This window comes from Lutra lutra, chromosome 2, assembly GCF_902655055.1.
Source record: "Lutra lutra chromosome 2, mLutLut1.2, whole genome shotgun sequence".
NCBI lineage: Eukaryota > Metazoa > Chordata > Mammalia > Carnivora > Mustelidae > Lutra > Lutra lutra.
In genome coordinates this window covers 120136780-120208868 of record NC_062279.1, presented here as the reverse complement: position 1 = coordinate 120208868, position 72089 = coordinate 120136780, and the positions used below count along the sequence as shown (strand labels likewise).

Below are 72089 nucleotides of genomic sequence, written 5' to 3'. Positions count from 1 at the left end.
ATACCTTGGTGATCTAGAAATTCTAATCCTCTAGGACTATGTGGTCCCAATCACAATTTATTTTTCTTGGTGGTAGACACTGGCCAAGACCTGTAATTGAAAGAACAGTTTCTGCCAAGAGCATTCCCAACACCAGAAAACTGAACAGCATAAGCTTCTGTAATTTCATGCCTCTTTTTCTTATCCTCTTTTTGGATCATTTCCTTACACCACACACGAAAATAGACTCAAAATGGATGAAGGATCTCAATGTGAGAAAGGAATCCATCAAAATCCTCGAGGAGAACACAGGCAGCAACCTCTTCGACGTCAGCCGCAGCAACATCTTCCTAGGAACATCACCAAAGGCAAGGGAAGCAAGGGCAAAAATGAACTATTGGGATTTTATCAAGATCAAAAGCTTTTGCACAGCAAAGGAAACAGTGAACAAAACCAAAAGACAACTGACAGAATGGGAGAAGATATTTGCAAATGACATATCAGATAAAGGGCTAGTGTCCAAAATCTATAAAGAACTTAGCAAACTCAACACCCAAAGAACAAATAATCCAATCAAGAAATGGGCAGAGGACATGAACAGACATTTCTGCAAAGAAGACATCCAGATGGGCAACAGACACATGAAAAAGTGCTCCACATCACTCGGCATCAGGGAAATACAAATCAAAACCACAATGAGATATCACCTCACACCAGTCAGAATGGCTAAAATTAACAAGTCAGGAAATGACAGATGCTGGTGAGGATGCGGAGAAAGGGGAACCCTCCTACACTGTTGGTGGGAATGCAAGCTGGTGCAACCACTCTGGAAAACAGCATGGAGGTTCCTCAAAGTGTTTTTTTTTTTTTTTTTAAGATTTTATTTGACAGATCACAAGTAGGCAGAGAGGCAGGCAGAGAGAGAGGAGGAAGCAGGCTCCTCACTGAGCAGAGAGCCCAATGCGGGGCTCGATCCCAGGACCCTGAGATCATGAGCTGAGCCGAAGGCAGAGGCTTTAACCCACTGAGCCACCCAGGCGCCCGCCCGCATGCCACAGGTTTTGACCAATGCAGCAGAAGGGTTCTTCTGACAGTGCCTGTCCTAAGCACTTCAGAGTTCTTCATATAAATCAGAGAACTTCTTGGCTTTCTGTTCCAGATTTGGTCTTTAAGCAGGATGTAATCAATTTCCTCAGAAAGTGTTGCTTCTTTCCAAAACGCTTTGCAAAATTCTGGCTGCTTTTGCTTGCCAACCTCAATAATTTTGCAGCTTCCTAAGCCTCTAACCAGAGCACCCCATAACCACATGCTATTTCATGGCTGTGGTTACTCTATAGTGATCAGGTTCTGCTGGGCTAATGGGTGACAAAAGCACTTTCATCTTCCTTCAGCCAAAAGAAAAATTTGCTATGCAGACTCTGAGATAGAAACAGATTTCCCATTCCATGACATGCTGACATTTCCTGGAAAAGGTAGCATGGGTAATGATTTTTAGAGAAGAGCCTCAGAAGTGGCCTTGGGGGGAGAATTTCTATTTAAACCAAAGTACGTGGGCTACATGATCATTACACTTTTGTCGGAACACCAGCAAGTAGGTGTTACCCTCATCCCAAAACAACCCACAGGAATAATAAAGGCTTCTGGGTATGGTCATTGTGCATAGTCTTTGCATGAGTACACACACACATGAGAGAGGACTTTTCCCCTTTGTAGCTTCCCTGACAAAGCATCCGATTCAATGAATCCCTTGCTCCAACAATTTGACAGTTTATTGCTTTACATGATTTTTATGGTCATTCTCATAGTAGGAGAATCCATAAAACAAGCACTGTGGACCCTGTGCTATCATGTCCCAAATTTGGGCCACAAGCTTGATAACTTCCAGTTGGGTCTAGATCTGTAGTTTGATTACCTATCATTCATGAATAGATTAGACTCATTTGCTCTAAGAGTGATTTAATTAAACACAACACTCATTACTTAAAGCAACAGAGTTCTGTAGATTAGTGGTTCTTCAAACCATCTAGCCATTAGAAACATCTAGGGATTATGCTGAGTGAAGTAAGTCAAGCAGAGAGAGTCAATTATCATATGGTTTCACTTATTTGTGGAGAATAACAAATAACATGGAGGACATGGGGAGATGGAGAGGAGACGGGAGTTGAGGGAAATTGGAAGGGGAGGTGAACCATGAGAGACTATGAACTCTGAAAAACAACCTGAGGGTTTTGAAGGGGCAGGGGATGGGAGGGTGGGGGAACCAGGTGGTGGGTATTAAGGAGGGCACATATTGCATGGAGCACTGGGTGTGGTGCAAAAACAATGAATACTGTTACACTGAAAAGAAAAAAAAAAAAGAAACATCTAGGGAGCTTTTACACTAAGACCCACGCTGCCTCCAAATCACACCATTATCGCAGGGGTTGGGATCCAGGTGTCATACATTTTGAAGTCGCCCAGGAGATTCCAATATATGTAGCTGAGCTTGGGAACTAATGATTTACAGGGAGATTTTTAAAAATATTATTTAACAAAACTTACCATAATAGAGAACACTTGGTACATTGTACCTGATACATACTAGGCACTGCTGTAAGCATTTTATGAATATAAACTCATGACTATGAGCACTATGACCCTATGATATTATTACCTCTGTGTCAGTCGATGGAAAGGGCCAGAAATCAAGTGATTTGATCAAAGTCGCACACATCGTTAAGTGGCACAGTAATGATTTTTGCTCCGTCAAGTTGCCTCTTAACCCTTAAATTATTCTGCCTATTTTTTATATTTTTAAATAGAGTAGTTGTACAATGGAGGCAGCAAACACACATAGGCACACTCCTGAGTGCTTTTTACAGACAGAAACACATCAATGGTAATGAAAACTTCCTTCATGAATGCCAGCCTTACTAGTAACTGCCTGATCTAGTTTTTATTGTTCTAGTCCCAGAACAAACCTCTTTTCCCAATGTTTATGTAACTGAAATTAAACCCTATATCCCATACCAGGGTCTTCAGCTTAAAAATCATTTATTGATATTGGCAAACGTGTATGGCTATAAAAATCTTATACATATAGTCCTGCCTTTCATGCTCTTAAGCAAACAAGTGATTCTTCCCTCCCCACAAACAAAGAAATGAACTTCTTGCTCTCACTGGAATCGCACTGTCACAGAACCTGACGAGTGTTCCCCCAGAAACTCCTGTGTTGTGTAGCATTCTTAAGCCGTGTTCATTGTCTCTCAAACATTCCTGATTTACCCCCTTTCAGCTTTCTGGACACCCAGGGGCAGCACAGAAACAAACTGCTCATGGACCCTCAAATCCAGGGAGAACTTATCTTCCTATGGTGTACAGCAGCAGGAGGAAGAGAGTGTTCTCCCAGCCTTAGGCCTCAAGAAGAGGGGGAAAGCTCCCATTGCCTTCTTCTCCCTGAAACCTATTTCTCCTCTGCCTTCTAATGATCAGCAGAGCCTTGCTGATATGAGCCCCTTGAGGACCTGCAGCTGGAATCACTTAAGAGCAGCTACTGCCATGTGAGCCTGGGTGGGGGCCTGGAATCTCTCGTCCATGAGGAGTGGCAGAAGGTCACTCAGAAGTTGCCATATCCACAGTCATTGAACATAGTCTGGCCTTAAATCCACCCTCAGATAGGCTGTTGACTTACTTCTGGGACCACATCTTTCTTTCTATCTTAATTTTAAGAACTGGGTCTCTGTTTTTCTGTTCTGTATACCTTCCTTCACATTCCAGCCTCTGATGCAGGCCTCGACCTGAGATAATGGCCCTTTCTTATTCTTTTGCAGCCTTCTGGGTTTGTAGTCCAGCCCGCAGCCTGGACTGGTCAGCCAGATATTGCTGATACCCACAGGCTGCTCTCACAGCCCTCGGCCTCTTGCCAGGCCCCTCCGAATGTATTTGCCAATCTCCCCAGATGTTCTTTGCTTTACTGCCAACTGCTGAGACTTGTCCCAGTGACTTTCTCTGCCCCTGAGGTTCTGGTGCGCTTCTGCTTGCTGATCTCTTTTACCCTGACCCATCCCATGTGCCATTTGAGCTTGAGGTTTGGCAGGCTTCTTTCCCCCTAGAGATGGGGTTTCTGATAAATTATTTATACCCACATGGAATTTGTTTTTACTGAGCTATATCACAGGATTCTATCAGTTTTTCCCACCTGTCTCAGGATGGCTGGCACAGATGGATCCTTAATGAATGGGGCCAGGTTCTTCTTGGTAAAACATTTAAAAACCACATCCAGGGATGCCTGGGTGGTTCAGTTGGTTAAGCATCTAACTCTTGATTTCAGCTTAGGTCATGATCTCTCAGGGTCATGAGATCAAGCCCCACTGGTGAACTCCATGCAGGGCGTGGAGCCTGCTTAAGATCCTCTCTGCCCCTCCCCATCCCTGTTCTTGCATTCTCTCTCTCTCTTTAAAACAAAGACCAGGGGCACCTGGGTGGCTCAGAGGGTTAAGCCTCTGCCTTTGGCGCAGGTCATGATCTCAGGGTCCTGGGATCAAGCCCCGCATCAGGCTCTCTGCTCAGCGGGGAGCCTGCTTCCCCTTCTCTCTCTCTTCCTGCCTGCTTGTGATCTCTCTCTTTCTCTGTCAAATAAATAAATAAATAATCTTTAAAGAAAAAAAAAAACAAAGACCAAAAAACCCACATCCAGACAGGACACTTCTGTAAGCAGGTGCCCAGTAGTTTCGTAGGGCATCATTCCTACCTAAACACCATTCCTCAACCTCTCCTGCCATCATTGTCCAACCTCCACACCAACCTCAGCCTCCCCTTACTCCTGCACCTCCCTCATCATAGCTACTATCCATTGGTTTCAATATCCATTCTTTAGGCTATGGCTGTATATTAGATTCACCTGAGTTACTTTAATTAAATCAGAATCTCTGCAGACAGGTCCTGGGCAGTGGTGGTTACGAGCTCCTCAGATGATTCTAAAGTATCTGTAAGCCTGACTTAGCAAAATTTAGGCTTCTGTTCTTTTATATGTATGAAGAACAAAAGGCTCCGTCACCCAGAATTGCACTGTATCCAGTTTATAATTTTAGTCCTGATATATAACATAGCATCTAGCATATCTTAGAAACAATGTATATTTGATGAATAAATAAATATTCTGAAATGTGTTTGACGTTTTCCTATGGCTGAAGCTTACAATTCCTGTTCACTAAATCTAAGTGGCTAGAAAATTTAAACAAATACATTCTACATGTGTTTACATCTAATTACAAAAATTTTAGATTTTGACATTCCCGATTGCTCTACTTTTTAAAATTTAATATATGCAAATATATATATATATATTCATTGTAGGAAAAATTTAAAGATGCTTATAATGAAAACAAAGTAACTAAAAAAAACCCTATACTTGTACAACCAGAAATAACCACTGTTAATCCTTTATTCTCTCTCCACTTACTATGTACATACATTCCTGCATATATTAGACTGAATCATACCTTGCTCAATCCCTAATATATTGTGTTTAATCTTAGTTTTATTAAAATATAACTTATAGACAAGTGAGCTAAACATTAGGGAGGTTAAAACATAAATGTCAAAGTTCCCTAGAAAGCCCCTAAAACCTTTCTGATATTCTAATATTACTCTTGTGTTCCACTAGTGGTCAAATCCTTAAATAACTTTTGTGTTTGTAAAATCTAAAATGTTACTCGCCAGGGCACCTGGGTGGCTCAGTGGGTTAAAGCCTCTGCCTTCAGCTCAGGTCATGATCCCAGGGTCCTGGGATCGAGCCCTGCCTCGGGCTCTCTGCTCAGCAGGGAGCCTGCTCGCCCCCCCACCCCACCGCCTCTCTCTCTGCCTGCCTCTCTGCCTGTCAAATAAATAAACATCTTTAAAAAAAAAGAAAAGAAAAGAAAAAAGAAAAAAAAAGTTACTCTCCCGTCACTATAGATGGGAAAAAAAAAAAGATTTTCATGAAAATGAAAACATTTCCTGATGGTTTGAGCCTCAAACTCATTACTTCAAACCTGTGCTTTTTAAATTTTGACAGAAAAAAATCACAATAACTAATGTTTAACAACCACTTTTTTAAGGGACTATACTAAACAATTTACATGAGCTATTTTGTTTTCTGGTTCTCCATAGAAGGGTTCAGTAGGTGTTAAAATCTCCAGATCATAGTCAAGAAAACTGAGGCTTAGTTTGGTTAAGAAAATCATGTGACTTCTGCAGCTCCTAAGCAACAGAGCTGAGACTCATGGATAAATAATGTCATTCTCTGCCCGTGTTCTGCTGTTACTAACCATACCAAAAAATATGTAGAGCTGTGACAAAATTGATTTTACTATAAACCTGTGCTGATTATCTCCCTACCTTTATTATGTCACTCTAGAATTTAACTGGCCTCAAATTTATTGTTTAAAATCCCCATTTTCCTTCTGGAAAAGTTGAGAATTTACCCATGTATAGTCTACACCGTGTTTCTTTGTCTTCTGATTTCCTCAAGATTTTTAGTCCTTCTTCCACAATTCTGGTTGTCAGATCGTCCTCCTTGTACTGTACACGTACAGATCTGTTGCTGACTCCATGCAGAATTGGATGGATCCACTCGAACAGTAGAACAACAGTAGAACAGGGGCGCCTGGGTGGCTCAGTGGGTTAAAGCCTCTGCCTTTGGCTCAGGTCATGGTCCCAGGGTCCTGGGATGGAGCCCCACATAGCGCTCTCTGCTCAGCGGGGAGCCTGCTTCCTCCTCTCTCTCTGCGTGCCTCTCTGCCTACTTGTGATCTCTGAGTGTCAAAATAAATAAATAAAATCTTAAAAAAAAAAAAACAGTAGAACAGTAGAACAACACAGCTGAGCCCTTTAACTTTTCATAATGAATTCACTAATTAGTGGATGCCTTGTATCCAGAGCACATGGATCTCTTTTCAATCAATAGCAGAGATTACCTCCTTTATCTCAATTTAGAGCCATTTCCTGTAGAGCTGCTAGTTAAAGCCTGACAAATCAATTGATATTCAGGACTGATAGTTTATGAGTCACAAGTGGGTACATATTCCTTAAGCTTTCTCTTATTGAGTCAAATCACCAGAAAGTAGCATACCTACATTCTGGCTCTCCATACAAATCACTTTATAGGACTGTGACTTGAATTATGCTATTAGCTTGCCTCAAGTTTGCTATTACAAACGGCTATGTGCAGAATGAGGAGGGCATGTATTGCATGGAACACTGGGTGTGGTGCATAAACAATGAATCTTGGAACACTGAAAAAATAAAATTAAAAAAAATAGGATAGCAAAAAAATAAAAATTAAAAATATTTTAAAAAAGAATGATCACTGTTATTGAAGACACCATGCATTATGTATGTTGATGTTTCTTATATAAAGACTAATACGGTTAATTCCTCCCAGTGTTCAGAGCCAGAAAAAGGTTGGTCTCTTCTGACATACCAATATGCTTCTTTTCTTTCTTAGGTAATGAGGACTGCTGTACTCCTTTATATTTTTCATTTGGCCCTGACTCTCTAGTTGTCAGGAAGCTGACAGCTAAACATTTTATTCACCTGCTGTAGCTTCTGATACTCTAGATTTGCTGGTATGACTAGATGCTTGGATTTTCTTGTTACCAGCCTCATGCCTCCATACCCTCCCTCTCCTTTTTCTTTCGTCTTAATAAGTTTGCAGCTTTTTGTTTGGTAGTAAAGGTAGTATGGGCTTAAGAGTCTGACCTCTAGGAATTTTGAGAAACAAACTAATAGTTTTTAACTGTGTGACCTTCAGCAAGCTTTATAATATTCTCTGTGCCTCCCATTTTTACTATAAAATGAGGATAATAAAAACACTTGCCTCATATGGTCGTGAATTTTTTTCAATGATAAAGTATGTTTCGAATGATGTTATTAATGTGATTTTTTTTCCCTTTTTAAAAAAATCATGGGGGTGCCTGTGTAGCTCAGTTGGTTAAGTGTCCGATTCTTGGTTTCAGCTCAGGTTGTGATCTCAGAGTTGTGAGATTGAGCCCTCCATCCTCAGCATGGAGTTTGATTAAGATTCTCTCTCCCTTTCCCTCTGCCCCTCCCTGCTGCTCTCACTCTCTCATTCTCTCTCTCTGTCTCTCAAATAAATAAATAAATCTTTAAAATAAAAATAAATAAAATAAAAATTGTGATCAAATGTAAATAACATAAAATGTATTATCTTAACCAATTTGAAGTGTACAATTTAATGGTGTTAAATACATTCATGTTGTTGTGCAACCAATCTCCAGAACTCCTTACTTCTTGTAAAACTGAAATTCTATACCCATTAAACAACAGTAATCCATTCCCTCCTACCACTAACTGCTGGCAACCACCATTCTACCTTCCATCTTCACGAATTTAACTACTCTGACTACCTCAGATAAGTGGAACCATACAGTATTCATCTTTTTGTAACTAACTTATTTCACTAAGCATAACGTCTTCTGGGTTCATTCATGTTGTAGCATGCATGTGCTTCCTTCTTTTTCAAGGCTGAATAATATTCCATGGCATGTATACAGCACATTTTGTTTATTCTTCCATTGATGGACACTTGAGTTGCTTCTGCCTTTTTGCTATAGTTTTTTTCATTCATCTGTTTGTGTTTTTTAAAGATTTTATTTATTTGACAGAGAGAGAACACAGTGGGGGAGCAGCAAAGGGAGAGAGAGAAGCAGGCTCCCTGTTGAGCAAGGAGCCCCATTTGGGCTGGATCCCGGGACCCTCAGATCATGACCTGAGCGGAAGGCAGACTCTTAACTAGGCCACCCAGGGGCCCACAACTTTTGGCTATTGTGAAAAATGCTGCTATAAACATGGGTGTATAAATATATTTTTGAGTCCCTGATTTTAATTCTTCGGGGTATAGACCCAGAAGTGGAATATCTGGATCATATGGTAATTCTATTTTTAATTTTTTGAGAATTATCATTCTGTTTTCTATAGTGTCTGCACCATTTTACATTTGCACCAACAGTGCACAAGAGTGCACAAGAGTTCTGGTTTCTTTACATTCTTGCCAATACCTGTTATCTCCTGTTTTTGTTTCTTTTTTTAAAAAAAATAATAACCATTCTAAGAAGTGTAAGGTGGTAGCTCATTGTGATTTTAATTGATTTCTCTAATGATTAGTGGTGTTGGGCATCTTTTCATGTGCTTTTTGGACATTTGTATATCTTCTTTGAAGAAATGTCCACTCAAATTTTTGCCCATTTATTAATCAAGTTGTTTTTTTGTTGTTTTTGAGTTGTAGGAGTTCTTTATACATTCTGGATATGAACCACTTATCAGATGTATGATTTAAAAATATTTCCTCTCATTCTGTATATCGCATTTTCACTCTGTTGATTGTGCCTTCTGATGCACAGGCTTTTTTTTTTTGATGCACAGTTTTTAATTTTGATGCATAGTTTTTAATTTTGTTGTAGTCTTATTTATTTTTATTTTGAAACATGTGCTTTTTGTGTCATATCCAAGAAATTGTTGCCAAATCCAGTGTTCTTTAGATTTCTCCCTGTCTTCTTCTAAGAGTTCTATAGTTTTTGCTCTTATACTTTTGATTCATTTTAATTTTTATATATAGCATAAGAGTCTAGTCTTTGTCATGTGACATTCAGTTTTACCAGTTATTTTGTTGAAAAAAATTTCCCTTTCCCCACTGAATGGTCTTGACATCCTTGTTGAAATTGTTTGGCACATATGTGAGAGTTACTTCTGGGCTCTCTATTCTATCCCATTGGTCTATATGTCTGTCTCTATGCAAGTACAACCCTGTTTTGATTAATGTAGCTTCGTACTAAATTTTAAAATTGGGAAGTCTGAGACCTCCCACTTTGTTCTTCTTTTTCAGGATTGTTTCAGATATAGGGTGGATTTTTCTATTTCTCAAAACAAAAGAAGAATTTTGATAGGGTTTGCATAAAGTCTGCCAATCACTTTGGGTAGTATTGACATCTTAACAGTATTCAGTCCATGAACATGAGATGTTTTTCTATTTATTTGTGTCTTCTTTCATTGCTCTCAGCAACATTTTGTAGTTTCCTGGTCGAGTATCTCCTTAAGTATTTTCTTCTTCTTGATGATCTTGTACATCGAATTTTTAATTGTTTTCTTAATTTCCTTTTAGATTGTTCATTACTAGTGTATAAGAATAGAACACAATTGGTTTTTGTGTATCAATTTTGTGTCCTGCAACTTTGCTGCCTTGTTTATTCTTACATTTTTTATGTATGGAATGGTTAAGGATGATTTTTTTTAAGGCATAAGGTATCTCTGATTTTCTTTTATGATAGTTAATATGGATATAAAAATATCCAATATATATAATTAAATGATCTTATTTCCAAATTAGTGGACCTAGCTTTTACTTATTCAACTTCTTGCTTTCAACTTAGAAAAAGCCCTTTTTCTGTCTCTGTCTTTCTGTTTCTCTTTTTCTTTTTTGCTGTAAACACTTTTTACAAAAATTAGTTTATTGTAGGCCTTCCCAAGACCACTTCTATCAGGTATAATCAAATGAAATTCCTGCTCATAATCAAGTGAATTTCAGCTCTGTTGTAGAGTTCAGCATATTGACAATATGAATCCATATAATATTCTGGGCCTGCTTTTTTTGTTTTTTTCTCATTGTGATACTCTGCTACTATGTTGTGAGAAATTTAAATTGTGGAGCTGCTCAGCCCTCTTTCATCAGTTTCTATTTTAAAAATTCAGACCAAGAGATCATAGGGATCTTTCTAAATATCATTAACTGGGTTCTAGAAGCTTAGAATTCCGCTCTGACTGTATGTAGCATGTCCTACCTCACCTCATACTTGTAGTTGACAACAGCAATCTTCTCAGCAAGCTTTCTGTCTCTCTCACATCGCCATCAACTCTTTCCACATTGGCCAGAATGGAATACCAGTTCTTCCAGATACCTCTTCCTTCTGAGTGACAAAGCAAATTTATAAATTCTTATATTTCAGGACTTCCACTCTTGCCTGGAAGTAATGCAGGGTATCTTCTATTCCCCTGATTAGATGGGTTTTGGTAGATGTCAACAAAAATAGAATTAAATTAGATTCAGAGTCTTGTAACATAATACCTCCAATTTCCAGTTTTAAGGAAAAAATAATCTTTATATCAATAACTGGCAATATTTCAACTTAATGCAAAAAGATTGACATGAACACTGAGATGTTAGGGATGTTAGAATTATCTGATAAGAATTTTAAGGGCACCTGACTGGTTCAGTTAGTAGAGCATTCAATTCTTGATCTCAGGGTTGTGAGTTCAAGCCCCATGTTGGGTATAGAGATTGCTTAAAAATAAAACCTTTAAAAAAAAAAAAAGAATTTTAAAGCAGCCATCATAAAAATGCTTCAACAAGCAATTATAAACGCATTTTAAGCAAGCAAAAGGAAAAAAAGAAAAAAAAGAAAAAAGAAAAAGTGTCGGTAATGAAATAGAAGACACATTTAAAAAAAAATGGAATTTTAGAACCAAAAATAACACAATAACCAAAAGGCAAAACTGAGTAAATGGGCCTAACAGCAGAATAGAGAGGGAAGAGGAAAGAATCAATGAACTTTTAGAAATGTAGAAATTATCCAATCTGAATAACAGAGAAAATAGACAACCCTCCCCCCAAAAAAAGATAAAGAAAAAAATGGATAAAACATAACCTCAGGAACCTGTGGGATTATAACAAAAGATTTAGCCTTCATGTTATCCCAAATCCTAGAAGGAGAGGAGAAAGAGGTCAGGGTTGAAAAAAAAATGTGAAGAAATAATGACTGAAAATTCCCCCAATATGGCAAAAGACATAAACTTACAGATTCAATAAGCTCAGCAAATCTCAAATAAAAGAGGTCTAAAGAAATCAATATCAAGACATAACTAAACTTCTGAAAACTAAAGATAGTAAAAAAATTTTGAGAATAATGAGAGAGAAATGACAACTTACCTACAGGGAAAAACAATTTGAATGATAGTGAATTTTGCAGGAAACCATAAATGACAGAAGGAAGTGGCAAAGGCTTTGTCAATGCTGAATAAAACAAAAGAAAGCAAAAAAAAAAACAAAAACAAAAAACAAAAACAAAAACAAACCACTAATAACAAAAATATTATCAATTTAAAATTCTATAACCAGGAAAAATATTCTTCAAGAATGAATGAGAAATCAATACATTCTCAGAGAAAAGAAAAACTAAGAGAATTAATTGCTAGCAGACCTACCTGAAAAAGAACGATTAAGGATGTTTTTTATACAGAAAGGAAAAGATAAGTAAAGGGATCTGGTAATATCAACGAGAAAAAGAGATTGGTAGAAAGAGGAAAAATATGAGTAAAATATAATAGATTTTTCTTCTCTAGAGTTTCCTAAATTATTTTTGATAGTTGAAGCTAAAATTAGAACTGACTAATGTGGTTCTAAATTTATGTACAGGCAATACTTGAGATACCACCCCACACCAATCAGAATGGCTGGAATTAACAAGTTAGGAAACAACAAATTTTGGGGAGGATGTAGAAAAAGGGGAACCCACGTACACTATTGGTGGGAATGCCAGCTGGTACAGCCACTCTGGAAAACAGTATAAAGGTTCCACAAGAAGTTAAAAATAGAACTACCTAGGACCCAGCAATTGCACTACTAAGTATTTACCCCAAAGACATAAATGTAGTGATCCAAAGGGGCACCTGCACCCCAATGTTTATAATAGCAATGTCCACAAATAGCCAAACTATGGAGTGAGCCTAGATGTCTATCGATGGATGAATGGACAAAGATGGTGTGAGATATATATACATATATATATGTATATATATCTCAAGAGAGACAGAGAAGGATATTACTATATTACTCAGCAATTAGAAAAGATGAAATCTTACCATTTATATTGATGTGGATGAAACTGGAGGATATAATGCTGAGTGAAATAAGTCAATCAGTGAAAGACAATTATCATATGATTCACTCATATGAGGAATATACGAAACAGCCCAGAGGATCATAGGGGAAAGGAAGGGGAAAAAAAGGAATTGGAAGAAATCAAGAGGGAGACAAATCATGAGAGACTCTTAACTATAAGAAAGAAACTGAGGGTTGCTGGAGGGGAGGTGGGTAGGGGGATAGGGTACTGGGTGACGGGCAATTAAGGAGGGAATTTGATTGATGAGCACAGGGTATTATATACAACTGATGAATTACTGAACTCTGCATCTGAAACTAATGATATTCTGTATGTTGGCTAATTGAATTTAAATTTCAAAAAAAAAAAAAAAAAAAAAAAGCTCTGTGTCAGGACCTAAAATCAAAGACCAAATATTAGAATAAAAAATGCTCCTAGTGCTCTTATCACTTAGGAAATTACAAGAATTTCAGCAGCTCTGTGCCAGGAACTGGAGGCAGAGAGCTATATATATTTTCTGTTATTTTAGAATACCAAAACCCAACAAAGATAGTGCAAAAAGAGAAAGTCATGGATCAGTATCACTCATGAAGATAGACATGAAAATTCTTCAAAAAATAGTAGAATTCAACAATATGTAAACAATTATATACCATGACAAAATAGGGTTTATTTCAGATATTCAGGGCGGGTTCAATACTCAGAAGTCAACCAATGAGATCTACATTAACAGGATGAAAGAAAACAACAACAAAAAGACACGATTATTTTAATTAGTGTAGAAAAAGTATTTGACAAAATTCAACATCACTTATGATAAGGTCACTCGACAAATTAAGAATAGAGGGGAACATCCTCAAATTGATAAAGAACACCTACAGCTAACATCACCTTAGTGATGAAAGACTTCATAGTGAAAGACTGAATGTTTCCCCCTCTGAGACTGAGGATAAGGAAAAGATGCCCATTCTCATTACTGCCATCATAACATAGTACTGGAAGCTCCAGCCATTGCAATAAGGCAAGAAAAGGAAATTTAAGTCATACAAATCAGAAAGTAAGAAATAAAACTGCTCTTCTATTCAAATACTATGATTGTCTATGTAAACAATCTCAAGAAATTTACAACAAAAACAACAAAATCTCCTAAAACTAATAAGTGAATTCAGCAACATGATAGGTTTTGAGATCTAGATACAAATAAATCACATTTCTATAGTAATGAATACATAGAACTAAAAATTAGAAATATGATACTGTGCACAAATACTTTAAAAAGATGTACTTAAGTGCAAATCTAACAAACATATACAGGACTTATATACTGAAAACTGAAAAATGCTGAAAAGAGAAATAAAAGAAGGCCTAAATATATGGTTTGGAAGACTCAACAGAGTAAAGATATTATTTTTATCAAAATCCCAGCAATGATTTTTTGTGGACATAAATAAATTTATTGTAAGATTTGAAAAGCCACAGGCCTTAGGATCTCTAAAATAATTTTGAAAAAGAAGAATATAGTGGGACAAATCGCTCTATCTGATTTGAAGACTTACATAACTACAGTATTCATGATTGTGTGGTATTGGAGTAGATAGCCATATAGATCAACACATGGAACAGAAAAGAAAACCTAAGATGAAAAATGTAAAATTATAGAATTTTTAGAAAAAGACATAGAAGAAATTTGAGGGACATAGGATTTGATGAAAAGTTATTAGATTGACATCAAAAGTATAATCAATAAAAAATTGGTAAATATAACTGATTAAAAATTTAAAACTTTGATTTGTGAGAGTCCCTGTTGAAAGGATAAGTAACAAGAAACAGACTAGAAAAAAAATATTTGCAAACCACTTATTTGACACAAGATTGGTATCTAGAATATAAAAAGAACCCTCAAAACTAATAGCAAATCAACCAAACAGTTCAATTAGAAAATAGGCAAAATACCTGAAAAGACATTTCACTGAAGAAAATACTAAGCAAATAAGCACACAAGAAGATGTTCATCATTAACTATTAGGGAAATGAAAATTAAGGCTGAAGGAAATATCACCACACACTTATTAGAACAGCTAAAAAACTAATGGCAGTGTCAAATGGTGGTAAGCATGTGTAGAAACTGAGTCTCTCCTATGTTGCTGCAGAAAATGTAAAATGGTACAGCCACGCTGGAAGGTAATTAGGAAGTTTCTTCAAAATCAAAAGATATAAACCGTAGACTCAACGGTCAAACTTCTTGGAATTTCCCAGAGAAATAAATATGTTTGCTCCCACAAAAACCTGTATATCATTCTTCATAGCAGCTTTATTTACAATAGCCCCAAACTGGAAGCAAGCAATGCCTACTAAACATGAATGGTTAAACAAAAGGTGATACATCCTCAGCAATAGAAAGGAACAAGTATTGATATACTTAACAACTTGTGTGGATCGGAATAGCAATAACATTATACTTGAGTGCTAAAAAACACCAAAAGGTATTATAATGTGTGATTCTGTTTAAAATAACCTTTTGTCAAAAGTACTGAGATGGAGGACAGATTAGTAATTGGCAGGAATTTAAGCCTGGGGTGGGAGGTGGGACTTGGTATGACTACAGATGTAGCAGGAAGAAGATCATTATGGTGATAGAATCGTTTTCTCTCCTGGTTTTGGTGATGGTTACAAGAATCTACAATTGGGGTAAAATGACATAGACTTTACACACACACTGTACCTATGACGAATTCCTGGGTTTGTGTTGGACCATAATTAAATAAGATGTAATCAATGGGAGAAAGGGAGAAACTAGATAAGGGATACGTGGGACCTGCCTGTACTATCCTTGCAATTTCCTTGTGTGCTGTAATTATTGTTGAAAATGCAGAAAAATTTAAAATAATCCTATTTCTCCTTGGGTAGCTGTGGCGCCTATTACTTCGTCAGAGGAGAAGCCGTGAGACCGTAGAAACCCCAATACTCGGTTTTAAATATAAGCATGACCTGGGGCAGAAGAAAGTCGCTGTGCAGCACAATGTGGTGAGCCAAAGAGGTGTTTTCCAGGCTCTGAGGATGTGGAAGGCGGCGTCCGCGCCCCTGAAGCTGGGAGGGGAGTGGCGCGCCGCAGAGTTCCAGCCCCTCCCTCCGCTGCCCTTGGAGCCAGTGCGGTGCGCCAGAAGGTTGGGGAGCCAGAAGCGCTGGAACTCTGGAGCGGCACTCCAGCATTCCTGACCGCCCCAGCCCCTCACCTTAGAGAAGAGCAAGAGAACATTCTTTGAACTGCGAACGTTTTTGGTAAAGGGATAGTCTCCCAGGCTTTGGCTTCCCGCCTCTTGATTGCGGGTTTGATCCCGCGCTGCTTTCCTTCTCCCGAACCTCCTGGGGTGCAGCCGGAGTCCTTTAGCGCGCCAGAGTCTGGAACAGAGGCTGTCCTGGCCTCCGAGGGTGAAGCGGCCGTCGGCCCCATCTCTTCGCAGCCCCCACTCCGCCGCGCCTCGGTGCGCTTGGGGGGCGGTGGGTGGCCCAGCTGTAGCGGACGGCGCTCCGGGAACACGCGGCATGCAATCACTCAACATTACGCGGGAGCAGTTCTCCCGGCTACTACGGGAGCACAACTTGACCCGCGAGCAGTTCATCGCGCGGTATGGGCTGCGGCCCCTGGTCTACACCCCGGAGCTGCCCGGGCGCGCCAAGCTGGCCTTCGTTCTCACCAGCGTGCTCATCTTTGCCCTAGCACTCTTTGGCAACTCACTGGTGGTCTACGTAGTGACCCGCAGCAAAGCCATGCGCTCGGTCACCAACATCTTTATCTGCTCCTTGGCGCTCAGCGACCTGCTCATCGCCTTCTTCTGCATCCCAGTCACTATGCTCCAGAACATCTCTGACACCTGGCTGGGGGGTGAGTCCACGTCCGCACCTTCTTCCCTAATCCCCCAGCCTTCCGCGGGACTCTCCCCGCCCCTTTGTTCCTTACGTTTCTCTCTCTACCAAAATCCAGAGCTCTTTCTTAGAACTTCCTCGCCTGCGCTCACTTGGAGAGTTTTTTGGTACTTGATTCGGTGCAACGCTTCTTCTCCTTGTCGCTTAAAGACACAGGTTTCTTTGCATTGCCTGGAGGACCACGGGGAAAGGGAGGGAAAACTGAATGGGAAGAAATCCGAGAGGGAGACAAACCATGAGAGACTCTGGATCCCGGGAACCAAACTGAGGGATGGGGTGGGGGGCAGGTGGGAGGATGGGATAACCGGGTGATGGGTATGAAGAAGGGCAGGTGTGGTGATGAGAACTGGGTTGTTAAAAGCAACTAATGAGTCCTTGAATGCTACATCAAAAACTAATAATGTACTATATACTGGCTAATTGAACATAATAAAATAAAATTTAAAAAGACACAGGAAAATGCTAGGAAAAGTACAAGGCAGTGAGATGGGGAGTCGTATTGCACACCAGTTATTTTTCCATTGTACACCAACTCCTTTTTCCATAATTACCAGGATTTTTTGTTTTTTTTTAAGTAAAATAAAAATATTTCAAAAATAAAAATACCGATATCCACTCCTCCTCCCAACTTACATTCTCACTCCACAGATGCCTCTGTGGCTTCCGAACAGGTGTTTGTAGGTATTTGTAGATCCAATTTATACAGGGGCTTAAAACTAATTTTATATATGTGTGTGTGTGTTTATTTACTTATTATATATTATATGTAATTATTATGTAATTATATATAATACATATTTAATAGATATATCCCTGCAAATAGATTATATATATATATATATATATATATATATATATATATAATGTGTGTGTGTATAGTGATTTTTTTCAGATTGGATTAACAGAATCAAGCAGGGAGAATTAACACAGAAAACATATGCCCCTCTTGACTGATAAAGAAGGAGACATTGATTCCTTCTCCTTCATTTAAAGGGGAGTGGAAATGGTAGGGAAGCCACTCAGAGTTATTGAGCTGGGATCCCAGTGTAGAGGTTGAGAAACGCTAGACATTGCACTTCCCCCAGGTAATCCAGTCTTTCCAGACACACAGCTACAGAGCATGCTCTAGTCCATAAGCAGTAATGCCTTCTGTTGTCACCTGTGTTTAATTGTGTGTCTTGGAGATGAAGCTCTGGTTGGGCCCATTGTCATGGATGGGTGCATTCTTGAAACCACATCAAAATTCATAGAAAGTGGCTGCAAGGGGCGCCTGGGTGGCTCAGTGGGTTGAGCCGCTGCCTTCAGCTCAGGTCATGATCTCGGGGTCCTGGGATCGAGTCCCGCATCGGGCTCTTTGCTCGGCAGGGAGCCTGCTTCCCTCTCTCTGTCTCTCTCTGCCTGCCTCTCCATCTACTTGTGATCTCTCTCTGTCAAATAAATAAATAAAAATCTTTAAAATAAAAAAATAAAATAATAAAAAAAAAAAAAAAAGAAAGTGGCTGCAAATACAGAGAACGTGAGAGAAATGGATCATTATGCCTTCAAGCCCTGCCATTTCCATTCCTTTGCTACTTCCTTGTAATCTCACGGAGAGTTTCTTTTATCCTACCATTAACAAGTTGAGCTCTTCAATTTCTTTCCCTGGCATTTTTTCTTTATTAATTTACATTGGGTTTATCTTTAGTGCATCAAAAGGGTAAGATCTCTGATTCCCATCTCATCTACAATATAAGTATTTCCAAAAATGCACTAACCAGTAGAGAACATAGCACTGACATGAGAGTGACACAGAATGCAGCAAGAGGCAAACCAGCTTATGACTTACAGCCTTTCTTATGCACTCTGATGAAATCATTGTACTTGGACATTTTCAAGTTGTCCTGTGCCACTAACCCCATAAAATTAACGGGGAAAATTTTGATCATCACATAAACCTAGTTTTTTGAGAAAAGGGCATAAGAGTTTCAATTTCTACATGTTTGTGAAGGCAGATTTGTGAAGCATGTATGTATTTCTGGATGATTATAGCTCTGTTTGTGAAGGTGAACACAATTTAAAAAGTGGGATGTTATTCTGGGAATCCAAAGACCTGGGTTCCTATTTTGGCTCTAATACATGTTGATTTAACACATCTGGGCCTAAGTTTTTTGATAAAATATTAGGAATTCTCGATGCCTGGAAGTGAAATGAGGCGGATGTTTAGCCTCTAAGCAAATTGGGAACTCATGCCTGGGGAAGACGACAGAGTAGATCTTCCTTCCCAAGGACGTGGGTGGGTGGTGTGAAAGTTTTTCTTAAACTTTCTGTTATCCTTGCTTCCTAGTTTAATGGAGCACATTTCACTTTAGCTTCTAAATGCTGAAAAAGGGTAATGCATTGTGTATGTATTTTACACATTACAGTGAGGATAAAGTGTATTAGTAAAAGTGCTTTGAAAAAATTGATTATATCATGAAAGTGTAAGGTATTCATTATGTTAAGAAATGTTTAATTTTAGGTGGCTTATGTTTATCTGGGACTAGACTTATAGAATAGATATTCTTACAAATCAAGTAAGTAACACCAAAATTGACTATCACGGAAGAGGAAAGAGTTTGCAGAGTTTCTGGAGGTAACAATGCAAACAGAATTAACTTGTCCTTTATAGGATAGGATAATAATTTTAAAGCTCCCTTGATAAATTAACAAAAGAGCTTTCAACCCTAGGGATAAAAAACATTATATGTTTATAAAAAAATTTAAAAATTAATTTAAAAAAGAGCTTTCAAGGAAAAGTAATCTAATAGTTCAATGGTAATTCACAATTTATAATTTCATAAGGCTATTGAGGACCTTCTTTAAGGCAAAGCATTCTACCTTGGTAATACAAAAAAAAAAAGAATAAAGCTAATCTAATCCTTTTTTGGACCTCTGAAAATAGGAAATATCCTCAAATGAACAAATACAGGGTGTAATAGAACAGGATCCACTCTGCTGTGGGAGTATAAAAGTCAGGAAGGTTTCTCCAAAGAGGGGACTTTCGAGCTACTTATTGAAGAATGATTCAGATTGTTTTCAGCAGAGAAAGAAAGATGGAGTGTGTCCCAGGAATAAGGGTCAATCCAAAGTTTGGAGGAAAGAACAAAGGTGATGAATTCCAAGAACACTGTGTAAGTCATTTCAAGTATATAGTTTATATGTGAGGGATGGTGGGAAATGAGACAGAAAGGTAGGATAGTGCAACTGGGGAGGGAAAAGTATCAGTTATGCTAAACTTAAATATGATTACCCCTCAAATTCCTCCAGGGTGAAGGAGGAAATATAAAGGAAGCAGTGGAAACCACTAGGAGGCAACAGTGGCAGGACAAAGTCTCAGGACCTCCCCTAAAGAGGGCAGGACCCCTGGAGGCAGGACTCTGTGCCCTGAATTGTCAAATCTTTTGTTGTTGCTGCTGTTACTGCCCTTCTTCTTCTTCTTTTCTTTCTTTTCTTTCTTTTTTTTTTTTTTTAACTCCAGAGAAGCTGGAAAAATGGAATTTTGGAATTTTATGATCTTGGCATTTAATTTAAAATAAAATAAAATAAAATAAAATGCAGTTGGGTAAACGAAAACCTCCCTGGGGGTTTGGCCACAAATAATTCATGGACCTCCAGTTTGTGACTTTTCTTCAAAGTCTCCCCCTCAAACATTTCTGACAGAGGTAGGGCTATAAATGACTGTTTTCTTCTTCTTTTTCTAGTCCACTTATCTCCCTTGCTAGGAACCAACATTGCCTGTTGAGTCAAAGCCTGCATTTGGACAAGATCTCCAGGTGATTCATAAGCACATGAAAATTTGAGAAGCACCACTATAAGTAATGATTCTCAGACCTGGCTACACATAGAACCTCCTGAGGGGCTTTAAAAATGTTTTGTGCCAGCCTGTGTCCAAACTAGTTACATCTGACTCTCTGGAACCAGCTTGCAGACTTAAAGAGACCATTGTGCACATCTCTACCCTGTTCCCCATTCAGAGATGTCATGTTATTGGCTTGAAATCAGTCATGACAGGAATATTTACATTGTAGATGACAGCAGCAAAAACTGTCTTTAAAAAAAAAACAAACCATACAGCTGTTTTCCAGCATACCACTGAGCAAAGACTTTGAGTTTCCTTTGGTACAGTGATGGCACCATAAATGACAGGTGCAACAAAATGTATCCATAAACATTTAGTTTAAGTGAATTACACTCAATTTAGAAGGAGATCTAAATTCAGCATCTAAGTGTTGGTCAGCATTGAGGCAAGTGTATGTGCAATTCTTGTATATGTCTGGCATATGCCAACACTCTTTGACCCACTAGTTGATTTACTCCCACAGTACTCCCCAGAACATCCAATACAGAGCTAGCAGGAATGGGGATTCTCTTCCCACAAGAACAGTAAATAGCATTTGTTTATGGTTTTTAAAAATCAATAATATGAGGATGGGGTTTTGTTGTTATAGCAATTAGGAGTCAGGCCTTGGAAGTTCTGTATGCATCCTGCTTACAAATCTATCTGATCAAACTCTAGCAGTCAACTTGCCCATTGTACTCTTGGGGCCATGGAATTTACCTCTCCTTATCTGCAGTCCGTTCTTCCTCATTTTGTCTCTTTTTTCCCCCTCCTTTAATCTCTTTCTTTGAAATATATACATGCTCCTCCAAATCCCCTGTCTGAATATGTTGTTTTTTTTCAACTAAATTCCACAAAATAGATTTTGCTTCTCAACAATGCTCCAGAACACTTTTCTCTTTCTTTATATTCTGCCCTTTGATGGTTCTTGTAATCCCTCTTAGTTTTTGAGTGTGTGTCCACTGAAGCCTAGCGTGCAATTTCTTCTTTCATCACTCATTTCTGCATAGAGGCTCCAACCAGGACTCTCCTTTTTTTGTTGATAATTCTGAAATCATTATCTAATTATCTTAAGCCATAATCCCCCTGATCTGAGACTGGGCATTTACACACAGATCTCTTATTAGCATCCAACATTCTCTCACCCTACCTTATCTCTTTGTCCAGGGTCTAAACTATTATCATTAATAGTCTGAGTCATTTTTGTATTCAGCATTTTCCGGGTACCTGTTGTTTGCGCTGGGATATTAAAGGTGTAGAGAAAGCTGAGTCCTTATGGAATTGCCAGGTTTCAGTTAGAGCAAGACCGGGAGTGTAGCACTCAAAGAAAAAATGGAGAAGACAGGGGATTTTGTTGTCAGAGTTGCAGAGTGCACTGTGGAGAAAGCACAGGGGAAGTGTTGGGGAACTGGAGGCTTGGATCAGAATGGGAATGTTTAGAGCCTCGATTGGGTCCAGGGGCAAGGGATGGTCTAGGAGAACGGGACTCATGGTGACTCAGGTAAACGTGAATTTACAAAATACGGGAGGATTAATTCTGAAGAGTTCCCAGAAGGAGGTAGAACATCAGATCTCATTCTAGCCTCTTTATTGCTCTCAGCATTAATGAACTGAGATGGGGAAGGGCTTGTTGGCCTTGTGGGAGCCACAGGACTCTCTGCCTGCTTTTATCCTGTTGTGGGTAGGGTCACAGCCAGGGGAAGGGAAGATCTCCCCACGTGCATCCAGAGCTCTCTGCACCTCCCTGCAATCCTGCTGTGGGCACTGAAAAGAATTTTCTAAGGATGACTGGTAAATTGACTAAAAGCAATTACAGACAAGGAGTTCCCAAAATAGCCTAAGTAATGGCAGCCTCACTGGGAGAAGGGCACTTTCGCATCTACTTACTATACCTGAAGACTGCTTGCTTGGGTAAAAAAATGCAAAAACTCATTTTCTCAGCGGCTGATAGGAAAATTCTGCCTAGAGCGGTGGCTCTCAGTCTTGCCAACACATAGAATCGCTCAGGGAGTTTTTAAAATGATGCTTGGTTTCTACCCTGGGAAATTCTGATTTAATTGGTCTGAGTACCCAGGTATTGGATTTTCAGAAGTTCCCCAATAACATAATTTGTAGCCAAGGCTGAGAATCACTAATGTAGAGCAAATGCTGACAATGCCAAGACGTGGGCTGTTGTGAAGATGAAAAGAAATAAAGGAGGCCAGGTGCTTCCATAGCACAGCGCCTGCCACATACACCGGTGCAAGGTTGCTCTACAGTGTAGGGGAAAAAATCGCCATCGGAGTTACAGTGCTTGGAAAATCCACACGTAAGTTGTATAAAATGAAGCTTGACATGGAACTTTGAGGTGATTTTCCCATTATACTCATCAATTAAGTCTCTACACAAGCCCTAAAGTTTTTTGGAGTCTTTTGAGGTGGATTTAGAAAGAAGCCGAAAATGATTAAAATGTTGGGATACCTGACATATGACGAAAGACTGAAAGAATTATTCTGTCATCTGGAGAATAAAACTCTAGTTTTATTATTATTATTTTTTAAGATTTTATTTATTTATTTGACAGACAGAGATCACAAGTAGGCAGAGAGGCAGGCAGAAAGAGAGGAGGAAGCAGGTTCTCTGCTGAGCAGGGAGCCCAATGCGGGGCTCCATCCAAGGACCCTCTGCCGAAGACAGAGGCTTTAACCCACTGAGCCACCCAGGGGCCCCAAAACTCTAGTTTTAAATGAGCACACCCCCACAGCAAGGTTTTCAGTCTGAGCTACCCAGAGCCTTGGTGGCTGGTGTGCATGGGTGTGGAGCAGGCAGGCTCCCAAGCTTCACCAAAACAGCTCCCTTCTTTCTTTTCAATAACTAAGATTTCCCATTAGATTTTATATTTGTAGAAAAGGATTTTACTGGAATGAAGATTGAAGGGAAGGAGGGTAGGAAAGAGAAAAACACACACTGTACACCACACAAAAAATTTAGGTGGGGGCGCCTGAATGGCTTTCTTGGTTGAGTGTCCAACTCTTGATTTTGGCTCAGGTCATGATCTCAGGGTCATGAAATTGAGTCCCACTGAGCATGGAGTCTGCTTGAGAGTCTCTCTCCCTCTGCCCCTTCCTTGGGTCTCATGTTCTTTCTCTAAATAAAGAAATAAAATCTTAAAAAAAAGATTATGTGAGTTTTTAGATATTTCAACCTGATAAATTCTGAAATCGGTTATTAAAGGAAGTTGTTGGGGTGCCTGGTGGCTCAGTCAAAGTGTCTGCCTCTGGCTCCGGTCATGATCCTGGGTTCAAACCACCCCCCCACTACTATCCTCCTCATCTGGCTCCCTGCTCAGTGGGGAGCTTGCTTCCTCCTCTCCCTGTGCACACTCTCTGTCTCTGTCTCGCTCGCTCAAATAAATAAATTTTAAAAAATTTTAAAAGGAGGTTGTTGAATTATGTGGTGAAAAGATCTTAATTTGGGGTGCCAGCTCAGAGCAGAGGGATTAGACTGGAACATCTTCAGGTCTACTTTATTATTTGATTAGTGGTTAGAAAATATCACTTACAATAATAATTTTCCCTTTTCTATAACATTTTAGAAACCTCAGAGTTCCTGGGGGAAACTAAATATGGTGAAACTAATGTAAAATCAACAGTATCATGAGACTTAAAAAAAAAAAAACAAACTTTAAACAGGAATGATGAAAACTGCTGACAAAGAATAGACACACTGAAGTGAAGAAGTATAAAAAAAACTATGACTTTTCTTCTGAATACTGCTTTGGTACATCCCATAAATTTTTTCATGTACCATTATTATTGTTAATTTCTAAATTTTCTGCAGCATTAATTTTCTCCTTACCTTAATAATGACCTTTCTAACTTTTTTTATAAAATGACTTTACTTTCTAATCAGTATATCTAATCTATACACCTTCAAAAATTTTTATTGCTGCATAATCCTTTATTTTTGGTAGTTTTTTTAGTATTGGAAATAAAGTTACATTCTATACTTGTGTGCTATAAAGTTTGATTTACATTTTTTGTCAGCCATCAAAAAGAGAGTTATTATTAAAGCTTCCCATTAGTACTGCACTTCTGTCTTTTTTCTAATTTATAGCAGATTTCAGTTTTCTATTTTGATATGTTATGTGATGCATAAAATTTCATGACAGTTTTATATTCATTGTGAAATATACTTTCTGACAGGATATCTTCATTTCATTTAATATTTCTGCTTTAGTTTCTATCATATTTGTTATTGGTATTGTGACTATTTTTTTGTTGTACTTGCCTGATATATTTGCCTCCTTTTTCATCATTTAGTCTATTTTTATTTAGCAACTTTGTATCAGATGGGGCTTTAGAAAATGTCACATAGATGGATTTCTCTTTTATTCTCATACAATCTAAAGATAATATTTTTTCTTTTTTTTTAAAGATTTTATTTATTTATTTGACAGACAGAGATCACAAGTAGGCAGAGAGGCAGGCAGAGAGAGAGGAGGAAGCAGGTTCCCTGCCGAGCAGAGAGCCCGATGAGGGGCTCGATCCCAGGACCCTGGGATCATGACCTGAACCGAAGGCAGAGGCTTTAACCCACTGAGCCACCCAGGCGCCCCTAAAGATAATATTTTTAAATGAAGGACACTTTCACAGTTACATTTGTAGGCTTAATAAACTATTTAATTATATATTCCCCCCCCCCAAAAAAAATAAAAGAAGTAAATCGAAGAGAAGACCCAATGACAGTAGTTTGGAAGTCAAATTCAAAAATTGTGCCATAGGGCCAGCCTCTGGGTGGTCTCCTCTTGAATCTGTTATGTGCACACTTTAAGAAGAAAAGATGCCAGGGTCAAGAAATTTACTAAGTTTTCTCAGGAGGCTGGAAGGTGGTCCTATCAGCAATGGGATTTGTATGAATCTCTCTACCTAGGACAACAAAATTTTACAGTTAAAATAAGGACACAAAGAATTTGGCAATGAGAAAATTTGAAAAATTTCATTGTGTACTCAGAAAGCATAAAAAAAAATTCCCTTTGGGGCGCCTGGGTGGCTCAGTGGGTTAAGCCGCTGCCTTCAGCTCAGGTCATGATCTCAGGGTCCTGGGATTGAGCTCCGCATCGGGCTCTCTGCTCAGCAGGGAGCCTGCTTCCTCCTCTCTCTCTGACTGCCTCTCTGCCTGCTTGTGATCTCTCTCTGTCAAATAAATAAATAAAATCTTTAAAAAAAAAATTCCCTTTTCCATTTGCTTTCCTAGAACATAGCTTAGCATGTTCTTTGACCAGTGATTGGTTTATTAAGATTCTTGTTTGCAGACAGAGAAGCCTGTCTAAAACTAACTTAAGAAAAGGTGAGGGGGGATATTCTGTCTCATGGAACTGAAAAACTGAGGATTACGTCCAGCTTCAGGCATAGCTGAATCTAGATCTCCCAACATTGACTCCAGGGCTCTGCCATTCTCCCTGTCTGTGCCCAGCCTCACTTCCTTCTGTAGTGCAGTTTCATTCTTGGGTTATTTTTGTCAGGTATTATGAAAGATGGTCCTGGAACTATTGGCTCATATTTTCTTTAAAACTCCCCATTTCAGGGGTGCCTGGTGGCTCAGTTGGTTAAGCATCCAAATCTTGGTTTTTGCTCAGGTCATGAACTCAAGGTTCTGGGATTGAACCCCATGTCCAGCTCCATACTCAGCATGGAGTTTGTTTGAGACGTTCTCTCCTTCTCCCTCTGCCCTTTCCCCTTCTCTCTCTTTCTCTAAGATGAATAAATAAACCTTTCTTAAAAAAGAACTCCCTCTTTCAACCCAAATGTGTATTCACAGGTAATTTTGTTGTTTCATTTCCTATATTAAAATTAAGGATTGATTTCTAATGATTAGTTCTGAAGTACTCAAGTGTTTAGTGTTTTTATCTATCTAGGCAAAACTAGATTTGCTCTTCGTGCGGCTGTGTTCTGAGAATATACATCATCTATAGTACCAGAAAGATTGCAGATTATTAAGGACTAGTGGAATTCTCCTTACGATATAATGTATTCTCATAACCTGGGAGAGATAAAAGAGATAGTTTGGTGCAGTGAAAATGAATATACACTCTAGAATGGACAATATTGGGTTCTAATACTGTTGCAGCATTTATGACCCATAGGTTACTGAATTAGCTATTAACTACACTTCCTTGCATTCTGTTTGCCCCTATTAGGAGACCAAGAGAAGTGATAAAATTATATATGATGTTGCCCCCCAGTGGCCAATGCAGCAGCAGAAACTACAACAAAGATGCAAGATTTACATCATGCTGTAGTTCATAAAAAATATTAATGGATACCCAGTTCTTATGATTTCCTATTGTATTTCAGTATGAAGTATGCAATATTTACACATTTCCATCTATAAAACCTTTCATCTAAAAAACTTGAAACACGCATGCGTTCAATGCATGCTTAAAAATATAGTGAAAAAACTCTTTGTAAAATTGAGAGGCATTTAATATCTGCAGTGTTCTTTGCAGGTCGGCAAACACCGTGTTTCACATTGGAACAGTTGTTTTATTTCTCTTTTTATGGTTTCCCTATCTGTAAATTTGGGAAAAGCTATGCCTACCTTATGAGGCTGCTGGGAGAATGAATAACGCTGTATGTAAAGGATCTGGCACTTGGTGGGTAGCCTATAGAAGGAAGCAGATTGTCGTTTACAGCTGCCAAGTATTACTATTTAAAATGTTAGGTGTGTTTGTATGTACAGGATGGCAGAGATTTTTAAAAAACTGTAATTGCAATATTAATTTATCAAAGACATATGTATGCATTTATATGAAACCACTATAAATAACCCTGTCCATATAATTTATTTTTGTTAATAAAGTCTTGAATAACTGTCATGAAAATATTTACTCCTATCCTTAATGAAAATTCAAACTAATCATTTGTACTCAGAAAACAGAAAAGAGTATTTGTTTTCTTTTATTTTAGAAGCAATTATACATCCTGAAAAGAGGCTGAAATGGTCAAGGATTTGTTGGGGCTGTTATAGATTCTGTAGCTGCTTGCCAGGCTCGGGGTTTTTCCCAGGACACTGCAGACTAGGAGGCACAAGGTTACCACATTAGTATTAAAACAGAGCCGTCCCACTGGCCCCTGCCCTGGTCTTATAATGCAGCTCCTTTTGCCACACTCCCCATCCCACTCCCCCCAGGTGAACCTCAGAGGCCAGTTACCTTGTGAACATTATTGCTGCCTGGTTCATGGCCTGAAAAAGGCTCATGACAGCCCCTCAGTGTGGCCATCACAGTCGGGGTGCAACAGTGACATCAGTTCCATGACTGCTGTCCTTTGACAGCTCTAGAGTGCTGTCACAGATTGTTGGGATCTGGGCAATTCTGGCTGCCAGAGCCTCACTTGCACTGCAGAGAAATGGAAATAATAATATCAAAATGACCACCAAACTCCTAGGGCTCACTATGTGAGAAGTATATTATCATCCCCGTATTACGGAGGAGAAAATGGAGGCACAAAAAGATGGGGTTAGTACACCAGTTATCTCTTTCTCTGCAAATTACTCAAACCCTTGTAGATTAAAGAATCCACTGTTTTGTTTTTGTTTTTGCTCCTTATTCAGTGTCAGTGGCTTAGCCATTTGGCTTGTCTCTGCTGGGCAGTTCTTCTGCTAGTCTCCACTGAGGGCACTCACACGACGACGACGTTCTTCTGGCAGCCTGATGGAGGCTCACCATTTTAGACAACCTCAGCAGGGACAGGCTATCTCTGTCCCATGTGGCTCCCTTCTTCAGCAGGATAGTCCACAATTCTTTATGTGGAAGCACCGCGTTCCAAAAGAGTGAGAGCAGAAGCTTCAAAACCGCTCGCCCAGGATTGGAAGTTGCACCAGTGTCCCTTCTGTGATTAAAGCAAATCACGCCATCAGTGGGGAAGGAGTCTCTCCACTTGGCAAAGTCACATTGATGGGGGCTGGGGAAGCTTGCAGACAGTGACAGGGGAAATTGGTGCCTTTTTTTTTTTTTTTCAATTAATCTATCACATTTAGGACCGTGCTCATGCTCATATAAATAGGAAGTGCTGCTGCCAGGACTTGAGGGCAAGAGCTATGCTTCTGTGTCGGGCTTTTCACCATAGCAGCTCTGCTGGAATAGGGCATGATTGTTCTTTCTGCGATGCATTGTCTCATCCCCTGCTTCTGCCCCGTATGTGCACAGTGCTGCCTGCACAGTTAGACCGCAGATACTTATTTCTGGGACCTGGAGGACAAACTTATGAAATGAAAAGTTGTTCTGGTCTTTTCCCCCAAAACCTTCCTGAGAATGGATTCCTCTCTGTTGACTCTCAGTGGCTCTGGCCACCTGTCTACTGATGCTTGCAACCTTAACACACACCTATTCACAGAAGTCCATATTGACTCGGGTTTAGAAGTCCTGTCAAGCTAGTCTACAACTGAGCAACATTCTTGGCTTTTTAGAACTTTTCCTTTACTGCATCATCTATAAACACTGAAGAATTTATTTTCATGAGGAGGAATTTTATTGAGTCAAAATCTAATCTAAGTATCAATATAAACCTGATCCAAGCAGTGATTTCCTCAGCAGGTCTGAGGAAAAGACAGTGAAAATGTATTTTAAAAGGACAGTTTTATTTAAAAAAAAAAAAGGCAGGGTGATGAGACCTTGGAAATTGGTACTGATCTAATGCTTAAAACAGATTATATGAAGACATAATGAAATAAAACTTCGCTTTGGGCAAGATGTAGGTCCTGTTAAAATTTTATATTACCTATAAATAAATCCTTAGGTATAAAAGACACATCTTCACACTGTTTGCAAGACGCAAAAACAGCTGGTTAATTCAGTGAGGACACTTTTCAAATTTGATTTTCAGTATTGAGGAAATAATACATGTGAATTTTATGACTTTGAAGATACAATCTGTTTGTCTGTTTTTGTCTCCTCCACTAGAATATAAGCTCCATAAGGTCAAAGACTTGATCTCTCTTATGTATCCACCACTTAATTGCATAGCTATTGCTAGGTTATATGGTAGGTTCTCAATAAATATTTTTTGAGTTATTAAAGTTTATCACCTTATTTGACATTTCACTAATATTTGAGGCTTTTAAGAAATTAGTTGTATTTATTTTTGTGAGATACAGAAGAATGAGATTGTATTTATCTTCATGTCTGCTTTTTTGGTTGCAAGGAACAAAGATTCAATTTACCTCAAGTAATTGGAGCTATGGCAAGCCTGTTTTATAGCAGTGAAGAAGAGGGGGCTTTCTTGAATTTCAGGACAGTAACAGGTAGGTTGCATGGGAATTGAAGGGGAATCTGAAGCAGCAGCTGTGTGGAGCTCAACATGAAGAATCCATGAGTCTCCGGGGCTCAGCCATAAATATGACTTTGCTCCACTCCTCCAGTGGACAAAGGCTTGCTTATTCAGTCTGATTGCTTTTTACTGCCATAGTATTCAGTTGTTCAGTTTGTTTAATCTTTCTCCTATCATATATCTTCCACCTTCTGCTTTATACTCTTGGACAGCCGAATACATCCTAACTCTCCAAGTGTCAAATGCAAAGAGGCTAAGTTCAGTGACCAACACTAGTGTAAAATAATTTTGATTTTTATTTACATGTCTCAGAGAAATTTTAAAAGATTTTAATTCATTACTCGCAAGACTCTCTGTTAAAACCCCATTCTTCCATTTCATTCAGGTCTTTACTATTACACTTAATAGTGTTCCACAGAACTTTTTTCACCTTGCAAAGATCACATGTCCTTTCAGGCCACCCCAGACAGTAGACACAATGTTGCCACACTAGTATTAATGCAAAGCCGTCACTGACTTACACCCCTATCTCGTAAGGCTGGACTTCAAGGTCTCTCAGCTTCCCCATCCCACCCCAAGGTAACCTCCATTGACTGTGAACATATGCTTCAGTTCCTTGTGGACATCCTTTTTTTTTTTTTTTTAAGATTTTATTTATTTATTAGACAGAGATCACAAGTAGGCAGAGAGGCAGGCAGAGAGAGAGGAGGAAGCAGGCTTCCGGCTGAGCAGAGAGCCCGATGCGGGGCTCGATCCCAGGATCCTGAGATCATGACCTGAGCTGAAGGCAGAGGCTTTAACCCACTGAGCCACCCAGGCGCCCCCCTTGTGGACATTCTTAATGCCTCCTTCTTTCCCTCCATCCTCATCAGTCTATCTCCCCTTCTCTCTTTGTCTCTCTCCCTCCATATCCCACCTTTTCTCTCTCGCTCTTTAAATCTCAGTCTTATTTATGCAAATTTCCCATCCTGATACCTGACCCAAATTATTCCACACAGTCTGGTTAATAAAATGACCCTGAGAGGGAGCTATCCAGCAGGCATGTCTTTTAGTTAAGGAGAGAAGGAAAGGGTGGAGGAAAGAAGCTAGGAAAACTCATACACTGATTTTATCCCTGTGTTATTTGTTTGTCTTTAGATTTTTTACTTTCTCATAACCCTTGTAGTCCCCCCCTCTTACTAATGTTTTTTTCTGAAGAAAAGATTCACAGAAGCCATACTCTCAGTTTTGAAGAGGATAAAAACACTTTCTTGATATGTGAAAAATCGAATAGAAACAGAAAGAAGAAAAGGGCAATCTACGCATAGATGAGGGCAATAGTAAGCAGTAAGGAGAATAAGACAGAATTACATCAAATTGGGTACTTAGAACATCCAACCTCATCAGCTGGGGAAGCTGGAGACAGTCACGTTGGAGTCTGGATTGAGAGGCCTGGGCAGAGCGTCTTCCCCTCAGGTGAGACTTCCAACTGACCACCCCCAAAAGGGCCGTATTTATGGGGCAAATGAAGGTGAACATTTGTTTGCCTGTGTGCTGTTTAGAGTGGCTGCATTTCTGTGTTACCATGTCTTTACTTCTTCAAGGAGCCTGGGTTAGGTGTGCAGATCCCATTCTGCGGGGACAGGCCAGCTTGAAGCCAGAGGGTGTGTTAGGCAAGATTTACAGCTCTTGGCATCCAGACCAGGAGGGCCAGTTCTGACCTGGAGGCCAGCTAATGTCAACTAACCAGGTTCCCAAGGACATTCATGCAGCGTCAAGTCTCACAAACAGCATTCTTTAACCTGCCTGCATATATGCAAGTCGAAGTGGTCGGTTATGCAGGACAAATCACAGAAATCTTCATCCCTACAATACAGGCTTTTCTGTATATCCATTGGCTTCATCTCACAGTGCATCCTTATACTATTCCCTACATTTTAGCCCAAAGACAAGGAATTCAACTGGCTTAGACTTTGGGTTCAATCAACAAAGGGCTAGGAGGAACAGGTGGCTTCATGTGACTGTATAGGACTTCTACTCCCACAGAGCTAAAGAAAAAGGTCACACTGCCTTAGCCTGGCAGGATTGGGCTGGGGTAAGATATAGTTTGGGCTCCTTCATTAGGAAATCCCTAGAGGCTCCAAAATGCACTAGGCTGGCATGGATCGCAGAGAGGTTAATTGACTAATTAATTTCTTTTAAATTACCTGTGAAATTCTCAAATTTTTGAAAGAACAATTCTCTGTAATATGTTTTCAATGTTATTTCATTAACAATGATGAGAATTTTAAGTCAGCTAAATATGAACCTTGGTTATAAATTGGCTTTGCTTTATAGCCTTGTCAGACTTCATTTTCAATGGTCTTTCTTGTAGTAAACATGTCGAAGAAAGATTTTTTTCCTGTATTTAAGTAACTCTGTACACCTGTGCCTTTTTTCCTCTTCCTGGAGAAAGGTATATATCAAAAAGGAAATAAAAGAAAACTTTCAAGAAGGGAGAGAACTGGGGAAAAAACTCCCACACTTTTCTAATATAGTCAGAAAATCTTGATTTACAGATGTTACTGACAGATGGGAAACTGACTACATGAGAATGGAATTTGATTATCTTCCATTAAAAAACCTTCAGCAAAACTCTAACAGAAAAAGAATTATTAAGTGAGAGTCATGCGAGTCAAAATTCTATATAGAGCTAGTTGGGTTCCGCCTGGCTTTTATACATCCTTTCCCCCATGTTTTCAGCTCTAGGTAGTAGCAATGTTGAGTACAGCAGACAATTGAAGTTATTAATTCTTTTAAGTTTCTCGCATAAAGAGATAAATTTAAAAAATGGCTGCTTCACTGGTAACTGAAAGATACACTATCTGGGGACAAACTGTACTGGTTCCTTTAATTTGAAAAGGGAAAAGAAACTCCTTGTTAGAGAAGCAGCCTAAGAGAAGGAGAGGCTGCTCCTTTGCTAAAACAGTTCTGCTGGCACAGTAGGTCACGAGGTCAAGTAGTAGTAGGACCCACTTGTGGCCCAGTTACCTCGGTAACAAGAATGTTTGTGTCGGGAAATCATGTTCCCTAGGAGCAAAACAGTCTTTGATATACTGTGTATTTTCTTGCCACTTAGAATCTGCTTCGTGGACCGGCAGCATCAGTATCACCTCGAACCTTGTTAGAAACAGTCTCAGAGTCCATCCCAGACCTACTGAATCAGAATCTGTATTAATGAAATTACCAGTGTGGGCCCTATGGGGAAGGAAGTTTGAGGCTGGTTTATAAATATACCATTACTGTGTTCCACTTTTGCTTCTGATGAACACAGGATAGATTACTTTGACCAATGGTGAAAGGCTACTTATTAGCAAATAGATTGGCTAAATAGTTCTCTTTAATTATCTATTATACCACAGAGGCAGTTACTACAGTAACCAGAACTTATGTCATTTCAGCTTATTTTTCCAAATCATCATTATACTGAGAAGGGCACAGAATTTAATACACAGTCAACTTACTTGTGGGCTTGATTTATTGATGACAAAAATCAAACTGACCCAAATTAAATGGGTGAAAAATTCCTGAGTAAATAAGCTTTCATGGAATGGATTACTCTGGTTTCCAAAAATTACAGTTTTCCTTAATAAAGCTCTAGGTTATTGAATGCTTTTTCTCTTTTCTGTAGCCAATGTCTGGGTTTTCAGAGTGAAATCAGTGGGATTTTATTGTTGACGTATATTCCTTACATGTTGAACTTTCCATCTGTTCATTTATTCATGCATTTACTCATCCAACTGATATTTATTGAATACAGTAGTATGCTAGCCACTATGTTGAACTTGAGAGACAAGGGTGAACAGTATATGGTGGAGATATTGTAAAGATTAGAGAGACATCAGTCTTCCTGGAAAATATAAGTATTTCTGTAGGCCTGGACTTTAGCATTCAAAGGCCTCCGAGAGATGAAACTGGAGGGAAAGGAAGACAGATCATGAAGAGCTTTCTACTGCTGTGTTAAGGAGTTTGAAGGTCATTTTGGAGCACAGACCTCTCTGTTCTGGGCAGTGAATTTCAAAGTAGGAGTTACAATGTCTTAATGAGTCAGGAAATTATTTGGTGAGTCAGGATTAGCAATTGAGAAAAAAAACAAATATATTAGAATACAGAATATCAAAGAACATTTACATGGTAAAACTTTTGGTTGTGTGTATACATATATATGTATGTGTATATATATATATGTTTATGTGTATATGTGTGTATATGTATATAAATACATGTATTTCTGTGTGTGTGTGTGTGTGTGTATACACACATCCAGAAAGAAATAACTTTATGGGTGTGTATGTGTAATGGAAAGGTACTTCTTATTATTGTGGGTTTTGGTTAAATTCACTGTTGGAAAGGAAGTTGGGTTAGAGCAAGTACAGGTGACCATAAACAGGTTAAACCCAACAGGACTCAGCAATGCCATGACTGGGGCCTATTGCTACACAGTGACTAAACTTCCTTTCCTCCAACTCTCACAACTGGGTTACTAAACTGGAGAAATTGATGGTGCAATTTATAAGGAACACAGATAATTGAAAAATTGATTTACCTGCAGTTAGTTGCTAATAAACTAGTAAGTGTTTTATTCATCTTGGAATGTGTGGGTATAAATGAGACTGTGACAAAGGAGAACTGTTTAGATTAGATTATGGCAGAAGATACAACTGGTGGCTGAGTGGAAGAATGGTTATCTTATATATGATTTTTGCTTAAGGCCTCCTAGCTCTTTGTTTTTTATTACTGTAATAAAAACAGCTTTTGTGGGGAAAGAAAAGTATCATGTACTCTTTCTGGATACTATATTTCAATTTTTAGACTGTGTGAAGTTGGAGATCCATAAATTATAGCATAGGAGCCCCACCATTCAAATAAATTTTAAAAAAACATTACTCCAGGGGCACCTGGGTGGCTCAGTTGGTTAAGCAGCAGCCTTCAGCTCAGGTCATGGTCTTTCAGTTGAGGGCCCTGGGATCCAGACCCGTGTCAGGCTCCTGGCTCAGCAGGGAGTCTGCCTCTCCTTCTGCCCCTCCCCACCCACTCGTGCTCTCGCTCTCTAAAACAAATAAAATTAAATAAATAAATAAATAAATAATAAAATCTTTAAAAAAAGAAAAGAAAAGAGAAGAAAACATTACCTCAATAAGATTTGAAAAACAAGGTGGGAAAGGAATAGAAAATGTGAAGAATGTATATTCTTCACATTAGTATATTATCAGATGTATATTATCAGAATTGGCTCACATAGTTATGGAGGCTGAAGAGTCCCACAGCCTGTTGGCTACAAGCTGGAGACCCAGGCAAACCCCTGGGTGTGGTAGTTCAAAGACCTGAGAGCCAGAGACCCAATGCGTAGGTAGATTCTAGTCTGAGTCTGAACAGCTGAGAACCAGGTACCTCCAGAGTAGAAGATCAATTACTCATCTCAAGCAGTCAGGCAGAAAGCAAATTTAACCTTCCTCTCTGCATTTTGTTCTATGTAGGCTCTTAACAGATTATAGATAATGCCCACTCACGTGGGGCGTGCCATCTGCTTTATTCAGCTAACCAATTCAAATGCTAATCTCTTTTGGAAACACCCTCACAGACACAACCTGAGATATTGCTTAACCAGATATGTGGGCATCCCATGATCCAGTCAAGCTGACATCAAATTAACTATATAACAAGAATTCATCTATATTCTATCTTCTCATTCATTCATGCATTTGTTCATTCATTCACCTGTAAGTCATATACTACTTAAGACTTTTTGAATACAGAGAAAGACAAAACAAATACTCCCATCTGTTCTTCATGGAAAGAGAGCAGACATTAATATCCCACAAATAAACATTTAATTACAAAGTAGCATTCTAAACAATTCAGTTTCAATACAGTCAAGGATAAAGGAGTCAAAATATTTAAAAACCAAAAGCAAAATGTTGAACTAAAGCTGATTGAGAAATGACAAAAGAAAAATATGTGTTAAAGCAATATAGGCAAGTAATACTTAGAAGAATGCTGTCTGTTGCTTTTTGCTTTTAAACCCTAAAGTTTAACCTGGGTTCCTTTAATTCTATTGTTTGAAAGTCTAATTATTGCCATTAGTGGGGAGGAAAAGAAACCAATTCAGTTATTTTTCTAAAATAGGATTTGTAGCTATTAGAGTAATGAAAATTAGAAGAAAAATATCAGAAGACACACAATTTTACTGTACTGAACTTGTTTTTCGGCACAAATATATACCCAGATGATTCGTCTTGTAAAGTAATTGAAGGAAGCACTCTGAGCAGAACTGCAGAGTTAGTATGAGCTTTGGCTCCATAAGGAAAAACCTGAATGTTTTTCATCTCTAAGGCTCTACTCATTCTAAATCAAAGTCTTTTGGGGGACCACTCCAGCCCATGTGAATAGGGAATTGTCTTTCACTCTGCCACATTCTTAAATATGTAAAGGGAACTAAGGATTCATAGATAGTTTGAAGGTTTGCAGAATAAAAGGGAACAATACAGATAAATGAAACTAGAAGAAATGGGTTATTAATAGATAATTTCAGAAATAAAACTCCAAGTAGTATTTTCATATTTACAGACATATCCTGAAAAATGTTTTCTCATTTAATATTTTCCCAGTAGATTAGTATTTGTTTTGTTTTGTTTTTGTTTTTAAGTAGGATGTACAACCTAATGCAGGGCTTGAGCTCATGACCCTAAGATGGAGGCCTGAGCTGAGATCAAGAGTCAGATGTTTAACCACCTGAGTCACCCAGGTGCCCTTATTTATTTTTAACTCTCAAGCTTCTACAATAAATGTGTCATTCAGTACCATATATTTAAGCCGATGTTTACATAAGAAAAACTTATATCCCCCAAATTAATAAAACACTTTAAACAAAATAATACATAGAAAAATTCATTTTTTAAAAGATTGTATTTATTTATTTGACAGAGAGATAGAGAGAGAGCACAAGTAGGCAGAGTGGGAGGCAGAGGCAGAGGGAGAAGCTGGCTCTCCACTGAGTGGGGAGCCCAATGTAGGGCTCAATCCCAAGACCCTGGGATCATGACCTGAGCCGAAGGCAGCTGCTTAACCAACTGAGCCACCCAGGCGCCCCTACATAGAAAAATTCTTGAGCTATATTCCAAATATAGTTGGTAGAACATCAAAAACAAATAGATGTTTTGAAAAGCATGCCTAGTGTCCTCAAAGGGATGTGTGTGCCACATGTTGCTGACACTGAGAGAAACATTACATCATTTTATACATTCTTTGCAACTGAGCCATTCTTCGCAACTCTTTGTTAACTCTTGCAGAGAAGTCTGGCTTTGAGAAGATGTGAATGAAGATGTTGAAGAATTCTTTAAATGTCATGCTGACAAATTACAAGTACTGAACTTGTTTAGAATATCATTTAGGGGGCACCTGAGTGGCTCAGTGCATTGGGCATCTGCCTTCAGTGTAGGTAGCGATCCCAGGGTTCTAGGATCAAGCCACTTATGGGGCTTCCTATACAACAGAGAGCCTGCTTCTCTCTCTCCCTCTGCTCCTCCCCCTGCTTGTTCTCCCTCTTTCTCTCTATGTCAAATAAATAAATAAATTTTTTTAAAAAGAATATCAGCTGGAAAAGTTAATCATTATGGTAACCTAGAAGGCATATAATTAAACCACTAGGTATTACTTGCTAAAAATAATTTGTGGGCTATACAATACAATGATAGTAATTATCTCTGAAGGAAGTGGAGATATAATTGCATGATATTTCTTATAGCACCATGCAAAGAATTCTATAAACATGAATTAGAAGAGAGTAAATAAAGCTCCATTCTGTAGTTTTTCATCCTAAAGTGTCATCTGCCTCCCCGAAAATCCACTTAGCACTCCCTACTTCAGTACAAGAGCAATAAAGAATCTGTAAGCTTCTGAGTTTCATAGTTTGCCTGAAATAGTACCTTTGCAACCCATTTACCCATGGCATCACTTTGCACCACCAATGACAATGACTATACCTCAACACCCCTCCCTTTTCAAGTTTCCAGGCTGTTCCTTTCTTCATAAGTGAGGGGACATCCAAGGTATTTGTCTCCTTGTTATGGCAAATTTTACCTTCACTTTTCTAATATATTTATTAATGTTTGCTATTTGCTATGCCTTGTTGGAAAAGAAATATTTATGACACACCATGAAAATGCTGCATACAGAGCAGCATACATACAAACAATTTGATAACAACCATTTTGTTTTTCTACCAAGAGCATTATTTTAAATATTTTATATAGTAAATGATGGTTTTACTGTGTTTTAGTTACAAGTTACAGTCAAAATGTGTTGGGAGTTTAATTTGGCTTTTTATGTAATGAGAAATAGGCTACCAGTGTACTTTCACACAGAATGTCTTCTTTTCACGAATGAGTTACTAATGTTGAGTGGGAGATGTCTGCTTTTAAGGAGATGCTGACTTCATAAATCACAAGAAATGTCTCTGAAAATAAACACTTTTGAGAATAAGAAAAAGTTCTTAAAAGTGAAAATATGACTGTTGAATTAATATGTAAATTATAAGAGCTAGAAGACAAAGACAAGAGAATCTCCATAATATGAGCAAATCGACAAAGAGAATTAATAAAGCAAAAAATTCATATAAACAAAGGTAAGTATAGGAAGTAAGCATAGGAAAATCAATCCAGGAATTCCAAAATCTGATTAATAGGAGTTCCACAAAAAAAATGCATAATAGAAAGCACAGAAATAAATGAGTTAGAAGTCTCAAAATTCAAAAGGTACACACAGGCCAAACAGAAAGAGTAAAAAATGAAATATGCTTCAACATTTTCCTACAATATTTCAGAATTCCAATTACAAAGATATCAATAAAAGCTTCTAAATAGTAAAGGAGCACTTGTAAGGGACAAAAAAAAAATCAGATGGACAATCTTTACATTCATTCTAAGAGTCAATAAAGCAAGGTCTTCAATATTCCAAAGAAAGGTGATATTGAATTTCAAGTCATATTATAGCCATTTTCAGATATGCAAGAACTTAAAGAGCTTACTTTAAAATCATTACTTTGAAGAAATTACGTGAAAAAATTTTCACGAAACATAAGAAATAAGAAGCCATGAAATTAGAGAAACAGTGGAAAAGGAATCCAATAAAAATAAATTTTAAGATAACAGCTACACAGCAGTCTTTAAAAAAAACAACAAATTAAAAACTTCAGTCATTAAAATTGGAAGTCATTAAGGGCACCTGGGTGACAAAGTCAGTTAACCATCTGACTCTTGGTTTTGGCTCAGCTTGTGATCTCAGCTTTGATTCATGAGCTTGAGCCCCACATCAGGCTCCACAGAGTCTGCTTGAGATTCTCTCTCCCTCTCCCTCTGCCCCTCCCACTCATGCTCTCTCTCTCTCTAAAATAATAAATAAAAAAAAAATTGTGAGTCAGTAGTCTTCTAGAAGAATCTTAAAAGAACAAAATTGATGAAGTCCCAATAATTCATTTTTGCTTTTGTTTCCCTAGTCTCAGGAAACATCTAGTAAGAAATTGCTATGACCGATATTAGAAAGGTTATGCCTGTGTTCTCTTATGTCTGATTTTGATGGTTTTCTGTCTCACATTTAATTAGGTCTTTCATCCATTTTGAGTTTATTTTTATGTATGGTGTAAGAAAGTGGTCTAATTTCATTCTTTTGCATGTTGCTGTCTAGTTTTCCCAACACCATTTGTGATTGATTTGCAGTAAATATGTTAATGTGAAAAGTTGAGATATAATAGTAAAAATGATGAGGATGCCAGTGATGGTGATGATCACAGCAATAAATGTAGCTAACATTAATGAATGCACTTTCACATAGTGCCAGGCACTATCCTAAGCACATTGTACTTATTATTTCATTTAATCTTCTACAGCTATATAGGATAAGTACTATTATCATCACCTAATTTAAAGATAAGAAAACCTAAGATACAAAGAAGTAAGATAATTTGCTTTAGGTTTCACAGTCAACTAATGGTAGATCCAGGATCTAAACCTAGGCAGTAATTCCAAAGCTCATACGATAAACCCCTAGACTGTGTTGAAAGAAGGTACATGTTTCTTCTTCCAACTAGAAAAAAATGCAACCAAAAACTCCAGGAAAAATTAAATAAACAAAATTCTTCTGCAAGAAAGTTATGGCCCAGATTAAAATATGGCATACTTTAGAGCAATAAGTAAATTAATAAGGATCTTAATTATAAAATCAGAGAAAGAGAAATGTATTTACATTACAACAACTATTGGCTTTGTCATTATAGTATTTAGTCATAATAATGAAAATGTTGTTTATAGTTTTAATCTTTTATAATTAAAATGTAGGTCAAGTCCAGAAGACTTAATATGGCTATGAAACAGAATGAAAAGCTGTCCTGGTTGATAAAGTAAATGTAAAGGCAAGCTGATAGAAATTTGAAGGAAGAAGAGAGAGGAAAAGGAGGAATAAGGTGAGGTATTACTATCTTGCAATGTGGGGAAGAAGATAAACTGTTGGAAGTTGATAGGCCAGTGAATGGGGGTTTAAGTATATTGCTCTATGAGTCTAAGATAGAGGAAACTACATGCAAGAATTTAAGGAATAATCTCCCAAAACCTTTCCAAAGAAGTTATTGAAGAGTGCTATTATAAGAAAATTAAAAGCTATGGGGAGAGAGAATAAGAGGTGATAAAGGTGAACCAAAAGTTCATCTATCCCAGAAGAAAGTCAATATATATCATGGTAAAATCCATAAATGAAGAAAGGCTATCTAAAACAACTTGTTTTCAAGATGTGAAGTTACCTGGTAGAAGAATTAAAAACAAGTAGATGTTGGGGACAGCAGGTGAACAAGGGTGAATAGAGACCTATTCTTTTAAATTGTAGCCCCTCTGATTTTAAACCATATGCTCATAATTCTGTGATTTAAAGGACATTTTTAGGGGTGCCTGGGTGGCTTAGTCAGTTAAGCATCTGCTTTCAGCTCAGGTCATGATCCTGGGGTTCTGGGATCAAGCCCCAAATTGGGTGCCCTGCTAACTGGGGAGTCTGCTGTCTCTCTCTCTCTGCCCCTCCTCCTCCCTTCCTCCTTTGGTGCTCTCTCTCTTGCTTGGTCACTCTCAAATAAATAAAATCTAAAAAAAAATTTAAAAAAGACATTCTTAAAAAGAAAGTGACCAAATAATACTTGGCAGCTGAAACTCTCCCAAAATGAAGTCTCCAGGCCCAGATAGTTACACTGGAGAATTCTATGGGATATTTAAAGAATTAATGCTACTTTTACATGAACTCTTCAGAAAATGTAAGCTGAGGAAACAATTATTAATTCATTTTATGAGGCCTTTATAACACTGATAAATCAACCAGAGAGAGACAGTACAATAAAGGGAGAACTGCAGACTGCTATCTTTCATGAACTTAGATACAAAAATCCTTACTATGTTAGCAGATAGAATCCAACAACATATAAAAAGGATAATTAAGTGGGATTTATCCTACTTATTAAGACTGACTCAGTATTGACTCAGAATTTATTAAAATAATCAATGTAATCTACCATAGCTAATAAATGTAATTAGCTAAAGAAGAAAAATCATATAATCCTAGCAATTGGCAGAGGAAAAACATTTTACAAAATCCAGTACCATTCATGATGAAAATTCACAGCAAGTTAGAAATAGAAACTTCCTCGACTTGATAAAGAAAATGTAAAAAGTAAAATGTAAAAACCTACAATTAACACCGTATTTAATGGTAAAAGACTGAATACTTTTGTTCTAAGTTTGGGAACAGGGTAAGGATGTTTGTTCTTACCCCTCTTATGTAACATAGCTCTCAAAATTCAAGCCACTGCACAAAGACAAAGAAAGGAAATCTAAGACATGCACTTTGGAAAGGAAGAAATAATACAATCTTTTTTTTCAGATGACATTATTTTCTGCACAGAAAATCCCAAGGAATCTAGTGAAAACTCCCATAATAAGTGAATTCAGCAAGGTCACAGTATACAAGATCAGTGTACAAAACTTAGTGGTATTTCTACATATTAACAAGTAACATTCAGAAACTAAAATGAAAAATACAATACTACTTATAATTAATCCAAAGGAAATGAAATACTTAGGTATACTATAAAACAAAATATACAGGTCTTATAGGCTGAAAATTATAAAATGCTGATAAAGGAAGTCAGAGAATACATAAGTAAATGGAGAGACATACTTTGTTCATGGATTGGAAGACTCAGCATATTTAAGATGCTTGTCTGGCTTTGGGATCAAGGTAATTCTGGCCTCATAGAAAGAGCTTGGAAGTTTTCCTTCCATTTCTATTTTTTGGAACAGTTTCAGGAGAATAGGTTTTCTTTCTTTCTTTCTTTCTTTCTTTCTTTCTTTCTTTCTTTCTTTCAATTTTATTTTATTTTTTCAGTGTTCCAAGAGAAATTGCTTATGCACCACACCCAGTGCTCCATGCAATACGTGCCTTCCTTAATACCCACCACCAGGCTCACCCATCCCCCCACACTCCTCCCTTCCAAAAACCTCAGTTTGTTTCTCAGAGTCCACAGTCTTTCATGGTTCATCTCCCCCTCCAATTTTCCCCAATTCACTTTTCCTTTACTTCTCCTAATGTCCTCCATGTTATTCCTTATGTTCCACAAATAAGTGAATGTCTAAACTGCTAAGAGCAATCTACACTTTCAGTGCCATCCCGATCAAAATCCCACTGGCACTTTTCAAAGTGCTGGAACAAACAATCCTAAAATATGTATGGAACCAGAAAAGACCCCGAATTGCTAAGGAAATGTTGAAAAAGAAAACAAAGGTGGGGTCATAACATTGCCTGATTTAAAGCTTTACTACAAAGCTGTGATCTTCAAGACAGCATGGTACTGGCACAAACACAGACACATAGACCAGTGGAACAGAGTAAAGAGTCCAGATATGGACCTGCAACTCTATGGTCAAATAATCTTCAACAAAACAAGAAAAAATATCCATGGAAAAAAGATAGTCTCTTCAACAAATGGTGTTGGGAAAATTAAACAGCTATGTATAGAAGAGTGAAACTTGAGCATTCTCTTACACCATACACAAAGACAAACTCAAAATGGATAAAAAACCTCAACGTGAGGCAGGAATCTATCAAAATCCTAGAGGAGAACATAGGCAGTAACCTCTTCAACATCTGCCATGGCAACTTCTTTCAAGACATGTTTCCAAAGGCAAAAGAAACAAAAGTGGAAATGAACTTTTGGGACTTCATCAAGATCAAAAGCTTCTGCACAGCAAAGGAAACAGTCAACAATACAAAGAAGCAACCCAAAGAATGAAAGAAGATATTTGCAAATGACACTACAGACAAAGGGCTGATATCCAAGATCTATAAAGAACTCAAACTCAACACCCAAAAAACGTCAAACGTCAAAAAATGGGCAGAAGACATGAACAGACGCTTCTCCAAAGAAGACATACAAATGGCTAACATGCACATGAAAAAATGCTCATCATCATTAGCCATCAGGGACATTCAAATCAAAACCACATTAAGATACCACTTTATACCAGTTTGAATGACCAAAATTATTAAGACAGGAAACAACAAGTGTTGGAGAGGATGTGGAGAAAGAGGAACCCTCTTACACCATTGGTGGGAATGCAAGTTGGTGCAGCCACTTTGGAAAACAGCGTGGAGGTTCCTTAAGAAATTAAAAATAGAGCTACCCTATGACCCTGTAATTGCACCACTGGGTATTTTCCCCAAAGATACAAATATAGTGGAAAGAAGGGCCATATATACCCCAATGTTCATAGCAGCCATGGCGACAATCACCAAATTGCAGAAAGAGCCATGATGCCCTTCAACAGATGAATGGATAAAGATGTGGTTCATATATACAATGGGATATTACACCTCCATCAAAAGGATGAATACCCAACTTTTGTATCAATATGGATGGGACTGGAGGAGATTATTAATTCTTCTTTAAATGTTTGGTAGGCCTCCACTGGAAGGCCATCTAATCCTGGACTCTTATTTGTTGGGGGATTTTTGAAACCTCTTTTTGAAATTTCTTTCCTGGTTATTGGTCTGTTTAGATTTTCTATTTCTTCTTGTTTTAATTTAGTAGTATATACGTTTCTAGGAATTCATCCATTTTTTCCAGGTTGCCTAATTTGTTGGCGTATAATTGCTCATAATATTATCTTATAATTGTTTGTATTTCTGTGGTGTTGATTGTGATCACTCCTCTTTAATACATGATTTTATTTATTTGGATCCTTCTTTTTTCTTTTTGGTAATTCTGGCTAGGGAGTTATCAATTCTTGTTAATTCTTTCAATGATCTAGCACTTAGTTTCATTGATTGGTTCTACTGTTGTTTGTTTGCTTTATTTCTAGATCATTGATTTAAGCTCTGATCTTTATTATTTCCCTTCTCCTGCTGAATTTAGGCTTTATTTGCTATTCTTTTTCCAGGTCCTTTAGGTGTAAGTTTAGGTTGGGTTTTTGAGACGTTTCTTGCTCCTTTTTCATTTGCTTCTGTGTATTTTAAAAATTATTCTTTAATTTCCTGGCTGACCCATTCATTCTTTAGTAGGATATTCTTTAACCTCCATGTATTTGTAGTTCTTCCAAGTTTTTTCTTGTGGTTGATTTCAAGTTTCATAGCACTGTGGTCTGAAAATATGCATTGTATGATCTCAATCTTTTCATACGGTTTAGTACTGTTTTGTGATCTAGTATGTAATCTATTCTGGAGAATGTTCCATGTGCACTTGGAAAGAATGTGTATTTTGTTGCTTTATGAGGAAATGCTCTGAATATATCTGTTAAATCCACCTGGTCCAGTATGTCATCCAAAGCCCTTGTTTCCTTATTGATCTTCTGCTTAGATAATCTGTCCATTGCTGTGAGTGGTGTGTTAAAGTCCCCTACTATTATTGTATTATTATCAGTAAGTTTTTTTAAGTTTGTTATTAATTGTTTTATATATTTTGCTGCCCCCAGTTAGGAGCATAAATATTTACAATTGTTAGATATTCTTGTTGGATAGACCCCTTTATTATGACACAGTGTCCTTCATCTCTTATTACAGTCTTTAGTTTAAAATTGAATTTATCTAAATAAGGATGGCTGCTCCAGCTTTCTTTTGATCTCACTGGCATGATAAATAGTTCTCCACCTCCTCATATTCAATCTGAAGGTGTCTTTGGATCTAACGTGAGTCTCTTATAAGCAGCATATTGATGGATATGTTCTTTTTTTTTTTTTTAAATCCTTTCTGATACTCTATACTCTGTATCTTTTGATTGGGGCATTGAGTCCTTTACATTCAGAGTAATTATTGAAAGATATGAATTTCCTGCCATTGTGTTACCTATAAAGTCCCTGCAGATTGTGTCCATTTTTGGTCTTTTTTTTTTTTTTTAAGATTTTGTTTATTTATTTGACACAGAAAGAGAAAGCACTAGGAAGGGGAGCAGCAGGCATAGGGAGAGGGAGAAGCAGGTTTCCCACTGAGCAGGGAACCTGATGTGGGCCTCAATCCCAGGACCCTGAGATCATGACCTGGGTTGAAAGCAGACATTTAACAGACTAAGCCAAGCAGGCACCCCTTCCCTACCCCCGATCTTCATTGCTTTTGGTATCTCTTTATGCTTAAATGGTCCCTTGTAATATTTCTTGAAGAGCTGGTTTAGTGTTCATGAATTCCTCTAGTTTTTGTTTGTCTTGGAAACGCTTTATCTCTCCTTCTATTCTGAATAACAGCCTTGCTAGGTAAAGTATGGCTGCATGTTTTTCTCATTTAGCACATTGAATATATCATGCCAATCCTTTCTGGCCTGCCAGGTCTTTGTGGACAGATCTGCTGCCAGCCTTATATGTCTACCCTTGTAGATTAAGGACCTCTTTGTCCCAGGCTGCTTTCAGGATTTCCTCTTTATCTTTGTAATTTGCAAGTTTCACTATAATGTCTTTGTGTTGACCTGTTTTTATTGATTTTTGAGGGGAGTTCTCTGTGCCTTTTGGACTTGAATACCTGTTTGCTCCACCAGATTGGGGAAGTACTCAGCTCTAATTTGTTCAAATAAACCTTCTGTCCCTTTTTCCCCACTCTTCTTCTTCTGGGATTCTTATAATTTGGACATTATTTCATTTTATGGAATTGCTGAGTTCCCTGAATCTATCTTTGTGATCTAATAGTTTTATTTCCCTTTAAGCCCAGCCAGTATCTTTATAATCATTGTTCTGAATTCTAGTTCAGACACCTTACTTATATTGTATTGATTAAATCCCTTGCTGTGAGTCCTTTTGGGATGAATTTCTCTGTCTTGTTGTTTTGTTTAAAAAAAAAAGAAGAAGAAAGAAAAAGAAAACGACAATAACAACAACAATAAAGGAAACTTCAGGAAGTGTTTCTGGTGTATGCTGTGTGCACTCTGCTGTTGAACTTTGGCTGCTCTTTCCTACTAGTCTGTCCTCTAAAGTCCTTCTTTAGAGTGGAGAGTGTTTGGATATTTAACCAGGTGTGATTTGCTGGTCTTGGAGCTAAAGTAACCTTAACAAAAAAGAATACAGTGGGAGAACTCCCTTTAACTGATATTAAAGCTTCCCATGTAGATAAGTAACCAAGACATTATGGTATTGGCAAAGAGATAGACAGAGGAATAGCACTGAATAGAGAGTTCAAAAATATATCTATACATATATACTCAACTGCTTTTGACAAGGGTGCATGTCAATGGAGGAAGGATTTGCCTGTTCAACAATTGTTGCTGGAGCAATTGGCATTCATAGGCTAAAAGAAACAAACAAAACACACAAGAACTCCTTAATTCTCACAACTTATATTAAAATTTTCTCAAAATGGATCATAGACTTAAAGGTATATGCAAACTATAAAACTTATAGAAAAAAAAACATGAGAAAATCTTCAGTATTGGACACAGAGTTCTTAAAGTTCTTAACTAACACCAAAAGTACAACGCATAAAAGGAAAAATTAATAAACTCACCTCATCAAAATTAAACACTTACTCTGTGAAAGTTCTGGTGAAGAGATGAAAAGATAAGCTAAACTGGAAGAAAATACTTGTAAAGCATATATCTTTTGTCTGACAAAGGACTAGCATCTAGATCCATATTAAGTACTCTTTTATTTTTTTCTTTGAAAGAGGAAGAGTAAGTGAGAGGGAGAGCAAGCATGAACAGGACGAGGGGGAGAACCCAATACAGGGCTCAATCCTAGGACCCTAGAATCATGACCTGAGCCGAAGACAGTAGCTTAAGTAACTGAGCCACCCAGCTGTCCCCATAGTAAATACTCTTAAACCTTAGTTATAAAAAGACAGTTCAGTTAGAAAATGGACAGCAAAAGATATGAAGGGAATTATCTAAGAGAATATACGGACACACATGAAGACAGGAAACACATGAAAACATGTTCAGTATTATTAGAAATAGAGGAAATGAAAAAGCATGCTAACACTCTGCAGCTATTAGAGTGACTAAAATTTTAAAAAATGGCAAATCTAAATATTGACAAGAATATGAAGAAACTGGGGTGTCTGGGTGACACATTTGATTCTTGGTTTCTGTTCAGGTTATGTTCCCAGCATTATGGGATTTTATCTCATGTCAGTTTCCATACTCAGCACAGAGTCTGCTTTAGATTTTCTCTCCCTCTCTCTCTGTCCTTCCGACCTGTGGACTCCCTCACTCTCTCTTTCTCTTTCAAATAAATAAATAGATCTTGACAAAAAAAAAAGACTATGAAGAAACTGGGTAACTCATACTTTGCCAGTAGGAACATAAAATGATACAGTCACTTTGGAAAATAGTTTGACAGTTTCTTATAAGTATAAACATGCGATTATCATACAACCTGGAAATTACATTCTTGACATTTGTCACAGAAAAATGAAGACTTGTATTCAGACTAAAACCTGTACACAAATATTCATAACTATTTTATATGTAGTAGTAAAAAACTGAAGTAGCCCAGATGTTTTCAATGAATGAGTGATTAAACAAACTGGGGAATATTGGTAAGCAGTATAAAGGAATAAACTATTGATACGTGCAAAGACTTGGATGAGTGTCCAGAGGATTGTGCTGAAAGAAAAATAAGGACAGTCCCAAGAGATTATCTATTAATTACTCATTTTATGTAACATTTGTGAAATTTTAAAATTTTACAAATGGAAGACGGATTAAAAATGGAAGATTGCCTGTAGTTAGTGACAGGGATGGGCAGAGGCAAGAGGGGCTTGGGTATGCTTATAAAAGGGCAGCAGGAGGGTGTTGGAACTGTTTAGTATCTTGACTGTTGTGGCAAATACCTAAATTTACACAAGTAATAAAATCATATAGAACACACATACACATACACACACAAAAAGGACTTAAAGCAAAACTAGAAAATCTGAATATAATCAGCAGATCATATTAATGTCTATACTTGGTAGTAATATTTTACTGTAATTTTGCAAAATGTTACCATTGGAGGAAACTGGAAAAACTACACAAGGAATATCTCTGTATTATTTTTTACAACTGCATGTGAATCTGTAATTATCTCATAAAAATTTCAATTAATAGGGACGCCTGGGTGGCTCAGTTGGTTAAGCAGCTGCCTTCAGCTCAGGTCATGATCCCAGCGTCCTGGGATCGAGTCTCACGTTGGGCTCCTTGTTCTGTGGGGAGCCTGCTTCTCCCTCTGCCTCTGCCTGCCACTCTGTCTGCCTGTGCTCGCTCTCTCTCTCTCTAAAAAAAAAAAAAGAAAAGAAAAAAGAAAAAAATTTCAATTAATAAAAAGAAAGAAAAAATGAAAAATAAATCAAAGGATGTCTGTTACAGTGATTGTTATATACCAAACAACCCTCTTTTATTTCAGGCAGCATTATTTCAGTCATGTAAACCCAGTCATCCCCAAGTGTTCTGTACCTCTGAGTTGAGAATCTCCCCAAGCGATAGGCAGCACCTACAGGGAATACCTGTGTGTGCCCTGTCCTAGGAAGGGTCAGAGTGCTCTTAGAGAGATTACCAGAACAAGAAGCTGAAAAAGGAAAGGAGGGTTGGAAATTTAATGGAATACAGAGGAAAAAAAAAATCTCTTCAATGCCTATTTTACTTTAGTCTTCTAAACCTTGGAAAAAAATATCCAAATTTAAAAAGAGCATACCAAAAATGGTTAGAATGAAAATAAAGATCCAAGATAAGACAGTAAATAGGAAAAGAGCATCTATTTATTTATTTTTAAAAAACTCAAAGTTTTAGCCTAAATAAGTACCATGCCATAACATTGAACAAATTTGGCAGTGTGATCAAGAAAACACTGTCAGTATCACCTGGGTGTCTCAATTGATTAAGCATCCAGTTCTTGATTTAGGCTCAGGTCACGATCTGATCATGATCATGGGATTGAGCCCCACATTGGGCTCCATGCTCAACCCCATGGAGTCTGCTTGAGATTCTCTCTTTCCTTTTCCCTCTGCCCCTCCCTACACTTGCACACTCAAATAAATAAATAAATAATAAATAAATAAAATCTTTTTAAAAAGGAAGAAAACATTGGCTGTAATTTCTTAAAATATCGGTTGAAGAAATGTCAGAAATAATGAGTTGGGCTAATGCTATCTGGGTGCCTTAAAAGGATAAGATGACAGATTTTAGAACTAGTACAACTTGGTGCAAAATTCTCAAGTGGATTATAAAATAAGATTATTGAACATTTATGGGACAAGAAAACTATGCCACATAACATGAGTGCATTAAGTGAAGGTGACATGGAGAAAAGAACTAGATTCAGATGACCTAGTCACATGCCCTCATCTGTCAATAAACAGCTGTGTGGATGTAGGCAAATCACTTGAGTTTTTTGAGCTGCACTATCTTTATTTGGGAAATGTTATAAAACTAGCTGTCCTTTCATGGGTAATTTAGAACCTATTCACAAAAAAAATCTGTTAGCTCTAAACATACCAAATTTACCTCAATTCTTTTATGCAGGTAGTCTGATGATAAAAGAGCTTTCATATATTTTATTTTTTTAAAGATTTTTATTTATTTGATAGACAGAGAGGCAGGCAGAGAGAGAGGGGGAAGCAGGCTCCCTGCCGAGCAGAAATCCCGATGTGCAGCTCGATCCCAGAACCCTGGGATCATGACCTGAGCTGAAGGGAGAGGCTTTAACCCACTGAGCCACCCAGGTGCCCCAGAACTTTCATTTATTAAATAACACATCTGTGCTGGGTATTTATGTGATTTTATAAAGCACACACTTCGGTCTTATGACAGATGGGTGTTATTAATCCCTTTTTACGAATGATGAAATCAAGGCTCGAAGTGAATCAGGTGACTCAGGATCACAGTGTGTCCTGATAACACAGAATCAGTTGACCAATTTCCCATGCTGTTATGATAGACAAGATGAATATATTTGAGATAGATAGCACTACCATGAGATAAGACTACAGTGAATGTTGTCTTACCTACTTATATAAACTTATATAAATATATATATGTATAAAATGTATATAGCGTATGTAAATATAATGTATTTATATACAGTAAATAACATTACCGTAATAATTCTTAGTTGCTTGGATAGTTATATCTAAACTGTGCTGATGATGAGTCTATGTTTATTTCATGGAAAATTTCTTCTGATGTTTCTTTAACCTCAGCCTATCAAACTTTTTTTTTTATATAAACAACTTGGTTAGAAGAATAGAAGAACTCATCAGATTTAAAAACAAAAACAAAAAAAGGAGAAGCATTCAGATGAATAATTTATTCATATATTCCTCTATTCAAGTGTCACATCCTAAACATGATTTAAGCTAATTTAATTCATTCAGAGTGTGATCAGTATTCAAAGAGTGAAATACATTAGAATTGAAAGCAAATTTCTGCACTTAGCATATAAACTATCTTGCTAGATAAGGAAAGGCCTTAACATTGAACAGGGTTGGGATTTGGGGAACTGGAACAGAGGATAAGAGTGAGTGTAACTGACTTTTGGATTGAAATTGGAAGCTTCCAAAATTGGAAGCTTCCAAAAAGGACTAGAAAGGGAATATCTAGAGTGATATCTACATATATTTTTTTCCTTAGTCACAAGATCTTGGATTAACAAAAATTTTCTTTAAAAAAAATAAACTGACCGATTCAGTTTATTGCAAGTTTATTTCAAGTGCAATAGAAACCAACCATGTAAAAATTCTAACATCAAAGGCTGATGTAAATTTTAGTTACAGTCACAGAAGAGGGTGTTCAGACCCAAGGAGGCAATATAATCTTGCAGTTTCTGCTTTAGCCAGACCATCTTGAGGATGGTAGGTTTCCTTCCTTCCTAACCATGTGGTTACTAACAAGAGGAAGTCCTTGGAAGGTGTCCAAGGAATTGAAAGTTTGAAAATCATGTCAAATGAGGAACAGCAGGGACAATGCGAAAAGAAAAGACTTAGGAATGACATGAAAGTTTCTTTTGACTATAAGAGTTGATGTTTGGAAAAAAAAAAAAAGAGTTGATGTTTGGAAAAGATAGTTGTTTAGTTCTGAAACTTTCAGAAAGCGAAACTGGAAGAAGAGGGTGGAACTATTAAAAAGCACTTTCTCTAGTGAGAGCCTTTCCAAAGGTGAATGGAGGCACTTCTAAAGGTCAAAAGCTTCCTGGGTTACTCATCCACAATTCAGTGAATGTGGGTTGAGAACCTTCTTGTACTATTTTGAATGCTTGAAATGTGTAAGTCAGGAAAACAGGCAAGAATCTTTGGTGTTTGCATTCTGAAAGGCATGAGGAAACTTTTAATGAGCCATGAAGCCAATCAATAAATTATGTAGTCTGTTGGAAAGTGAGAGAGTTGTGGGAAAAGAGTAAAATAAGACCCGAGGGATGAGAGGAGGTGGAAGGGGAATGAGGCAGACCTTAGTTAAGGATATGCTGTCAGAGCATATCAGCCTCATTGAAGAGGCACTTGAGCAAAGACTTTGGTGAAGGGTGGGAGGGAGTTCTCTGGGGGAAGAATATTCTAAGCAGAAGAAGGAAAAACAACAACAACAACAACAAAAACCCCCAAGCATCAGCTTGAGATGGGAGTATGCTGGCTAGGAAGTCTCCTCTGCAGGTTTGTTAAGCAGAGCTTGGCAGACCATCTGTGAGAGAAGCTGAAAAGACAATTTCTAGTTTTGGAGAGAGCTTGGACTCCATGACTTCTGAGGTTTCTTCCAACTTTTCATATTCCCTGAGCTTCTGATTATCTAATAGTCCAGAGTAATGAGTTTGATAGCCATGAGTAAGATGGATTCAAGAGCAGAAACATCAAATCAGGGTTACAAATAAATGGTGAAAGGGCAAGACAGGTAGTGTAAACATTTAAATGCTGATGATGTATTCACGTATTGCAAGAATATTGTGTAAATCATGCAAAGCATGTTTGCAGACATAATCTTGCCCGGGAGCCACCAGTTTGAGGCCTTTGCACTGGAGAAAGTGAAATCAGTTAAGAATATAATGATGTAGGGCGCCTGGGTGGCTCAGTGGGTTAAGCCTCTGCCTTTGGCTCAGGTCATGATCTCAGGGTCCTGGGGTCAAGTCCTGCATCAGGCTCTCTGCACAGCGGGGAGCCTGCTTCCCTCTCTCTCTCTCTGTCCGACTCTCTGCCTACTTGTGATCTCTGTCTGTCGAATAAAGAAAGAAAAATCTTAAAAAAAAAAAAGAGTATAATGATGTAAGCCACACATAAGGTTGTGGACAGAAAATCAAAGGAGACTAAAAAATAAAAGAAGAGATTTGAGTCTTTGGTGAGAATTCTTCCTTTGTCATGATTTGACAGAGAACCAAAAAGGAAGAAATAATCAAAGATTACTGTGTGGTTGTGACTCTAGGAGACCGCCTTTGCTCTTTCTTAAGCAAGACTCACATCGATTTTTTTTTTCCTGCCTATTATCAATGACCAGATATTTACTTGCCTTTTCATTGTCCTCTTATAGGTAATCACCTATAATTTAGGTACTTAGAGAAAATGTTAGCCAGTTCCACCTCTCTCAATTATGTTGAATCTATAATGTAATTATAGTCATAAAACTTTCGAACAGAGGCTCAGAATTAATTAACCGCAACAATTACAGAAACACAGATAAAACTTTCCCTCTTGATGTTTGACTGTCCTGTTTCCTTGTTGCAGGTGCCTTCATTTGCAAGATGCTGCCATTCGTCCAGTCTACTGCTCTCATGACAGAAATTCTCACCATGACATGCATTGCTGTGGAAAGGCACCAGGGACTTGTGCATCCTTTTAAAATGAAGTGGCAGTACACCAACAGAAGGGCTTTTACCATGCTAGGTGAGGATGTACCAGTGGCAGTATGGCCATTCTTTATTACAGAGCACACAGAATTTCTTCAAAGTGAACTGTGTCGATGAACCAGACAAATAGCTTCTTGTCTAGCTTGTAGGCATCACAGTGTAACTTCAGGATTTCAGATCTCTCCCCATTTACCTAGACCTTGGCTCCTTTTCTCCTTTAGGCCTACCCCCACATTTAAAATTTCGCATTTCAGAGTTAGTTCTTCAGTTCAAGTCTTAACGTTTTAAGCACTACTTTCAGCTAATTTAAGATAACCCTTCAGTCGCATTACCACATTAACATTTGTTAGATTTGTAAACTGTCATCCTCAGGTAAGAGGCCCTTCTTAGAGCAGGTATATTTTGATATGGGAAGGAAAGGTGCTTTTTAGAAAGGTAGAGAACCGGGGTGCTGCTCAGAGGTGACCCCAGTGGTGAGGCCACAATAGTAGAAGTTCAGAGGACTCATGAGAACCCTGGGTTTTGAGTGCTAGAGGTGCCTAATGAGCACAAATTCCATCCACTTCATAATTTTGCTCAGGCATTCCTGAATCCTCAGGTTTCTGTAACCATTCCTGAGTGAACAAGTCATGATGAGCAGGTACCTCCTGATAAGTGGCGAGCTCAAGGTGATGTCCTAAAGCCTAGCACAGTAAGATGGAAGAATTTCTCTATCTGATCATTATAACCAAAGCATTTAAAATCTTAATGTGCTTCCCAGTGGTTTGAATGTATGACAGTTCACCAATGAGAGGTCGAGGGAGCAACTAATGTGATAACCAAAGAGAAATTTTTACTAATATCTCACTTGCAAGGAATGAGTAAACGTTTATTTCTGCTGTAAGAATTAGCCAGCATAGGAGAGTAGAATTACAGAAAGAACTCCTGAAGGCTTTGCAATGCCAAACTCATTTTACATAGTTTGAAATGAACAGATAAATCAACAGGAAAAATATTCATTAGTTTTAGTTAGTTTCAAATGTATGGCATATCCTCCCTACAAGGAATTCAAAGGCTTCATTGCTTTTAATAATTGACATCTTTCTACCTTTGAAAAATCTGAAAGGTATGTGTGGGTGTGGAAAGTGGGTGAAAAAAGGAATATGTGGAGGAGGGAAGTTATTAAAAAAGGAAAGAAAAGTAGAGAGTCTAAGGATCTGAAGGCAAAGTCAATAACAGGCAGTCAAGACAATTTCTACTCGAACGAGTCATGGGAGACAGAAAGGATTTTAAACCAAGGAGTCTCATGTCCCTATGGGGCTTGCATGCAGTGTTGCCTGACATCTTTCTCTAGCTCTGTTACACTGGGAACCAGCCCTGTCCTCATGCCCAGTACCTCCCCTAGCTGAGACTGCCTTGCCCCCAGGACATCAGCAATGACCTGCTAGACTCACTTGCCCACAAGAGTTCACAGATTATACCAGTAATATAAATCTAACCTTGCCCCTACTATCCCAGAACAGGCAGTAGACACAGAAGGACTGTCAATGAATTAAGCCAATTAGACTCAATTCCTCCAGAATTTCTACTAAAGATTGGAGAAGTGATTGGACTTAAGATAATATGAGATAGTGATTGGACTAGAATAGAATAGATGTATGGCAATGTGGAGAGAGATTGATTTGTGAGTCTTAGAACCGTCTTAAATCTTTGACTCTCTATAGACAGTGCCAGCTCTTGTGTTTCTTTATAATAAGCCCCAGTTACAGTTTAAGTGAGTCTCAGTTTCCTGAAACCCAAGGCAATAATAGACTGTTTTCTACTCAATACAGAAAGCACAAGAAAAATTTGAGCTGAGAAATTGCTCTCAGAATTGCTGTTGAGTCTTGGTTCTGGCCTTATACTAGTCTGTTCGGATTCTCTTTTGTTCCTGGCTAAGGACACATCACTAAAGCAATTCCCTCAACAAAAACATGGTGGATGGGGAATTTGGAAAGAGCACCTTGTTTCTGATGTTTTAAGTGTTTGTTTTTGTAAATAAGGAAATAATACTCATGTTACGATGCTTGATCAACACCTACTGAGGGCCAGGAATTATCCTTGGACTCTTGTTTGGGGAAACAAAGGAACAAAACAAGTAAATTGCATTGCCTTTGCCCTCAATGAGCTTAGATGAAGTTGAGAAGAAATGACTAAGGGCAACAAATGACTAGAGGGTACATGGAGACAACAGGGAATTAGCGATCAGTTCTATCTGGAAATGATGACGACCTTCAAAGATACCCTAGAGAAAGTGACCTTTGAGTCGAGTCCTGGAAAATGAGTGGAATAAGGTGTCATCCGGGGTGACAGTGTCAGAGCACCTCAATGCATTCTGAGATACAGGGACTGAAAGCAAATCTGTACATTCCTCAGTAAAGGATGCTGTTTTGAAGAACATGGACAGAAATGTAAGAGGAGAGAGAGGCAAATGAGAGAACCCCAGGAACCAGGTTAAGGGTTTGGGTTTTATCTTGCAGTCACTGAAACACTATTCAGGAGTTTTATTGTTATTGTTTTAAGGAGTTTTAATTAAGCATTTAAAAATGCTTAATTTTTCAGGAAGACTATTCCACCAGCAATTTTGAAGATGGTGGAAGAGTGGTCATGAGAACGGGTAGACTCCTGCTCTGCTTGAGGGCAAATATGATTGCATATAAGGAGTCTTTATGCTCAGAGCATCTGCTTTATGCATAAGCAAAATGTGTTTTGCTTTGCTGTTGGAGCCATATTCTGATGATTGTAATGTTTTGGCAGGTGTGGTCTGGCTGGTGGCAGTCATCGTTGGATCGCCCATGTGGCATGTGCAACGTCTTGAGGTAGATTGGGACTGGGATTGATAGTCATATTATTGAAAGTTTTCTCAGCCTTCTCAGTGATAATCCTATTTCTTCCTGCAAATTTGTATAATCCCAATTATTTCACTGGAAATTTTTCAAGTGGAATAAAATAGTTTGTTTTAAGATCCTCCCTTCTCCCCAATTATCTAGCTCTCCCTTGATCTTATATTATTAAGATTTTAATGCTTAAAAGAAAATTAACCAGGGTCACATTCTACATTTTCCTGCAAGCTGAGCATGCCTTTCCTAGTGGCCTCCAGTGTCTTGTTACATTTGAAGCGTTCAATGGTTGCTCTAGATTTTTCTTTTATTTTTAAATCACATTAAAAAATTGTCATCAATATCTGCTTATTAGTTGATTCTCCTTCATAAGTCTTTTCTTATCCATCTCCCATACATTGACAAACTGAAATTTGAATTGGAGTGTGTGCCAGGATCATCTTATCTGACCTCTCTCCTTCCCTCACACCTTTATTTAATGGGCCCAGCATTGCATGGGGATTCACAGTGGAGGGAGCATGGTGCTGTTTTTGGTGACCCAGTCTCACCAATGGGGTATACATACTTCAACGTGTCCTGCATACGTGATCTAGCCCAGATAGTAGTGTTCAAAGGCAGTAGGGCATTGTTTACACACCCACTGAAATAATCTTTTAGACCATGTATCCTTTTTATACCTTTTTAAATGGACGGAAGCAAATGTGAAACTGGATTGGATGTTCAGTGTCCAATGGCAAGGATAACAAATGAGCTCTCAGGCAAGGGTACGTTGAAAACATGACTTGATTTTTTATGTAACCTGTGTATTGAATGAGCCGGACTCCATAGGTGAGAGCAGAAGGTAATTTTATTCTGTCCATTGCTGCCTGTAAAAATGTGACCTAAGGACCTCCCAATATTCTGATGCAATGCTGTGGATGAAGGCCTGGGTAGGCCCTGTTACTCTTCCAACCATTCAGAGAGCAACATTCCTCTGGACACTTTCAGTCACAACAAAAGTGTTAGTTCTGTGGTTAAATGCCCAGCCCAGTGTCACAACCACATAAATCCATACTTTCAATCAAAGCAGAACAACCCCTTCCCTCAGCTTAAGCTATTTTAGGTCTAGAATCCTAAAGTGTGGAAAAGGGACATAATCCGCATCATCTCCCCTTCCTTACTGTGCATTTCTCCCTTCCCGTTCAGTTGACTGCCTCTGGCTCTTTGGGAGCTGGTGAGAAGGGTGAGGAGAGGAAGGGGCAGGTGTACCCTGGTGTCAATGCCCTCTGCCCGTGACTATTGCTCATGATCAACTCTTCACTTGTGGGTTTTTCAAAGATAACATCACTGAGGCTTCTGACTGCTATTCCCTTCTCCAGCAGGCTGTTTATCATGCCCCTCTAGCTTCCACACACAACTGTATGTGGCCAGCTCTTTTCTCCAAGGCTGCCCTTATCCCAACAGGAATCCTGTACAAATGGAGTCCTCTCATAAGTGATCCAACCCAGTAGTTCATTTGTGGGGTCCATTCCTGGCCCATAGACACAAGGGTATTTGTCTGTTTCTTTAAATAAACTTATTTTATCATATGTTCTAAATATAGTTTAAATATGTAACTCATTTAGTTTGTAGAAAATGTATATGAAATTGGCAAAGCCAGTCCTCACTGTCACACCAATCAGCCAAGTCAGATTTGCTTTCTGTCAGGAAGAATTATGATTTCATTTTTCATACCAGATAAATCTATTAATATGCATCCCATGACCACCTTCTCACTTCTAAAATTCTACTAGAGAGAGTGTGTGTGAGCATGCACAAGGCCTGGATTTCTCACCTGGGTGAAACAAAGCACCCGGACGTCACCATTTCCACCCACTGAAGTTCTCTTTGCTTTGCTCTCACTGGGCTCTCTCTCAGGAGTGATGTATTTGACAATTTTCAGGGGATGGAAGCAACGAGGTGGTAAAATTAAAATTGTCATCACTTCTGCCCCTTCACTGTATGAAAAATGTAAATTCATAGCATCTCAACATCTGTCAAAACACTTTTTCCTAATGCCAAGCTTTACCCTGAATAAAAATGTGTTTAATACAGGGAAAAGCACAAAGCCCTGTCATGTATTTATGGTTTCTTGATCATGGTGGCTTCGCTGACATCAGTAATTCAAACCACCTCCTTTTTCAGTGCCTCATAGTAAGACTGTGGTTGGGTAAGAGATCTGGCTTATGTAGCTGGGGAGAAGAGGGATTAGAAACGAGAAACTGGGAATATAAAGAGAGCACAACACTTGGTTTCAGGCTTCTCCTAGGCAGTGGAATCTTAAAGATTTAATTTATTTACTTTAGAGAAAGCTAGAAAGCATGAGCGGGGAGAAGGAACAGAGGTAAAGGGAGAGAGAGAATCCTAAGCAGACTCCCCGCTGGGCACAGAGTCTGACAGGGGGGCTCGATCCCAGGACCCCGAGATCAGGATCTGAACCAAATAAGAGCCGGACACTTAAAGGCCTGAGCTACCCAGGCACCCTGAGGCAGCAGAATTTTAGAGAACTGTGCAGTTGCTAATAGAAGATCTGAAATTTGCTCCCTTCCATCTGCCTGTGCCCTCAGAAAGTCTGTGCTTGTTCCCAGGGCAACATGCACCTATTTGGAGACTGCTGGGGTAGTTTGTGCCTTAACATGTGCCAGTGTGTTGCCCCCATGGCTGTGCCTTTGTGGGCTCTTCCTCCATGGAGTCAGAATCAATTTTACTTTATATCCAGTTCCCAGGGAGTTTGGATCTTGAAATTATTATTCAGTAAGTGTATTCATCCCTCACTGTATTTGTAAACAACAACCTTGATCAGAGCTTGAATTTTCTTACCTTTGATGAGTATACCAGAAAGCTTGTTCCCCAATTCAACTGACTAACAATTGATGATAAAATTTGCAGGAATGAAGGCAAAAATATGTCTAAGACCTAGGTATTCTTCATCTGGAAAGCTCTAAAATGACCAAAATGGAAGTAGTTTTGCTAAATTCTCTTTTGTTCTTATTATCCAGTTAAATAACTCTTGAATATGCTTTTCTAAGTTTGTCCTTTATTAACATTTGCTATTATTATTAATACTGCTATTAATAATATTTTGAACTCATGAGTCTGTCAGAAATAATATTAATAAGAAGACATTGTCTTTCTGCAAGATATCTACCTCAATTGAGGTAGATATTATCAGGCTCAGAGCTGAGTCTGAATATTTGTAGATTGACAATAGTTTGAATCTCAATTTCTTATTCATCTCAGAATCTTAAAGCAATCAGTTACATTTCTAAAATCTTTGCAAACAACTTGATCATTCCAATCTGGAATAGCTATAACAAAATACAAGTTTTCAATACTATCAATTGAAAGACATCTGATGCCTTGCCAAAATTTGTCTCTTCAACAATTGAGGAAGCAAAATAATGTAACATTAAACTAGCTGGCATGCAAGTACAAAATATTTTTTTCATACAATACTTTGGTTGTTGTATTTGCGGTGTATTCTCCATCTGGAAAGCAACGTTCTTCATCTGGACTGTATGCATACATATTCTGGTCAAAGAGCATAGCTCTCTTTTACCAAATTGAAAAAAAGTGGGAGATTTAAAAAAAATAAAATAAAGAGGCTATTGACCTCAATTCCATTTTAAAATAGAAAAGAAATTATAAAACCATTAAGCACATAAGGAGTGAAGGAAAAATGACACATCACAACAAAAGAACAATCAAAAATATTTCTCATTTGGGGCGCCTGGGTGGCTCAGTGGGTTAAGCCACTGCCTTCGGCTCAGGTCATGATCTCCGAGTCCTGGGATCGAGCCCCGCATCGGGCTCTCTGCTCAGCGGGGAGCCTGCTTCCTCCTCTCTCTGCCTGCCTCTCTGCCTGCTTGTGATCTCTCTGTCAAATAAATAAATAAAATCTTAAAAAAAAAATATTTCTCATTTGAAATATGTCCCCACAGTAAATATGTAAAGATCTGAAAAATGCAGCATTACAATAGTAGTTGGCTGCTTTCTGTTCTTTTGATGCTGATTCTGGTTCCTCTAACTGAATTGTTCTTGTATTAAAGATTAAGTATGACTTCTTATATGAAAAAGAACATGTCTGCTGTTTGGAAGAGTGGGCCAGCCCTGCACACCAGAAAATCTATACCACCTTCATCCTTGTCATCCTCTTCCTCCTGCCTCTTTTGCTGATGCTTATCCTGTATAGTAAAATTGGCTATGAACTTTGGATAAAGAAAAGAGTGGGGGATTGCTCAGTGCTTCGAACTATTCATGGAAAAGAAATGTCAAAAATAACCAGGTCCGTTTAATGAAATATTCACCTCTGTTTAAAATATTTGTAATTAGTTGTGCTTGAAGGAGCAGGTGCTAGAAATCTCTCAATTCCTGGGAAATTTAGCCGAAGTGCCATTTGTAATTCATGTTTAGGGTTTGGGCTGACTTTAAACTTTGGAGATTTTAGGTATGGCAGGAGTTTAGAAAATTTGGAAAACTGTTACATTTTCATTTCCATGTCAGCATGACATGGGGTTAAGGGCTGTGGTCTTCTCTTCCCCACCACTCACCTGCTACATGGTGTGGACTAAGCCTCCTGCTTTCCTCCTATGTAGCAGGGAGCTTAATAAAAATCCATCCTCACTTCCTCCTACCCAAAAGTGATGCTCAAATGCATGAGATATATATGGAAATCCTTTGGTGGCCAGAGTATGCTATTTACTTTAAATTATTATTATTGGGGCGCCTGGGTGGCTCAGTGGGTTAAGCCGCTGCCTTCGGCTCAGGTCATGATCTCAGGGTCCTGGGATCGAGTCCCACATCGGGCTCTCTGCTCAGCAAGAAGCCTGCTTCCCCCTCTCTCTCTCTGCCTGCCTCTCCGTCTACTTGTGATCTCTCTCTGTCAAATAAATAAATAAAATCTTAAAAAAAATAAATTATTATTATTGATATAACACTAAAAGCTTTCTTTTCTGAGCATATTCACTAATAAAAAAATAAAACACAATTTGCTGATATAGCACTTGTAGTCCATATGTTTATTTTATAATCTACGTGGAATGGCTATTACAAACAAAAACAAAAACCTTCTAAGGAGTTTTGTTGTTTGGTGAAATTGTCTCATTTTTCAAGTGTGCAGCGACCTCTGGTGCCCAGTTTGTATGAAGCAATCCTCCCTGTCAGCGTCGATGCTGGACTATTGAGCACCTTGGGATTTACTGCTGATTTAGCTCTCCCACTTCCTCAGAAGAATGCTCTTCAGTATAAAGTGAATAAGAGCTTAATACTGAAGTTAAGCTGCACCCCTTACAGTTTAAATACCTTACTGGTCATCCGACTTTGCAAGTGACATAAACTTCTCTGTGCCTCAGTTTCTGCATCCATTAAATGGCTTACTGAGAAGATGAATGACATAATCCACACCAAGCATCTAGCCAAGTGCTTGGCCTATTATGAGCACACATCATAAGGATGTTTATAATATGAGAAATATAGGGAAGTGGGTAAAAGCAATGGGAAAAATGAGAAACAGCCCACAATTAACCTGTCATGAGCTTTATTAATATTTAAAAAATTATGGTGGAGAAGTTTAGGCTCAAACTTTAATAACTTTGATATCAATGTGACAAATTTTCCAAGAAGTTAACTAATACAATGTATCCTTATGGGTCCAGGAAGAAGAAGCGAGCTGTCATTATGATGGTGACAGTGGTGGCTCTCTTTGCTGTGTGCTGGGCACCTTTCCACATCATTCACATGATGATTGAATACAGTGAGTGCTTTTCATTCTCATTTGATAGAGGTTTTAGTTCATTTCCTGCTAGAATGGACAATGAATCATAGAAATTCATTGTTATTCCCTTGGGTAATCAAATATCAAACATTTAATGGGTTTCTTTCATGTTTTCAAGACCACCAGATCATTACATGGTAGATAATTATGTATGACTTTGACCAAATTTTTAATAATTACAGAAGATACAGAAACATGTTTGAGTTTCTTTCATGCCATGCCTCCCGTTCTCCATAAGCCATTCAGACACTGGAGAAGTGTGACATCCTATAAGTGTTTCTCCATTTCGATTAGAATGCTGACTTGAGCCACATAAATTTAATAACACCTAGGATTTCAGCCAGACCCTCACTGTATTACCTTTGATAATCTGAGACTTAACATAATTCTCAGGTGATGTGTTTCCATAACACAAGCGAACATGTGAATGGTAACTTCTGCTTCCAGTTTATACAAAGCTTAGAATAAAGTAGAAATGCAGTAAGCTCCCTAATATGTGCTGGGCGCCAGGCTGTGCTTGTGAGGCAAGATTCTCTATGAATGAGGACACATCACAGAGCTTATTTTTCTTCTGACATGAGATGGCTCTTCCCAGAATTGTCTTGGGACTTTTACACTTTTATCCAGTTGCCAAAGTGTAAGTGGTCAGTAAAGACGGATGATAAACAGAAATTCTATTTTCTGCTAGTTAGAACATAATGCATTCTAGACTATTAATTTTTATTTCAGGTAATTTTGAAAAGGAATATGACGATGTCACAATCAAGATGATTTTTGCCATAGTGCAAATAATTGGATTTTCCAATTCCATCTGTAATCCCATTGTTTATGCATTTCTGAACGAAAACTTCAAAAAAAATTTTTTATCTGCAGTTTGTTATTGCATAGTAAAAGAAACCTTATCTCCAGCACGAAGGCATGGAAATTCAGGAATTACAATGATGCAGAAGAAAGCAATGTTGTCCCGGAGACAGAATCCTGTGGAGGAGACCAAAGGAGAAGCATTCAGTGATGGCAACATTGAAGTCAAATTGTGTGAACAACCAAGGGAGAAAAAATATCTCAAATGACATCTTACCCTGTTCAACTCTGAACTTTCTGAGAATTCTGCTTTAGGCAGCAGACACTAATTATAACAAGGTCTTCATAATTAGTACCATTCATAGCTTAATCAGAAGAGAAAATTTTTATTTTTAATTAACACATAATGTATTATTTGCTTTAGGGGTACCGGTCTGTGAATCTTGAGTCTTACACAATTCACAGCACTCACCTTAGCACATACCCTCCCCAATGTCCATAACCCAGCCACCTTAACCGTCCCCCCCCACCCCAACCCTCCAGCAACCCTCAGTTTGTTTCCTGAGTTTAAGAGTCTCTTATGGTTTGTCTTCCTCCCAATCCCATCTGGTTTCATTTTTTCCCTCCCTACCTTCCACAACCCCTGCCCTGCCTCTCAAATTCCTCATATCAGGGAGATCATATGATAATTGCCTTTCTCTAATTGACTTACTTCGCTTAGCATAATACCTTCTAGTTCCATCCACGTCATTGTAAATGGCAAGATTTCGGGTCTTTTGATGGCTGCATAGCATTCCACTATATGTATGTGTGTATATATGTATATACATCTTCTTTATCCATTCATCTGCTGATGGACATCTAGGCTTTTTCCATAGTTTGGCTATTGTGAACACTGCTGCTATAAACATTCGGGTGCACATGCCCCTTAGGATCACTACATTTGTATCTTTGGGGTAAATACCCAGAAGTGCAATTGCTGGGTTGTAGGGTAGCTCTATTTTCAACTTTTTGAGGAAACTGCGTACTGTTTTCCAGAATGACTGCACCAGCTTGCATTCCTACCAGCAGTGTAGGAGGATTCCTCTTTAGAAGAGAAAATTATTTTGAACAAATGTTGAAGATTTTTTTTTATTCTTGGAATGATAAAAAGAAGTAAATCATTTTTTAATAAAAATATGACAGACATGAAAGCACAGTTTTGAAAAATTAGTAAACTATCCTTCTAGATCATGGATTTAAGAAAAAACTTGTACAGAAATTAATGTTCTTGGGTAGTAGTATTTCCCGCAATGCAGTCTATGTAATATGACTTTAAAAAAAAAAAGATTTATTTATTTTAGAGAGAGAGGTGGGGTGGGGCACAGAGGGAGAGAATCTCAAGTGGACTCTCCATTGGGCGAGGAGCCCAGTGGGGAACTCCATCTTAGGACCCATGAGATCATGACTTGATCCAAAAGCAAAAGTCAGGTGCTTAACCATCTGAGTCACCCAGGCACCCTTGTAATGTGACTTCTATGTATTGCTAAATTAGATGAGGAAATAACTTTAGAAATTACTCCTTCTTTCTTAAGTTAATAGTTGAATATAGTAATGTAATTTTCAGTGTACTGTTGGAGTTTGGTAACACATTCTTTTACTTCTGTTCAATAATCATAAAGTCAGAGAAGATGAAGAAGCTGCAAAAATGACAGAAGAATGAGATTAAGAGGCAGATGCCTGGGTTTGAGCTACTTACAGGTCTAGCAGCTACCATAGCCTTGGTGACCGGCAAGCCACTGAGCCACTTTAAGCCTCTGTATTTTCCCTTGTAAACTAGGGTGGTGCATCTTCTGCCTTGCAGGACCACTGCCAGCGCTTTGTACTAAGAAGCAACCTCAAGTTCTGAAGCATGTTCCAGGCCTCCCCATTCTGTTCCCTTTTGCTTCCCGAGAATGGCCCTCAACCCTATCAAGCTTTCCACCTCTTCCTGGTTGGTAGCTGGCTTCCCTCATCAAAAAAAGGAGATTTCTGTGATCCTCATGTATAGGTTGACTACAATATATATAAGCTAATCTATCTCAACTATTTCTATTTTTAAACCCATTATTTTACCAGAGGGATGAAAGACTGATTGTTATATAAAAGGACTTATAGATGTAGTTAGTAGATGAAAGAAAACTCCAAGACCATGAGATTTTACTGTGCCTGAGACTGACCCTCAGGAGAGCAAGGCCAGGAAGAACAACAGAGTTCCCCATCCGTATCTCTGACCTAAATCTCACTTCAGCTTAACCCCTTTTCTTTCCAGTCTTCTCTTATTACCTTCAAATGTCATGGAACTGGTGACCACATCCCAGGGCCTATCAATTTCCCTTTAACATCTGAGATTCCCAAAGTCCTTTCAGAGCCTCTTGGGTCAAGTGTTTCTTCTGCCTCCAGTTTTCTAGCACTTACTCTTTCTGTCAGGAAGGACAGAAAGGAAGTGAAGCTCAAGAATTCTCAGGGTATATTACTTGTGAAGCTTTAAGGTTTGGGAACCAGAGAATGCAGGCCATTGGGATCTTTCAAAATATAGATATTTAACTTTATAGGTGTGTCAATATAAGGTGAATAAAGAAACAAAAATGAAGCACTGCGTGGTATTAAGAAAAAATGGCAATATGACACAAAATTAACAAGGTCAAGAGAAGAAAACTGATGATTTGGTTTGGGCTAAAATGGACTTATTATGGGTTATGTGTGTGCACCTCCTGTTATAACTAGCTACTCTGTGGCAAAACAATAATTGTCATCAAATCATTAAGCCATTAAATATAAATCAGATTCTCTGATTTTGGATATCCTTATTTAATCAGTAAATATCCATCAGACTCTTCCTAAATTTGATGTACACATGTTCTTAATGTAACTTAATGATGAATGGATAAATCAACAGTGTTATTAAACATTTAATTATGAAGATTAGAGATTTTTTTAATTCCTAAACATTGCAGAGCTTGATCTAGGTATTAAATTATACTTTAAATAATTACTCTAAAATGACCAGACATTCTATGAAGGACTCTGCCCCCACATTGAATTAATACTATTCTAGAAACAAAAATAGAACACTTTTTTTAAATTGTCCTATAAACATGCAATCTTTTTACTCTGTTTTAAAGGTTTCGAAGAGAAAACTGATCTAATTCATTATTGAGAAACTGTTACAATTTGTCAAAGCAGCTCTCAGTCCAGTCTGGGCACTGAGTCCTGACTAAGCTGTAACACAGCTGACAAGCCCACAGAGAGTTCACCTTGGATTTGCAAAATCCAAGTTTTCCTTTTGCTTTCCTCTGACTTTGCAGCCCCCTTAGTCTCTTAGGCCCTTTGTCCTCCACCCAGGCACCTGTTTCCTCCCCCTGTTTTTTTCCTTTGCCTTGGATTGTCACTCATTTTATTCCATCTGATTTCCCCTTAACTTGTGTTTGAAGTGAGAATTGAAAAGGTGTCTTTTGGATCTGGGAGGTAGGGATGTGGAGGGGTCCAGAAAGCTAGTCATTAAAACCATTCATTAGCATTTGGTAAAATGTCTATGAAGTCAGTGAAAAGATATGCATTACTGTTCAGGCCTCTATGTCTTTTATTTCATTATGGATCATTATGCCAAAAAGAGCTGTGTCTTTTCTTCTTCTCTACCAAAACAAAAACAAAAGTAAAAAAAAAAAAATCACCTCTTTTATCATAGTTGCTATGGATCAGGACATCAGCATTCTGCATGCTAGTTTGACTAAAGACTAATTTCTAAGCCCAAATATGTTTTAAAAAGAAGAATGAAGTTGCAGGGCCCATACTATCTTGTTTGAAGACCTATTATAAATTACAATAATCAAAAGAGGGTGGCATTGGCTTAAGGATAAACATATAAGCAATTGCAAAAGAATAGATACCAGAAATGGACAACTTATTTTGACCAAGGTGGCAATATAATTTAATGCAACACACTTCAAACGTTGAAACAGACCCACCCATGAAAAAGTGTAGACTGCCTACACTCTTTTTCTTAGATGTTGCTCTCATTCACTTATTTAATAATATTTTTGGAGTTCCTGCTATGTGTCAGAACTAGACACCCTATTTCCATTTCAAAATCAAGAAAATCCTTTCTACTCTGAATCACATGAGGCTAAACAGTGTTGGCTGGCAAACGAGAGAACAGCGGGAAGAAAGTCATAAAATCAGGTGAATCTATATACTTAAAAAACATGCATAGCTTTACGGGCTTATATCTCAGGCCCTTTGCCCTCTTTTTCACTCAGATTTTTGTTTTCTAGAACTGAGATTATGATTCATCTATGAAAGTAAAAAATCAGAAAGAAACAAGATAAAATAACATAAAAATATTCCAATTTATATATTTAGAATCCTGAGAAGACAGGGCTTTGTGAAATACTGTGCCAATTCCACTGGTTTCTCGTCACCATGTCAGATTCCTGGGCTGTTTCTATGTTTACAAAACTGTGTTAACTCAGGAAAACCTAGATATGAAGAAACCATTTTTAAAATTTAATTTAAATTTTTTTTAAATTTTTAATTTTTTATTTTTTTTAGAGAGAGAGAGAGAGAGAATGTCTGTGAACACAGGCTATGGGGAGTGGCAGAGTGAGAGGGAGAAAAAGAATCTCAAGCAGGCTCCATGCTGAGCCTACAAGGCTCAATCTCATGACCCTGAAATCATGATGTGAGCCAAAATCAAGACTCAAATGCTTAACTGACTGAGCCAGGTGCCCTGATACCATTTCTAAAAGGAATCTTTGATGAGCTGGCAAAGGCAGTTTTTAAAAAAGGAGATTTCAATGAAAAAGAGCATCTGGGAAACCTATAATTATAGCTCCTCTTTATAGGAAGTAGACATTTTGAGTGTCAGTTTTTCTCTAGGCTCCACAGCCTGAATGGGTTCAAAAATAATTAAAGAATTTTTTATTTAAGATAGCAGATTGTGTAAACATATTTATTTTCCCTACTGAAATCCTACCAGAATGATAACAAAAGAGTAATGAAATGTATAAACCCACAGCATTGATGAAAAACAGAGGGTAGTCACCGTGGATGAGAATTTTCAATAAATTTCTTGAAAACAAAAATTAGATGTTGATTATGAACATCATAATCATGAAGAAAAACAGAGGAAGTTATAGGCTAGGATATACCCAGAGAAGACCAATGCAAGAAGAGGAAAATATTCTCTTTAGCAGAATCCTGAAGAGACTTGGGATATTTTAGATGGTATATTAGAGGGAGAGTGAGAGACAAAAATAGGTAAAAGGGGGAGGAATACCTTGATGATTTGTCTACATCCATCCCATTATTCATGATGTACAAAATGGCCATAACAAAAGCGTTTACTTTTCAGTACTTAACACTTCCTCCCCCACCCACAAACACACAGGTTTCCTTTTGAATGATTTTGGAGAACTACAGCAGTTGGTGTGACCATTGGCAGAAACCACAGGGTTCTGGAATACCAGAGGGTCCTAGTGTAATGAATCCACACCCCAATCACCCTAATCAAAGCCAGCCACTTGCCACCATCATCCAGTGTTCACGGAGCTCTTGGCCAGTTCTCATTTCTGCCTCCTTAAAGGATTGTTGAACATTTTAGAACACTCTGAAATATGAAGGAATGAGACTATGGTATAGATAGAATACTAACTCTAGAATAATCAAATAATTCAAGGTAACAAAAGAAAATCTAGAAATGAATTTAATTAGTGCTATTCTCACAGAAATGTAAGGAGATACCATCTTTATAAAACCATCAATGAAGCATGCTACAAAGGGAAAAAATTGGATTAATAAACTCTAAAAAATTAAAGATAGACTGCTAAATTTTAAAATAGATAATTTACTCATCTTTATTCCCCACACATTTAAGAGGAGCCCAGAAAATTCCCTTCACATATGTTTCCTAGATTATATTTGTATGGCAAACCTCTTGAGGCTATGTCTCATTCAAGGTGTTGTCTAGAGACAGATGGCACATTCAAATGGAGTAATGCGAGGTGACATTAATAAAAGGACAATTTACAAAGGAGTGAGCAGGGTGCAGAGAAACAGAAGGGCTGGTGCAGTACCAGCTGCTAATTATAGCAAGGCAGTGTTCCCATCCCTAGGCCTGAAGGGCAGACAAAAAGATTGGGAAAGATGAGCAGGCGGAAGAAGAGGAAGAATAGGAAGGGAAAAAGAAGAAATTGAGAGACAGTGAAAGATTTGTGTGTAGGGAGCCATCTATTGAAGCTGTAACTGTGGATGGAAGTGTGGGCCAGCCCATGCTACTCCTTATGGCAGGTGCCATGAACACAAATGCACCAAGCGGACTCATGCTCCCTCTGATCTGCAAGGGGTCTCCATTCCCCAAAACAGTCAAGAAGCAAAGGAGTCCCCTTGATCCGGGTATGGAGTAGAATGATGGAGGTAGGTGATTCTGTGTGGACAAACAGAAAATATCCAGTACATGAATGCCTGAACATCTTCAGTCACATGTACATACTTAAATGGTGGTTAGGTAGATATAAAAGTCTAAGTTCTCAGTTCATTTCTTTCACTACATCTAAATCTGTGATGTTTGTTTGATTTCAGTGTAGCTGTTTAAAATTCTGATGTCGGTTTGAGATATCTTCTTTCTCTTTGGCATCTCTTAAAATTTGCTCTTTGACTTAGATCCTATAAAATTTTATCACCATGTATTTAGATGTGTATTTTTTTTTTCCCCTTTGGTACTCTTTGAGTACTTTCAGTCTGAGGTTTTGCATCTTTATTTCTGGAAAGCTCTAGTTATTATTTATTCAAATATTTCCTTCCCTCCCTTTATTTTTGTGTTTTTTTTTTCATTCCAGAATTTCTATTCTATGGATTTGACACTGCTACTTCCACTGTCTGTTTTACTTAATTTTTCATTAATGATTTTTTTTCATTTCTTTAAAACTTCCTTGATGTCTTCTGGGAGAGTTTCTTAATTTAATATTCTTGCTCAATAATTTTTTCTTTTTCTCTCTCTACTCTGCCTTTTGATCTTGTCTTATGATATTTTTATTTCAAATTTTATATTTTTCATACACAGCATATCCACTTGATTTTTCATTGTAACTGTTTCTTTTCATAGTACCAGAATCCTCCTTAAGATTAAAAAAATTTAATCAAAGTATAAGTGAGCTCTGTAACATTTTTTGAAGAATATTTATTATGCTATTTTCAAATTTATTTATTTATTTATTTATTTGAGAGAGACAGAGAGAGAACATGTGTGAGTAGGGGGAGGGGCAGAGGGAGAAAGAGAAAGAATCTCAAGCAGATTTAATGCTGAGTGCTGAGCACAGAGCAATTATAAATGGGATCAACTCTTTAATTTCTCTTTCTTCTATCTTGCTGTTGGTGTATAGAAATGCAACTGACTTCTGTGCATTGATTTTATATCCAGACACTTTATTGAATTTCTGTGTGAGTTCTAGCAGTTTTGGAGTGGAGTCTTTTGGGTTTTCCTCATAAAGTATCATATCATCTGCAAAGAGTGATAGTTTGACTTCTTCTTTGCCAATTTGGATGCCTTTTATTTCTTTTTGTTGTCTGATTGCTGAGGCTAGGACTTCTAGTACTATGTTGAATAGCAGTGGTAATAGTGGACATCCCTGCCGTGTTCCTGACCTTAGGGGAGAAGCTCCCAGTTTTTCACCATTGAGAACGATATTCATTTTGGGTTTTTCACATGGCTTTGATCATATTGAGGTATGTGCCCTCTATCCCTACACCTTGAAGAGTTTTGATCAAGAAAGGATGCTGTACTTTGTCAAATTCTTTTTCAGCATCTATTGAGAGTATCATACGGTTCTTGTTCTTTCTTTTATTAATGTATTATATCACATTGATTGATTTGTGGACGTTGAACCAACCTTGCAACCCAGGAATAAATCCCACTTGGTCATGGTGAATAATCCTTTTAATGTATTGTTGGATCCTACTGGCTAGTATTTTGGTGAGACCTTTCGCATCCATGTTCACCAAGGATACTGGTATGTAATTCTCCTTTTTGAAGGGGTCTTTGTCTGGTTTTGGGATTAAGGTAATGCTAGTCTCATGAAATGAATTTGGAAGTTTTCCTTCCATTTATATTTTTTGGAACAGTTTCAGGAGAATAGGTATTAATTCTTCTTTAAATGTTTGGTAGAATTCCCCTGGGAAGCTGTCTGGTCCTGGGTTCTTGTCTGCTGAGAGATTTTTTATGAGTGCTTCAATCTCCTTACTGGTTATGGGTCTGTTCAGGTTTTCTATTTCTTCCTGGTTCAGTTTTGGTAGTTTATATGTCTCTAGGAATGCATCCATTTCTTCCAGATTGTCAAATTTGCTGGCATATAGTTGCTTATAATATATTCTTATAATTGTTTGTATTTCTTTGGTGTTGGTTGTGATCTCTCCTCTTCCATTCATGATTTTATTTATTTGGGTCTTTTCTCTTTTCTTTTTGATAAGTCTGGCCAGGGGTTTATCAATCTTATTAATTCTTTCGAAGAACCAGCTCCTAGTTTCATTGATTTGTTCTACTGTTCTTTTGGTTTCTATTTCATTGGTTTCTTCTCTGTTCTCCATGATTTCTCTTCTCCTGCTGGGTTTAGGCTTTCTTTGTTATTCTTTCTCCTGCTGCTTTAGGTGTAGGGTTATGTTGTGTACTTGAGACCTTTCTTGTTTCTTGAGAAATACTTGTATCACTATATACTTTCCTCTCAGGACCAACTTTGCTGTGTCCCAAAGATTTTGAACTGTTGTGTTTTCATTTTCATTTGTTTCCATGAATTTTTTTCAATTCTTTAATTTCCTGGTTGACCCAATCATTCTTCAGTAGGATGCTCTTTAGCCTCCATGTATTTGAGTTCTTTCCAGCTTTCCTCTTGTGATTGAATTCTAGCTTCAGAGCATTGTGGTTTAAAAATATGCAGGGAATGGTCTCAATCTTTTGGTACTGGTTGAGACTTGATTTGTGACCCAAGATGTGATCTATTCTGGAGAATGTTACATGTGCACTAGAGAAGAATGTGTAATCTGTTGCTTTGGTCTGGAATGTTCTGAATATATCTGTGATGTCCATCTGGTCCAGTGTGTCATTTAAAGCCTTTATTTCCTTGTTGATCTTTGGCTTGGATGATCTGTCCATTTCAGTGAGTGGGCTGTTGAAGTCCCCTACTATTATTGTATTATTGTCAATGTGTTTCTTTGATTTTATTATTAATTGGTTTATATAATTGGCTGCTCCCATGTTAGGGGCATAGATATTTAAAATTGTTAGATCTTCTTGTTGACAGACCCTTTGAGTATGATATAGTGTCCTTCCTCATCT

General features: G+C 38.0%; 1 protein-coding gene across 1 annotated transcript; it reads left to right on the top strand.

Moving 5' to 3' along the window:
• Positions 1–16073: 16073 nt before the first annotated feature.
• QRFPR (pyroglutamylated RFamide peptide receptor) lies at positions 16074–63132 on the top strand. The gene is made up of 6 exons (XM_047719928.1): positions 16074–16773; positions 53175–53333; positions 56072–56133; positions 60222–60457; positions 61827–61924; positions 62675–63132. Exons 1-6 carry the CDS (start codon positions 16434–16436, stop codon positions 63013–63015), a joined length of 1236 nt encoding a protein of 411 aa, XP_047575884.1. The 5' UTR covers positions 16074–16433; the 3' UTR covers positions 63016–63132.
• Positions 63133–72089: the final 8957 nt, after the last annotated feature.

What these genes read in the sequence shown, in the direction of transcription:
- QRFPR (XM_047719928.1), top strand. Translation starts at nt 16,434, where the DNA reads ATGCAATCACTCAACATTACGCGGGAGCAGTTCTCCCGGCTACTACGG. An exon ending in CTCTGACACCTGGCTGGGGG is followed by an intron (nt 16,774 to 53,174) that starts GTGAGTCCACGT and finishes TCCTTGTTGCAG; the next exon opens with GTGCCTTCATTTGCAAGATG. An exon ending in TCACATGATGATTGAATACA is followed by an intron (nt 61,925 to 62,674) that starts GTGAGTGCTTTT and finishes TTTTTATTTCAG; the next exon opens with GTAATTTTGAAAAGGAATAT.